This window comes from Eumetopias jubatus, unplaced genomic scaffold, assembly GCF_037043125.1.
Source record: "Eumetopias jubatus isolate StellerSeaLion01/CBP00866 unplaced genomic scaffold, mEumJub1_p1.0 scaffold_5, whole genome shotgun sequence".
In the NCBI taxonomy this organism is placed as follows: Eukaryota; Metazoa; Chordata; class Mammalia; order Carnivora; family Otariidae; genus Eumetopias; species Eumetopias jubatus.
Window position 1 is genome coordinate 31,266,275 of NW_028274811.1, and position 56,446 is coordinate 31,322,720.

Below are 56,446 nucleotides of genomic sequence, written 5' to 3' on the forward strand. Positions count from 1 at the left end.
GAGGCAAACAAACAATTATGAATCCTTTTTCTTGTTCTCAGGAGAAAAGTCAGTTGTACAAAGACAGAGATAAAGGAAGAAATCTAGAAGCCAGGAAAGTTCCACCTTGAGGTGACCTTGAGAGCGTATAAGGCCAAAAAAAAAAGCATATACACTCCTAAAAATGTTAAATACTGTTTTTTATGCAAATATTGTAACTGAATCATTTTCTTGTTTGAAGGAACAATATTCTTCAAGAGAAGGCCACTCCATCAAAGACAGAAGCACAGTATTCCCAAGATCTCAACAAGGAGGGGCAGACCAAGGCTGCTTCTGATTCCTTGGGACCTTCTGTGACTCCAGGCTTGCCACCCCAAATTCAGGACCCCACCCTTCCAGGAGCAAATCATTATAGTAATAAGTTGCCTCCATCTTCCATATACCAGCCAAGCATGTTTAACTATGAACGTCCAAAACACTTCCTTCAATCCCAAAATCCATGTGGCTCCAGACTGCAGCCTCCTGGACCCGAAACCTCCAGCTATTCTAGCCAGACCAAACAGTCTTCCATTATCATCCAGCCCCGTCAATGCACAGAGCAAAGATTTTCTGCCTCCTCAACAGTGAGCTCTCACATCACCACGTCCTCCTCTGCTTTCCCTGCTTCTCCCCAGCAGCATGCTGGCTCCAACCCAGGCCAAAGGGTTACAGCCACCTATAACCAGTCCCCAGCCAGCTTCCTCAGCTCCATATTACCATCACAGCCTGATTATAGTAGCAGTAAAATCCCTTCCAATGTGGACTCCAAGTAAGTGAATTTTTTATATGTATGACTATATACCGTATATACACTGAGCTTTATCTGAGGAGTGTTGTGGGGTATGTCCTAGTTCACTATTTACTATCTAAACAGGCAATGTGACCTCAGGGTCTCTTCATAATTCTCCTAAAACACCTTGAACCAGGGTGCTGGCAGTAAGAAGTCATCTGACCCATTCTCTAGTGTACACACTAAGATAGACCCAAATCCCCTTTTATCACATACAATTACTTACCTATTTTTTTCCATCTTCAAAAAAAGATATCTAACATACCAAAGAACAATGAACTATTCTCCCAGTTCTAAGTTAAGGTCCCCATGCTATAAATTTAATTGCTCTGGTTCTGGGCTCAGCTGAGATGAAGAGCAGCTGTCTGCTCTTCCTCAGATAGGATTTCCTCTCACATAAGCAGAGGCTATTAAATGTCTTCTCAGTCTTAGTCTTTTCTTCCTATCCATTTTCCCCTCTGACCCTGAATATCCATTCGACTAAAAACAAAACAAAACAAAAAAAACTTTTTTTTTAGTAAAAACCTGGGATTCAGATGAAGTGTAAGAATTTTCCTTACTATGATCAGAAGAAAGGCTTGAATAAATAAATGACCTTAGGGTTCCCTTTAGTAATTAAAACCCCACACTTTTTCCAAATTGGTTGAGCTGATTGTTCTGTCTAAATAAAGAGAAGAATACCTGGAGCCTTATGCAAGCATGTACTACTTCCAAAGTCCTAAAACTATCCTAGGAGAACCTGATATGAATAAGGACACAGTGGTTGTGCTTTTTTTAAAACATGAACTGAATACTTTGTGCTTACGCAAGCCTAGAGCTATCAATTTTCCTATCCATTGGCTGGCTAAAAACACCAGAGAATTAAATCAGAGGCGTCTGAAAAACTGTGTGATGGAATATGTTTTGTTGCAGGCTTACCAACAGATTTGCTAAGATTGTCGATAATTTCTCTCAGTCTTCTCTGGAGGCTACTTTTTCTAGGGATTCCTATTGTTGGTGACAACTCTGGAAACTTAGTTGAACTGACTACAGCAATTCAACCTGCAAAGAATACTTTTCAACGTTTTAAAAAATCAAAATAAAGCAAGCCAAAAACATATGTTAGAATCCTATATATACTAGGTTGAACCACTTGAAATGGCTGATAGTCAACTATTTTTCACCTACAAAAATGGCATTCATAAGTTTGACCTAATATTTTTTTTAAAGATTTTATTTATTTATTTGAGAGAGAGAGAATGAGAGAGAGAGAGCACAAGAGGGAAGAGGGTCAGAGGGAGAAGCAGACTCCCTGCTGAGCAGGGAGCCGGACATGGGACTCGATCCCGGGACTCGATCCCGGGACTCCAGCATCATGACCTGAGCCGAAGGCAGTCGCTTAACCAACTGAGTCACCCAGGCGCCCCTGACCTAATATTTCTTAAAGATGCCTTTAAGAATTAGGAGCCCTCTCTCTTCCCTCCAAAATTCCCATTATACCCATTATCACACATTATAGATTTTTCTTGTTACATTTTACCCAGATGATCATTTTCCATCTAGCTTTCCCTTATTTTCAGATTTCCTATATGAGCATTTTTAAGTCTAAAATAACCTTTTCTGGGAGCCCCAGACCAAGAAAAAATGTAGTAAGTAAAATAAAATAAAATAACCTTTTCTGACTATATTACTTTTCTTGGTCTTTCAACTTTATTCCAAATATCTGACCAGAAAAGAAAGCCACAAATAAATATTAAAGAAGCTCAACCATGTTCCTGGCTCTGTGCACAGAACTAAGAGAAAAAGGCAAAAATGGAGAGTATAAGAAATAAGCATAGGAGGGTCCCCAAACCAGAGATCAAAGATTCAGCTTTAGCTGTTCCATTTGCAGCAACCATAGATAACTCTTAATCTTCCCACAGCCACTTGATACTCATTCGGTGTCCAGCTGCGCAGGGTGGAAAGCTCTGTCCCTTTGAACATTTGTGCCCAACTCCCTCATTGTTATGGTGGGCTTAAGTTTGCCCTGCCTTCAAAAATAATCCCTTGGATTCTGACCTAGATTGCTTTGAAAGCTTTATTTAGCTTTTCATCAGTAGGAAACCCTTAAGCAAACATTTTACTCAATCAAACCACAAACTGGAAATTGAGAACTCTAATTCTAATTATTCTATTCAAAAAGCCTTCTGTGTGACATTCACCATGTGTGCCTTACCTGCTCAGTGATTCAATTTCATGATCTGTAACAAAATTAAGGATTTGGGTGATTAATGATAAGGGGGAAAAAAGACCTATAAAGCAGAGTGCAAGAAGAATATTAGTTTATAAATATGAGCACATATCTAGTCTTAACACTTAGGCCATCTAAACTGAGAAGGGAATTCAGTGAATAAATTGACTAGGTCACATACATATCAGTGATTCTCAGGCTTAGTTTTTATAATCCTTCAGGATTTCTCAGATATATTACATTATGACAGCCTAAAAACAAAATTATTTAATTCTAATTCACTTTAACATGTGACTTTTATAAAGATGGTAGGCTAACATAAAAAAAAAAAAAAGGCTATGGGGTGCCTGAGTGGCTTAGTGGGTTAAACATCCAACTCTTGGTTTTGGCTCAGGTCATGATCTCAGGGTCATGGTCTCAGGGTCGTAAGATCGAGCCCCACATCAGTGCAGAGTCTGCTTAAGATTCTCTCCCTCTCCCTCTTCCCTCTGTCCTTCCCCTCGCTCACTCTCACCCTCTAAAATAAATAAAATTAAAAACAAAATTTAAAAAATGGGCTATTATAGTTAGAATAATAGGAGATCTATAAGACCAAAGGAATTTTACCACTTTTACATGAGAATTCAATCTTAAAAAAAAAAACAGAAACAAAAACAAAAAACACACATACAACTCACTATTTATTTAAACACTTGGTCTGGCTATTTATTTAACTGAATAAATCAGACTTTAGTTAAGCATTAATATAGACAACCCTGAATACCTGAAATGTAAGGGGGAGAAATGTGTACCACCAAGTTTCAATACAGAGCATCTTGAATACAAATAAAAACAGTCATTCATTCAGCTGATAGAGCAATGCCTATACCAAAACTCCATGTTAGTGAAAATAAATATTACAATGGTGAGTAGTAAGCCATCTTTTTTACTTTCAAGTCCCCAAAGTCTACAAGAATTGAAACTCTGGCTCCTATCAGAGGAGATACATTTCTACTCAGCTTATAAATTCTTTTAGTGACCCTTGAGAATATCTGAACAGGAACAGGTCAGAAAAGAGATCCAGGCTGCCTCATCTTGATAACTGGAGAACGTTTATTATGATAATACTAAAATATTCACTGAGGGCAGTGACCAGTTATCCTGCATTAAACAGATATAAGCGCGTACCTGCAGGGCCCTAAATGAATAAATTAGGTGAAATCTGAACAAACAGCTGTGAAAGTGCGAGCTACCTAACAAATGTAATACAGGAATCCCTAAATACTACACCTGCACTCTGTCACAATCAACAGGGGAACACAGAGAGGGGTAAGAACATCTTTCCAGATAATTTAGGATTAGAACTTGAAGTACAGATTTAAACCAAACTCTTCAACTGCTATTCAAATTTGCTTTCTTTTTTTCCCCAGACCCCCCTTTGCATTCTGGTTACATTCTCTTTCCTCCTCTAATCATTCCTTTCTTTCTCTAAAAATCACTTCAGCAATGTTAAAGAAATGACTGTTACTGTAAAAGCTATTTATTACATAGTACCACACTTGAATTGTGTAAAACAGGAAATTAAAAGGAAAGCCAGACTATGTCAACTGTAGACTCCATTCAAAGCAATAGGATATTCACTAAATACTAGTGGTTATAGTAGTAAATGTTTAACAATCAGCTCTAGAGAAAGGAGTCAGGATTTGTGGTATTTACCAACTTCCCTGGTGTACATACTCCTATCACCACCAATTTCAAACTATCAACATGAGATCACAGGGCGCTGAGAACGGTACCCACCCATAAAACAAACTTACCAAATTCAATTATAAGACTGGAAGAACTCTCAAGCTGCCAGTAACTAGACTTACTCTCTTTCATTTCTTTAGGAAGATCTTCGAGGAAGGACATCCTCCTTATGCCTAATCTAATTTGTTCCTCCACCCACTAAACTTTAATTTGCCAAGACTTAAAAAAGAAAAAAAAAAGCTGGTAACCATTCTTATTAAATTCCTCTTGACTGTTACTAGGAAATTGGTGTTTTTAATAACACTAATAGTACTAAGTGGTAGATTCAACCTATCTAAAGGTGACTGACAGAATGACGTCAATTCTATTTTAGTACCACATCTTTCTCTGAAGATCTTTTTTAAAAATCTTTTTTCTAGGGTGCCTGGCTGGCTCAGTCAGAAGATCATGTGACTCTTGATTTCAGGGTCCTGAGTTCGAGCCCCACATGGGTGTAGAGATTACTTAAATACTTTTTTAAAAAATCTTTTTTCTTTTTAAAGCTATCAACAACCTTCATTTAGCCAACCTGTAAATGCTAAACCATCCCAAAGTGCAAATGCTAAGCCCACCGCAAGGACTCCTGACCATGAAATACAAGGATCAAAAGAAGCTCTTATTCAAGATTTGGAGAGAAAGCTAAAATGCAAGGACAGCCTTCTTCATAATGGAAATCAAGTAAGCAAAAAGTCTATTTTGCACAAAAAGCCAATTAAACTATAATATCTAATCTCAGTAAGAAAGTTCTGTCTCACAGATCTATGTTCATAAAATCTGCAAGGGATAGGATTATCTAAAAAGAGGGACTATTTGGATCCAATACCAAATACTCTGCATGAAAACACCTCATGGTTTTCAGTAGTAAAAGAATGACACAAAAGAAGTAAAGAATGTAAAAGAATGAAGAAAAGAAAATCTGAATAATTTAATGAAAATTTTGTTTTAAGCATTACTCCTCATAAAATATGTCTGATGATCAAATAACCAATAAGAAATACTCTCAACTTTTTCACATACTTTGGTATATACTACTGATGGACACATAGCTATGAGATTTATAAGATAACTCTTCTGTACCCACTGTATTAGTCACTTATTTCTTAAACAGCATTATATGCCTTAAATCCAAATACATTTAACATACCAGTTGCACGGCTTTCAACCAGAAATTAAATACGATATTCAATGTTCATTTAATAAAAGTTATTTCTCCATGGGAGAATATGCAGTACTATATTCAAAGACGGAGCAAATGAGAACACGCAGAACAAATAGGAAGGTGAAGAATTTCCCCCTACTTGGGATAGCCTTACTTAAGGGTGATTATGCCTTCCTTTCCCAGGAGCAAGAGGAAAACAGATGAGGGAAGTGGCACTAGAATGGAAGGGAAATGCTTTGAATGAAAACAAAGTTTTAAAACATAGTATATGGGGCGCCTAGGTGGCTCAGTCGGTTAAACGTCTGCCTTCAGCTCAGGTCATGATCCCAGGATCCTGGGATCAAGCCCCACATGGGGCTCCCTGCTCAGCATGGGAGCCTGCCTCTCCTTCTCACACTCCCCCTGCTTGTGCGCTCACACACACTCTCTCTCCTGTCAAATAAATAAAATCTTTTTAAAAAAAATAAAACACAAAACATAGCATATATGTGTAATTCAATAGGCAGAACCATACTTCTTTGGTATAATTCTTGGTGGTTTTAAGGTAAAGGTATACAAACAACTTTTACTAAATCTCATTACTATCTCCTTAATGAATGACTTCTTTAAAGCGGCTAACATATGAGGAGAAGATGGCCCGCAGGCTGCTAGGACCACAGAACGCAGCTGCTGTGTTTCAAGCTCAAAATGACAGTGAGGCACAAGACTCACCACAGGTAAATTATAGTAATCTTTACCTAACTGGAATATTTTTCTCTCATGTGATTTATAAATGTGTTTTTCCAAATGCTTATAAATACAGCTTGAGGCAAAAGTCAATCACTTCCAAGCTCCATTAGGTATAAAAAGGAGAGGCCATGATGAGCTAAAATATATAGAAACTTAAAATTTTACCCCTTTTTCTGGTGTTCTAATATCAGCATATGAAATGTCACAAAGACAAAACACCAGAAGACTAACAGTGTCACTTTTCATCTGGACATTTAGGGTCCGTTACACCTAGAACTCTTTTTCCAATGTCAGCAGGGAGAATTTATGAATTGTAAATCTTTAATAGGACAGAAGTTAAAACCTTAAGCCAAAGTAATTATAACCTTTTCTCATAAGCTGTTAATCATTTCAATGTTTTAAAATATAATTGTGGAACTAATGAAACATCCAATTCCCTGTTTCTGTATTCAAAAATGCTTATTAAAAACAAAACAATAAAAAAGCCTTGAGTAATGGCTCTAACATTAACAAAAGGACCCTTTCCAAGAACGGATAAACTTTATGGAGGGCATAAAGTGAATATCCCACAGGTTTATTTCTGGTCAACTTCATTCTAACAAGTAAACTTAACCCTGAAGAGAAATACAGAGTTGGAGAAACACACTGAACCGTTAGAACTGTCTTCCCTCTGTAGTTACCTCTCGTATCTTTTCAAATTCCAAAAGAAACTGGAAGCCAATGGGATGAAACTGGACACCCAAGAACTCCAAGCTCCTAAGCACAGGAAGCTGAAAATAGGATTTTTGTTTCTGGTAATGCAACTACTAAAAAGATGGAGCAGGGTCCAACTGTGCAACTAATCAGAAAATTAAAACAGAATTTGAATCTCTTTGACTACTCAACAGTTCATACATTCATTCAATGAATTATTTTATATGGAGCACCTACTCTGTGTTGGGCTCTGGACTAGTACAGATTACAGCAAGAAGATGCGAAACTACCTCTATTAGTAGAAGTAACTCAAAACAGTGTTATAGTGATGGTTTATGTTATAAATTCAGTGTATGATTTTGAGGGCAAGGATCTATCATTTTTTTCATTCTTTAAAAACATTAAAATGAAGGGTGCCTGGGTGGCTCAGTTGGTTGAGCGACTGCCCTCAGCTCAGGTCATGATCCTGGAGTCCCAGGATCGAGTCCTGCATCGGGCTCCCTGCTGAGCAGGGAGTCTGCTTCTCCCTCTGACCCTCCCCCCTCTCATGCTCTATCTCATTCTCTCTCTCAAATAAATAAAAAGAAGAAAAAAAATAAAAAATAAAAACATTAAAATGAAGGTCATGGTACCAAGACAAAAGAGAGCAGCAAAACATACCATTATATTAACAAATAAATAAAATCTTTAAAAAAAATACCATTATGAAATCAGAAAAGATAAATCCTAGGTTTTTTTTTGTATGCTTCAAATACTCTAATAATCCAAATGTCATCAGATTACATAAAACTGAAATATTACACCTCTGAATATGAATATATACATACTCAAACCACTATTATAGGAAAAGTTAAAAACTTAATTTGGATATTTGGGGTTTAATCAGATTATTTTTATTTTTTACCAAAAAGTTAGTTGATTTAATAAATGAATTTTTTTGACATGTGATTTATAAATGTGTTTTTCCAAATGCTTATAAATACAGCTTGAGGCAAAAGTCAATCACTTCCATGCTCCAATAGGTATAAAAAGGAGAGGCCACGATGAGCTAAAATATATAGAGAGAAACTTAAAATTTTACCCCTTTTTCTGGTGTTCTAATATCAGCATATGAAATGTCACAAAGACAAAACACCAGAAGACTAACAGTGTCACTTTTCATCTGGACATTTAGGGGTCCGTTACACCTTAAGACTAGCCAAAAACTGTTACAGTTGTAAGAATTTTAAAATGACCAAACACATTAAACATATTCATCCCAAAATAAATTATTTGTACTCAGATTTGCTGCAATGCTATATAGATGCTTTCCAAATATTTGGATACAGATATATTTTTCACTAGTCTCCCCTACTGTGCCAAACACAGTAAAATACACAAAATAAGCACTAAGTATTTGATCAATTAATTAAGACTTCCATCAATTTCTGGTTTTATTCTCAAATGGAAGTAATTTTCTGGTGCTCAAATATAAATCCTAAAAGATGTTTGCTTAAATATATCTTTATTAAGCAGGAAGTAATTAATGTTGCTTTTCAAACTTTCTCATAGCTCTACACATATCTTCCATGATGTCCATCATGATTTTGTGCCATGAGCTAAAAAGAGAAGAATTTTCCAGTCTAGTATGTGTTAATTGCTGTTGGTGCACTTTTGAGCAGTGGGCATAATACACTTTATCAACTGCCAACACAAGTGACTTCATGTCTATTCCTGATTTACTAAAGGACAATCTGTACTATGCGTTCCCATTTCAAATACACCAGGCGGACACCTCACCCTTTGTTGTAATATAGTCATATGAATAATGAACCACCAGGAATTCTAAGGCTAGCTAGTTTTCATATATTATACCTGTTGAATAGTCCTATTAATTCTGGAGATTTTTTGCTAAAGTATTAGAAGGTCAGTGCACTATATTTTAGCTGCTTAAAACAGTTAACCCTTGAAGAATGCAGGAGTTAGAGGTGCTGAGCCCCCCTAGAGTTCAAATCTACATATAACTTCTGACTCCCCAACAACTTTACTATTAGCCTACTGTTGACCAGAAGCCTTACCAGTAAGTAGATTAACACATATTTTGTACACTGTATGTATTACATACTATATTCTTAAAATAATCTAGAGGAAAAAGATGCTGAGAAAATACATTTAAAGTACTGTACTATATTTATCTTTAAAAAAAACCTCGTAAGTGAACCTGTGCAGTTCAAACCAGTGTTGTTCAAGGATCAACTGTATATGAAATTAACCATGATTGCACAAATACGGTCAACAAAGAAATGTTCAACTACGACTACTTAATTCTGCTTCATTTCAAGCTAACAACCACATTAACATTCTCACTTTGTTTTAATTTCAAGCAGCACAGCTCAGAACATGCACGACTGCAAGTTCCCACATCACAAGTAAGGTAAAAAAAAAAAATTCTCAATCTTAAAGAAATATTTTGCTACCAAAAATATTTTCAGCTTAAAAATGTAATATTCATAAAGCCTTCAAGCCTCCTATACCTTTTATAAAAAACAATGTGAATTTTCTAATGTCTGAGAGGATGGTAAAAATTTTTATCTATTAACTATCAGAACTATCTCAGAGGAAGTTTTTTCTATGCTTTCATCAAATAAGCCAGGACCACATGTCCATGTTAAGCAACTTTCTCATAACTGAAACCCAATTCCAATTACTAAATCATTGCACATGATAAGAACTGTCCATGGGATACTCTGCATTTTAATCAGTTTCTTCATCAATTTACAGCATTGTACAAAAGACACAAAGATGTATAATTTGTACCAGATGTTTTTAAATTGCTACCATTTCTAACAGTCATTAAATATGCCATGTCCTAAGGTCTCTATTGTTATTACACTAACACATAAAACAGTAGACTCTGGGGATTCCAATACAATGGCTTAACTGTATTTGTGTAAAAGGAAGAACAATGACAACCTTCCTGCAGAGTGATCATTAAAATATTTTTGTAGAAGTAGATCATCCTCAAGGGGAGATGTGAATGATCAGGATGCAATCCAGGAGAAATTTTACCCACCTCGTTTCATTCAAGTGCCAGAGAACATGTCAATTGAAGAAGGAAGATTCTGCAGAATGGATTTCAAAGTAAGAGTTCAAAAATATTGGAGGAAAATTAACAAGATACTATGTTTTGAAAAATGTCCTCTTCCTCTTCATAACTTGCTACACACCTGGGGCACCCGGGTGGTTCAGTCGGCTGAGTGTCCAACTTTTGATTTTGGCTCAGGTTGTGATCTCAGGGTTGTGAGACTAAGCCCCATGTCGTGCTCTGCATTGGGCATGAAGCCTGTTTAAGTGTCTCTCTCCCATCTGCCCCTCCCTGCCCCTCTAACAAAATAAATAAAGAAGTAACTTGCTGTACACCTTAACAAGCAACATGGATAGTGGATAAGAACAAAAATTCTGGAGCTAAGCTTACCTGGGTTTGAATCCTGCCTCTGCCACTATCCAGCTGTGTAACCTTAGATAAGGCAGTTAACCTCTGTGCTGTCTCATTCGTAAAATGGAGTAACAAATGTACCTACCTCATAAAGTTATGGGGATTAACTGAGTAAACAGGCATAAGGTACTCACAATAGTGCCTACCCCATAACAAAGACGTAAGTGAAGCTACCAAAACAATAGGATTTCTAAAGCAAAATACCACTTTTAATTCTTCTCCATTAAGAAATTCAAGCCAACCTGCTCACTTGGCCTAGAAGAGTTCTTCAAGCTCGAAGAGATCTTTAGAAAGACCTACATTTTTATTATCCTCATTTTGGAATCTTTTTTTTTTAAATGTTTTTCTGGATTCCTTATGAATGAAAGTATATGGATTTAATTGTTGAGGGTTATAGAAAAACACTTAACAAACTGGCATTTAAACAGCCGAATTACAGCTCAAGGGCACTCTGTTTTGGTAAAGCCATTCATTAGATCTGCAATCATGACATGTATGTCCCTCTGGGACTTCATCTGCAGTCACCATTATGGAAAAAACCCACAGGCCTTCATATTTCTTGTGGAAATATAACATAATATTCTAAATATAGTAACTGAGAGATCTTAAGGAGCCTCAGGTTACATACGAAATGGCTAGATGTGGTTTGAGGTAGTCTGAAAATATTAATTTCAAGAGTTTTAATTTCCACTGTTTTTGTTAAAAAACTGTTGAAACCAAATACCTTTTTAAGCTCTTCCTTTGCATTTTGAATCACAAACCCACTCAGATACTGGAATTGTTCAAAATTTGCAAACGGACAAATAGGTTCCAGTGATGATATAATTGAAAATTCTGTTATCTCCTTCTTGTGTTTTCCTTCCCAGGTAAGCGGACTGCCAGCTCCTGATGTGTCATGGTATCTGAATGGAAGACCAGTTCAATCAGATGATTTTCACAAAATGATAGTGTCTGAAAAGGGTTTTCATTCACTCATCTTTGAAGTGGTCAGAACTTCAGATGCAGGTGCTTATGTGTGTGTTGCCAAGAATAGAGCAGGAGAAGCCACCTTTACTGTGCAGTTGGATGTCCTGGGTAAGCCTTCAAAGAGATCTTCAAGAGTTCCTTAATATCCAGCAGTATTTTTAAAAGCAAGTGTTAAAAAAGAAAAGCCCAGATGACTTCATATTCAAGGGTAATGTCTACACAACCCAGCAGAACGCCAATTTTTATCTAGAAGTCACAGGATGGTGGGGAGAAGGGGAGGGAGCATTTTTGAGGGAAACTCAGTAAAACTTCAAGGACAGACCTATAACCAAAGCTTTTCAGGAAAGGAAATAAAGAAATGATGCAATTTTGGGCAAAACAAATAAGGCAGTACAGGTGACCCTTGAACAACATGGGTTTGAACACCACACGTCCACTTACATGCAGATTTTTTACAACACAGTACTGCATGTTATTTTCACTTCCTTATGATGTTTTAAATAATGTTTTTTCTCTTGAAGAATACAGTATATAATACATGTAACATACAAAATGTGTTGATTGTCTGTTTATATTATCAGTAAAGTTTCCAGTCAAGAGTATGCTATTAGTAGTTAAGTTCTGGAGAGTCAAAAGTTACATACAGATTTCTGACTGCATGTGGTGTGGTAGGGTGCTCCAATGCCCCACATTGTTCAAGGGTAAACTATATAACCATTTCTAGATGTAACTGAAGGATCTTAAAGTGGAAAACGTTAGTCTAATCATACCTCTGATCTATAATCCAAAATAATCTGATTCTCATTTTTACAGAATTGTCATGATCACACATAATTTAAAACAGAGGAATAAATATTAACTTTTAGCCTTAGATTATGTTCTCTTTACTAGATTTACTAATTTTAACAAAACCCACCTACTTGCTTTAGAAAACAGGTATGGCTAAACTCATCTCAAATTTGTCTTCAGTAAGGCAGTTTCTTATAAAACTTATGTACTGTTTTAAAATAATACAATTTAAGTGCTTTAAATATATATTACATTTGTAATGGTTTAAGCTGTGGCATAATGCAAAAGATACTTTGCTACAATTCACTGTTGATTATATAAAATCTTGATCAAGTTAAAGAATGGATAATTTCCTTGAGTTTGCATTCTACTTAGATTGGTGAAAAATCTTTAAGATTATTCTATAACAATGGGAAAAAGTCTAAGGGGACAAGTAATGATCTGGGAATCAAGAAAAATCTAATTCAGATGATTAAGCTCTGGGCAAATCTTTTTGTGCCAATAGCTCCAGAAATACTATACTGTTAGAGCTAAGAGAGGCCTTGGCAGGCATCTGTCCAATTTCATTTCTCCTTCAGAAAAGCTAGGGGTAGAGTAGTATATCATTTCCTCTTTTCCTTCAGGTAATTAAAGAAACGACATAACATGCTGTCTGGTAGAGCAGTGGGAGTTGGTGGCTGCGGCCTTTGGGCTGGGATGAATCGCGCTCTGGCAGAGGCCGGGGACCCGAGCCAGAGCCATGGCCAGTACAGTGGTAGCAGTTGGACTGACCATTGCTGCTCCAGGATTTGCAGGCCATTATGTTTTGCAAGCCATGAAACATATGGAGCCGCAAGTAAAACAAGTTTTTCAGAGTCTACCAAAATCTCCCTATGCCAATAAAGGAAAAATAAGAGATGCTCATCAACGAATTATGCTTTTAAACCACCCAGACAAGGGAGGATTTCCTTATATAGCCTTATATAGCAGCCAAAAATCAATGAAGCTAAAGATTTACTAGAAGGTCAAGCTAAACAATGAAGTAAATGTGTGATGAATTTTAAGTTCTTGTTAGTTTATGTATACAAGTGCTAGCTTTTTAAAATAAAATGCCTCAAAGCTACAAATTTTAAAAATGATTTAGCACAAACTAAAAAAAAAAGACATAACAATTACAGATATTTGTATATTATTTTACAGTTTAGAAAGTGCTTCTTCATTCACTGTCTTCAACTACTGATCCTCACAGTTTTGAGTAGTAGTGGCAGGCAGAGCAGTCACTATTACCTGTATTTATTTTATAATGGATTTTCTATTTATCTATTTCACGATAGATAAAACTGAGCCTCAGAGAAACTAAACAAATTTTTCCCAATTTGGCATGGCTGGTGGGGCAAATAGACAATTTGAACCTAAGTTGTCTAGTCTTGCCACCACTCATGATGCCTCCTTATTGAAGAGACATAAATGAGAATATAACTTAAATTCTTTGAATGAAACATGATATAAATTCAATGCCACATAACATTACTGTTTTAGAACTCTACTTGATATAATACAAAATAGTACTACTGTATGTTGTTTTAACTAATGGTAAAACATAAAGCTTCCAATCATCTTGAGTGTTTTTTGAAACTTTTTTATCAACATACAAATTTCATACCTTGGTTTGACTTATTTTTTTATAAAATCTCAAATACTTGATTTTTTTATTAATATTTAGCAAAAGAACATAGAAGAGCACCAATGTTTATCTACAAACCACAGAGCAAAAAAGTTTTTGAGGGAGACTCAGTGAAGCTAGAATGCCAAATCTCAGCTGTACCTCCACCAAAGCTTTTCTGGAAAAGAAATAATGAAATGGTACAATTCAACACTGATCGAATAAGGTAGGATAAGTATTTTTAGACATAACTGTGGTTTATTTGGGTGAATCCAGTTGTACTTGAAATGCATTATAAATGGCATGTGTTTGTAATCTTTCTCTAGTTTTTAAAACATGTATAGAAACACAATAAACCTCATTAACCCCAATTCCACTAATCGAAAATTTAAGGCATTAAGCTAGGATTTACCTTTTTACTAACAATAAAGAAAGATGGCTCAAGGAAATGATGACACAAAATTAAAGGGGAGGAATTAAACTCAATAAAACCAATAGCTATTTGGCATTAACTAGGTACAGTCTCGGAATTTCCAAATGCTTCGTTTTCTTACAGTCTGACCCTCTGAGTCAGAGGCATCATAAAAGTTTCACAGGAAAATTAATACCTGCCCTTCATTTTTTTATTATTGTTTCTTTTCAGTTTGTATCATGATAACTCTGGAAGAGTTACTTTACTGATAAAAGATGTAAACAAGAAAGATGCTGGGTGGTATACTGTGTCTGCAGTTAATGAAGCTGGAGTGACGACATGTAACACAAGATTAGATGTTGCAGGTATGTCACGCTATCAACCCAAGGACTTAATCAGAAAGATTTAGTAAGAAACACAAATCCCAGCGTAATATAAAAATAATCAGTTCTGACTTTTTTTTCTTTTCCTGTCTGATACTAAATACCTAGAGCAACCCATTTGTTTAGAACAGGTTTTCTGAATTAATCTCTTTTTGATCTATTTCAGTCCGTCAAAACCAAACTCTTCCAGCTCCTAAGCTGTTACGTGTTCGACCAACTTTCAGCAAATACTTAGCACTTAATGGTAAAGGTCTGGATGTGAAACAAGCTTTTAACCCTGAAGGAGAATTTCAGCGTCTGGCAGCTCAATCTGGACTTTATGAAAGTGAAGAACTTTAATGAGGTTACCGACATTGAAAAACACAACTACATTATTAGTAATATATTCAATTAAATTTTTAAAATAAATCCATAGCTGTATTAACAGATTATGGCTTTAATTAGGTAATATAACTAATATATATTTTTAATATTTATCCTTTGACTCCTGCACATTCTGTCTTCTCTGGTTTGCGAAGCCCATGGAAAATCTGGGCATATGGGTTTGTAATTGTAGAAGACTATCTTAAAATGTGAGATTTTAACATTTAAGTCATACACATTTAACAATTACAGGTTATGAATATCAACTTCTTAAGCACATCTAATGCTTGTAATAAAGTTTCCTGGTACTGCTTTCTAAATACTGTTTTACCCATTTTCTCTTAGAGGAATACTAACATGGTATAGATTATCTGAGTGTTCCATAGTTCAATGTCAAAAGAGAATAAAGGTTCAAATATTTAAAACAGACTGTCTTCTCTTCACAAAAATCTAGATCTTTAAAATAAAACTTCTGGTTTTTATATACAACACTTAGCAAAACCTAAGAATAACAAGTTCCAAAAAAACAACATTATGTTCTAGAACTGTCTCAATGAAGCTCACTTACAGCTCAGTCAATTCCTCCGGAAATTAAGCTAGACTTTCCATGGTTTGCACTTCAAAAGCAAGCAACAATAACTAAATCCTGACAGAATCTCTCCTGAAATTGTGATTTTGTTTTAACCAAAAAAGTCCCTAAGTCTTCAAGACCTTTGAGTCTATTGAGCTCAATGGAATATGGAGTCTGTAGAGTCATCTGCTTAATTCTTACATTTCATATAAATTTGAATGCCTGTGGGGGCGGTCCTTCATTTCAAGTTCAGATAACCTATTAGCCAATTTTGTGAGCATCTGAGAGTCTAAGTACAGGAAAGGGAAAATCCTTTAATTACACTATTCCTTAAGCTAGGACACTAGCCCTTTCTTCTCAGGCCTCCTGTCCACGGGCCATGGCCTTTTCCTAGGCCTCTCCTGTATCTTTTATTCTTGATAGTCTTTGACCCTCGCTGCTGTGTGGCCTCGGCTTGTTTTTTATCTACACATAAAATAGCATTTATCAACATCACTCGACATCTCTTTCAGGGAAATAACAAAAGCGACTTTATTTTTTACTTCCCCAACAGCTTGATGGTTTTCTTTGCTGGCTGCCCTGGGGCCTTTCTACCGAATTCCGTTTCATTTTCCTTTTTTCCAACATGAGACTCTCTCCTGTCTCATATCCTGGCAGAGTTTTGGATGCCTGAATTTACAGCCAAATGTCTTTGGTTTACAAACCTTCCCATCTTTGCAAAGCTTCTGGGCCATATGAGAACCTGGGTTCCCAAGGTCTCCTGTTTGGCCCACTCTTCCAAATAATCACTTCAGAGCTGGATTTTTTTAATTCTACTTTATCGTTTTCTTTAGCCACATTGGGTGGCAAGAGGGGTGGAAGCTATTTCTAGCAGCAGCTCTCGGTTAACGAGAACCGATGTCTGCAAGCAGCAGCGGCAGAGTAGGCGCTTGGTTAGGCACTCGGGCTCTGGCGTCCAGCAGACCTGCCCCGACCACCTGTGCACTTCGGTGAGTCATTGACCCTCTCAGCGCCTCGGCGTCTCCAGACCTAAAATTGAGGATAAAACACCTACCTTTCGAGAAGGGGGGATGTGAAGACTAAACAAGCCAATAAATGTACAAGGTGTTCAAGACACATTAGCCCGTTAGAATTAATTACTACGATTTTTACGACCAACCCCAGGCCCCAAGCCAGGTTCGCCCGAGAGGCCGGCCCTCCGCCAGAGACAAACGCAGCAAATCCCAGCCCCGCCTCAGCCGCCGGCTTTCCAGAGCGTTCGCGGTGCGCACGCGCGCTGTCCACCTATAGCGCGGCTTGCGCCGGTGCAGGACCGTGAGGACTTGCGCAGGCGCAGGAGCTAGGTGGCACGCGTCGTAAAGTTACGCGCAGGCGCGGTAGACCGGGGAGGTCGAACGGGCGTCGTTGTCCAGGTCGGCCATGGCTGAGGCGTCACGGTGGCACCGAGGCGGTGAGGGGTCATCCAAAGGAGTTGTGGGCAGGGCCTATTTGGAAATTATAAGTACCGTGGAAGGAACTATGTAGCCCCATATCTATGCATGAAAGACAGGACGTTTAGCCCTCACAGTCTCCCCTTGAGAAGGGGTGGATAGGGGTCCCCTTTCACAGATGGGAAAACTGAAGCCCTGAGGCGATATGGCACCCGCCCCTTGCCCGAGGCTCGAGCCAGGGTTGTTACTTGATGCACAGATACCGTCACTAAGCCATTCTGCGAAGCTTTTAGTTGACACGGAGTCTTACCTCGATAGAACCCCAGGCCGAGTCATTTAACCCCTCCAGCAGAAGCCAGTCTTCCCAAGAAGCAATATAGAAGGTAGAGAAAACGGTTAGGGACAGATGAGTGACTTTTTTTTTCTTTTTTCTTCTCTTTTTTTTTTTTTTTGTATTTTGCTTTTTCACTTTTCAGACGGGATTTCTGAGGAAACGTCCGTGTCATATATAAAATTCACTAGTGTTCAGTCAAAATGACTTTCCCCCCCCCCCCCATGGGAAGTGTTAGTAATTAGTCCTCCTTCGCAAAAGTGAGAATTAAAAAAATAACCAGAAGCCATTGGAGCTTTCCTTCACACAGTGTATCAGCTAAAAGTGGCTGTGTTTTCCCATCATCGTTATTTATATACATTATAAATGGCATAATAATGTAAGGAAACAATTTGTTTTGTGTCTCACAGGGACTCCGAAACATAACCTGCATTACAGTAAGGAAGTAGAAATTAGAACCACACTTCAGGAGTTGGCACTCTACTTTATTTTTTTAATAAACCTATGTATATGTAAGTACACAGATGTAGACAAAGACACTGTATGAACTAAGAAGTTATGTGGAGGTGAAAAAAAACGTACTTTATAAACCATAGATTCTCAGACTACTAAGACCTCTAAAAAAATAGTGACACATTTTAGATTTATCTTAAATTCATTTAGATTGACGCTATTTCCATTTCTTAAAGGGCAAAGCTTTAGGTCACAGGTGTAATGAAAAGCTTTCACAGTCAACATTGATTGAATTAGTATATCCAGTGAAGTACATCATTGGTGTATACAGTGAAATAATATGGAACATTAAAGCATGGCATAGGCTCATGTGCCATAGAATCATGTTGAAGGTAGATAATTGGTAAACACTAAAAGTCTGCTAGCAAAAAAAAAAAGAGAAACATGTTTAGTCATGTTAAAGAAAGACCCTGCTCTAAAATCTATCCACCCACCCTAGAAAGAGAACAAATACCAGTTAATATTTTTAAAAATTCTTATCGTGTGCCAAAACATGGATTTAAGTGTTCCACATGCATTATCTCACTTCTCATTACAAAACTGAGGTAGGAGATGATACCCTATGATGGGACTCAAATTGTTATTTGAACTCAAAATCCATAGCTTTATTCACTATATTGTATTGCCTACTCTCAAAATAGAGAAAAAACTTGAATAGTATGCATAATGTGTTCTCATTTTTGTAAAAATAAACTTATTTTCTTTATAAATGTGTAGGCCTATAGAAAAATCTGAAGAATATGTGCTAAACCTAATTCTAGCAGTGGAATTACAGGAAACTTCTTCCTGTTTTGTATATTTCTATTTTCTTTTTTTTTTAATTTTATAATTAGTCAAGAAAAAATTTGAATTTTCAAAACAAAATTGGGAATAAAATTTCACTAACTTTTAATCCTGATAAACAGTTTTTAAAAATAAATTTTTAAACAAAAATTCTTCTCCTTAGTGACTTTTGGGATGGTAAACCCACATATGTATTACTTAAACAAAGTTATGTCATCTCTATTTTTGGACACTTCTGTGCCTGGTGATGAAAGAACCAACTTTAAGTCTATTCGCAGCATAACTGATTTTTGGAAGGTAAGGTATCATGTGATTGAGAATGAAGTAGCTTTTGGTATTGCATAAACAAACTCATGGCACACATAATAGGCACTGGAGACATATTTGTTGAAGGAACAAGTAAAAATGAATATTTCTTTAAACTTTTAGAATCAACCCATCAGTGTGTATTGAGAACCTATGCTCTCAGTGTAATAGAGTTCTTAGAACTTTAAAAAAAATACTTTTTTAAAAGATTTTATTTATTAGAGAGAGAGAGTAAGCAGAGGGAGAAGCAGACTCCCCGCTGAGCAAGGAGCCTGTTGTGGGGCTCAATCCCAGGACCCTGAGATCATGACCTGAGCCGAAGGCAGCCACTTAACCAACTGAGCCACCCAGGCACCCCAAAATTATACTTTTTTTAAAAAACATTATCATTGCATTTGGAAAATAGTAGACTTGCTTATGTGGGGTTAGGATCCATGTCAAACTGTAATTGTGTATAGTGAAAATTATTCTTAAAAAATCCTTAAATGGGGGCACCTCACTGGCTCAGTTGGAAGAGCATGCAACTCTTGAATTTGATTTTGGGGTTATGGGTGTAGAGATTACTAAAAAATTTTTTAAAAATCCTCAAATGGCCCATAAAGTGAAATATATATAATTTTGGTATACAGCCTTATACTGTGTATTACAGTAATGTACAGTATATAATCAAGTAAATAATAAAAAGTACATATGCAAAATATAACTATAGTGTTTTTAATTATGTGAGAGTGCCATTCCTTCAGCTTTGGAACAGATTTGTTTTTTCCATTACATTTAACTTAGCAAGATGCTCACTATTATTATTTATTATTAGGAAAAGAACAATTATTAGGAAAGAACAATTAAGAGAACAGAAGTTTCAAGTATCCCAAGTCACAAACATTGGGGCATATAAGGAAAGTTTTCCAGAGGTGATGACAATTCACTTGCATTTTAAAGGATGAGTAACAGGAGGGCATTCTAGGAAGGATAAACAATATGTGCTATAAGTAATTCTACATATGGAGCTATGTTTGGCATTACAGGAATACAGAAGATGAGCTGGAAAAGGCCAAACTCTGAATTGAACAGAGGTCAGTCATGAATGCCATGCTAGGAAACTGAAACTTATGGGAAGGAGACAGGGTCATTTCCCGAGAGCAGAAGTTTGAGATGAGAGCAGATGATTTGAGGTCATTGGTATAGGCCAGGTGAAATATAAAAGAAAACGATTTTCCCTGAGACTAGAAGTGGAGTTCACCCTACTTTTTTATTGTGCTATCTTGAAGTATACGTGGCCAATGGCAAAGAAGACAAAGGCAGGAAAGGAAAAACCGAACCCAGGGTTGGGGATCTCTTAGAATGGCAGAGCCAGGAAGTAGTAGCAGTCACCACTGCCGGAACTGGTGGGGAAGGAGAACACAGACAACTTCAAGGGCAAGTGAGGACTTGTGGCTATAACAACCATAAGTGTGTGGCTATGGGTTTATAGACTCATGTATTAGGGGACAGTTTTCAATATACCCCTCATATAAGGGAAAAGAAAAGTTGTGGAATTAAATGAATTAATATTTGTAAAGTGCTAGAGCAGTGCATAGTACATAGTAAGGGCTCAGTAAATATTAACCATCTTCATTATCATCATCGACATCATCATCATATCTTTAATATTAATGGTGGCTTGGTCAGTAATTTTCATACTCCTCAAAATCACTGATTTTTATGTTCTTAAGGTAACATTATGAACGTAGATTCTGTTACACAATTGACATGAAAATATTTTTCCCGTAACATTTATCTTTCTATATGAAGTTTATGGAAGGACCCCTTTTGGAAGGTCTGTACTGGGATGAATGGTACACTAACAAGACGCTGTATGATTTAAAGAATACCAGTCGCATCTACTATGAGAACATACTTTTAGGAGTCCCCAGAGTCCGTCAACTAAAAGTCCGCAACAACACATGCAAGGTCTATTCATCCCTTCAGTCTTTGATGAATGAATGTTATGACAGATACACTTCTAAAAATGAAGACCTGGCTGATTTTGGCCTTAAGGTGGAAACTGAGTAAGTAATATAAAATTACATGTAACTTTTCCTAGCATCTTACCATTGTATCTTTAAAAAATTAGGAAAATATGTATATTTTCCAAATAATACCAACAGTGGTCTGGCAGGTAAGGAGACTATTGCAATAATAGTAACAAAGGAAGGAGCAGTGTTTAGAAAAGTAAGAGTGAACCTGTTATTTTGTTTACCAAAGGATATAAAGAGTATTCTTTTTTTTCTAACTGGGGTATATGAAGTGCTAAGTCATTTTGAACATAAGGTAAAACATCCATTTCTGCTTTTACAGTACTCAAATCAGCTTTTCTGTCTCTGACCAGATTCCCTCAAACACATCCCAAAAGCTTCTTGGGACCCTTAGGGAGTGTGTTAGGTGTGCTCTGCCACTTTCCTCCTTTCTCACTCTTACTTCAGTGATATCTTCTGTTATTGCCAATATGGAAAAGGAGCAGTTATGCTCTGGAGGCACTGCATCTGACGATGCCTACCAAAAATATTATAGCCGTATTCTCCAAATCAGCTGAGGCTAATGCTGGTGTACACTCATGTCTATACTGAAGACAGGACACCCAAAGCCAGAAGCTGCTGGTATCATTGCTTTTACAGTCCTATGAAAATCATAGGGGGCAGAGAACACATTTTTTAATTTAATATTTATCAAAATGATACAATTCTATTATGCAGCCATAAAAAGGAATGAGATCTTGCCATTTGCAATGACATGGATGGAACTGGAGGGTGTTATGCTGAGTGAAATAAGTCCATCAGAGAAAGACATGTATCGTATGACCTCGCTGATATGAGGAATTTTTAACCTCAGGAAACAAACTGAGGGTTGCTGGAGTGGTGGGGGGTGGGAGGGATGGGGTGGCTGGGTGATAGACATTGGGGAGGGTATGTGCTATGGTGAGCGCTGTGAATTGTGCAAGACTGTTGAATCACAGATCTGTACTTCTGAAACAAATAATGCAATATATGTTAAGAAAAAAAAAAAGACGATAGCAGGAGGGGAAGAATGAAGGGGAGTAAGTCGGAGGGGGAGATGAACCATGAGAGATGATGGGCTCTGAAAAACAAACTGAGGTTTCTAGAGGGGAGGGGGTGGGGGATGGGTTAGCCTGGTGATGGGTATTAAAGAGGGCACATTCTGCGTGGAGCACTGGGTGTTATGCACAAACAATGAATCATGGAACACTACATCAAAAACTAACGATGTAATGTATGTTGATTAACATAACAATAAAAATTTTAAAAAACAACAAAAAATTTTTTTTAAAAATGATACAATTCTCCAGAAGCAGCCTCTTTGAGCTCTTTTAGTTGTTTCTTCTGGTGTACTTTCTATTTCTAAATAATGTGCTTGTACTGCTATTACTTGATTTTACAGTTTTATGTATCTGTTGTCTGTCATGGGTCCCTCCCTCGACACACACACTTCCCATTTCCCTTAGCCTGTTGTTAGATCATAATTTTTGTTAATCATTAGTCAGTATTTATATTATAAATATGAGCAATGATTACATTTCTTCAACAACCTCTCCTGTAGCATCAAGATTAATCACTGCTTTACAGTTTTTGTTGACTTGTTTTTTCTTTGTGTAAGTTTTTGGTTATACTTTAGGATAGCAAAGTGCTCGTATAATTCTTAGAAATCTGATGAACTCATAAGTATGGTGACACAGTCTCTTAGATATTACTGTACTGTATACTACTCTTTAAATGAAAAATTACAGAATAAATCAGATAATTGCACATTTTAAATTGGAATCTAAAAACTAATCTGTTAGGTATTCTATTATACCAAATTCTCATAAAAACTAAAAGTAAGTTAAATACCAAAATTAACACTACAGACTTGGAATTATAATACTTGTTATTCCCTAACAAAATAAGAATCAATCTGTGCTTGCTTGTCTATCTAAAATGTAACATTCACTAATTAAAAACATCATAAAAAATTGGAAGTAGGAGAGGATTGGTATAACAAATGTTCTTGTTTCAGTTTAACAACCATGTGGAAAACACTCAAAAATACAACAATGGAATTTTCATTAAATCTGAGTATTTTTTCTTAGTGTTATCACTTTTCCCCCCTCCTGAGAACAAACAGTATTATTAATAGAAAAACAGCTCTAAGCAGTATACCTTTGGATAATGATTCAAATCTGTCTGGGGAGGCTGAATAGGGAATGAAATGAGGAGTCAAAGTTTTATTTTTTGATATTCCATAATTAAAAGTTAAAAGGATGGGGGTGCTTGGGTGGCTCGGTTGCACGTAGGACTCTTGATACTGGCTCAGGTCATGATTTCAGATTCGTGAGATCGGTCCCCGCGTCCCGCTCCATGCTGAGCATGGAGCCTGCTTGGGATTCTCTCTCTCCTTCTGCCTTTCCCCCCATCTTACATGTGTTTACTCACTCTCTCTGTCTCTCAAAAAAAGTAGAAAGGATGGAAACAAAATTCAGTTAAGCACATTTTACTTTGATTTATAAACTTTTGTAAAATAAGATACCTACTGGGGCACCTGGGTGTGGCTCAGTCAGTTAAGCATCTGCCTTCAGCTCAGGTCATGATCCAGGGGTCCTCGGATTGAGTCCCACATCAGGCTCCTTGCTCAGTGGGGAGTCTGCTTCTCCCTCTGCCCCCCCCCTCCCCTTTGCTTGTGCTTTCTTTATCTGACAAATAAATAAAATAAAATCTTTTAAAAAAAAACCTTTTCTCATTGCATCTAGTCCGGTGTGTTACCCACACTAAACACTAAACAATGAAAACATACGAAATCTTAATCCTTTTAATCCTTAACTCATTGTCTTGCTTCAAAGTTACCATAAAACTTATGAACTTAAAACTGCCTTTTTTTTTTTAATGTTAGCTTAAATTCTTAGAATACATCTCAGGCTTTCTCATCTCTTCATTATTCTTTTTATACCTAACAGATGGAAGTACGCTACTCCTGATAGTACCTCCCCTTGGCACTGGGGATTTGTTGGTGTTTACCGAAATGGGGGATTTATTTTCACTTTATCAAAATCAAAATCTGAAACAAAAAACAAGTTTATTAACCTTCAGCTGAACAGCTGGATCACAAGAGGGACTAGAGTTATTTTTATTGATTTTTCATTATACAATGCTAATGTAAACCTGTTTTGCATAATCAGGTAAGTGACTCAAAACCTCTTTATTAGTGTCTTGAATTTAAAAAGCCTTCAGAGGGGCACTTGGCTGACTCACTCAGTGGAGCATGGCACTCTTGGTCTCAGGGTCGTGAGTTTGGGCCCTACATTGGGCATGGAGCCTGCTTAAAATGTATACACATACATACATACATGGCATCCAGAGCCCTCATTAGGGTTTCCAGTTTGTGTGTGTTTATACTGAGATTAAAATCATAAGCCTCAGGGCACCTGGGTGGCTCGGTCAGTTAAGCATCTGACTCTTGATCTCATCTCAGGCCTTGATCTCACAGTTGTGAGTTCAAGCTCCACGTTGGGCTCCACGCTGGGCCCGGAGCCTACTTAAAAAAAAAAATCATAGGGTTACCTGGGTGGCTCAGTTGGTTAAGCGTCTGCCTCCAGCTCAGGTCATGATCCCAGCATCCTGGGATCAAGCCCCACATCGGACTCCCTGCTACTTAGGAGCTTCTCCCTCTGTCTGCCGCTCCCCCAGCTTGTGCTCTCTCGCTCTTGCTCTCTGTCAAATAAATAAATCTTTAAAAAAAAAAAACATAGGCCTCAAAATAAAGTAGTTATGCCAATAATGAATAAGATGGTAAAGCAGCATCATATTCATTGTTTCATTGTTTTTGGAATATATTCAAGAACATGGAGAATTACTTAACATACAATATGTTTTATATTAAGGATATATAGTCTTATTCTGCAGCTGCACAGAATCTCACGTTTAGTCTTGATTTCTATCTCTAAATCACATCATTTAAACCTGTTGATTTCTTTGCAGAATGAGCTTCTTTATTAAGTTATTTTGTCTCAAGAATGAAAAATTTATATTTCAAACAATATATACCCATAGCCAGCATCCTAGAAATGATTAGAGCCTGCGGTGATTTGCAAAAATGGCCCCAATTCTTCACATCTTTGCCATGTAACCTTGCAGTGCTCTGCCACCCAGGGTTGGGTGCATTTACCCAGCTCCTGATGCTAGGCTCAGCCTTGAGTTTTTTTGTTGTTTTGTGGTGGTTGTTTTAATTTTTTTAATTTAAATTCAATTAATTAACAATGCATTATTAGTTTCAGAGGTAGAGTTCAGTGATTCATCAGTTTCATACAATACCCAGTGCTCATTACATCACATGCCCTCCTTAATGTCCATCACCCAGTTACCCCACCCTCCCAACCCCCTGCATCCAGCAATCCTCAGTTTCTTATGATTAAGAGTCTCTTATGGTTTGTCTCCCTCTCTGATTTCATCTTGTTTTGTTTTTTCCTCTCTTCCCCTATGATGCTATATTTTATTTCTTAAATTCCACATATGAGTGAGATCATATGATAATTGTCTCTCTCTGATTGATTTATTTCACTTAGCATAATACCCTCTGGTTTCATCCATGTCATTGCAAATGGCAAGATTTCATTCTTTTTGATGGCTGAATAGTATTCCATTGTAGATATACCCACCACATCTTCTTCATCCATTCATCTGTCGATGGACTTCTGGGCTCTTTCCATACTTGGCTATTGTGAACATTGCTGCTATAAACATTGGGGTGCAGGTGCCCCTTTTGAGGACTACATTTGTATCTTTGGGGTTAATCCCTAGTAGTGCAGTTGCTGGGTCCTAGGGTAGCTCTATTTTTAACTTCTTGAGGAACCTCCATACTGTTTTCCAGAGTGGCTGCACCAGTTTGCATTTCCCACCAAGAGTGTAAGAGGGTTCCCCTTCTCTGCATCCTCACCAACATTTGTTGTTTCCCGACTTATTCATTTTAGCCATTCTGACTGGTGTGAGGTGGTATCTCAAAGTGGTTTTGATTTGTATTTCCCTGATGCCAAGTGATGTTGAGCATTTTTTATGTCGGCCATTTGTATGTCTTCTTTGTAGAAATGTCTGTTCATGTCTTCTGCCCATTTCTTGATTGGATTATTTGTTCTTTGGGTGTTGAGTTTGATAAATTCTTTATAGATTTTTGATACTAGCCCTTTATCTGATAAGACATCTGCAAATATCTTCTCCCATTCTGTAGGGTGTCTTTTGGCCTTGTCTACTGTTTCCTTTGCTGTGCAAAAGGTTTTTATCTTGTTGAAGTCCCAGTAGTTCATTTTTGCCTTTGTCTCCCTTGCCTTTGGAGACGTGTCTAGTGAGAAGCTGCTGCGGCCAAGGTCACAGAGGTTGCTGCCTTTGTTCTCCTCTAGGATTTTAGTGGGTTCCTGTCTCACATTTAGGTCTTTCATCCATTTTGAGTCTATTTTTGTCTATGGTGCAGGAAAATGGTCCAGTTTCATTCTTCTGCACGTGGCTGTCCAATTTTCCCAACACCATTTGTTGAAGAGACTGTCCTTTTTCCATGGGATATTCTTTCCTGCTTTGTCAAAGATTAGTTGACCACAGAGTTGAGGGTCCATTTCTGGGTTCTCTATTCTGTTCCATTGATCTACGTGTCTGTTTTTGTGCCAATACCATACTGTCTTGATGATGACAGCTTTGTAATAGAGCTTGAAGTCCGGAATTGTGATGCCACCAGCTTTGCTTTTCTTTTTCAACATTCTTCTGGGTATTTGGGGTCTTTTCTGGTTCCATACAAATTTTAGGATTATTTGTTCCAGCTCTGTGAAAAAGTTGATGGCATTTTGATAGGGATTGCATTGAATGTATAGATTGCTCTCAGTAGCAGACATTTTAACATTATTTGTTCTTCCAGTTCATGAGCATGGAACGTTTTTTCCATTTCTTTGTGTCTTCCCCAATTTCTTTAATGAGTGTTCTATAGTTTTCTGAGTACAGATCCTTTGCCTTTTGGTTAGGTTTATTCCTAGGAATCTTATGGTTTTTGGTGCAATTGTAGATGGGATCAACTCCTTAGTTTCTCTTTGGGCTTAGCCTTGTGACTTGCTTTGGTCAATGGAATGGGAGCAGATAAGATACAAGCAGAAGTTTGAAATGAGTTTGCCTGTTAAAACTTGTTCTCTAGGGGCGCCTGGGTGGCTCAGTCATTAAGCGTCTGCCTTCGGCTCAGGTCATGATCCCAGGGTCCTGGGATTGAGCCCTGCGTCGGGCTCCCTGCTCTGCGGGAAGCCTGCTTCTCCCTCTCCCGCTCCCCCTGCTTGTGTTCCTGCTCCCACTGTGTCTCTCTCTGTCAAATAAATAAATAAAATCTTAAAAAAAAAAAAAAAAACTTGTTCTCTGGCATTTCTGCCATTACATGAGGACATGTCTGGGTTGATGTGGACCCAGGAGGATGGTAAGAGAGATTCCCTTATAAGGAAGAAGAGGAGGCAAAGGAGGAGGAGGAGAAGGGGAAAGAATCAGCAGGCAGGGGAGAGAACCCTCTAAAGAGAAAAAATTGTTTCCATTTGTCTGATGACCTTAGTGCCTAACCTGGACCATGCTAATTGGCTTTAGCCCTGGGTTCTAGAACCACACACTGACAAAGAAACAGGATTACCATGATTGAATCTGTCTGGGGATTGAATCAGCTTCCTCTGAGTGATCTGGGAATGAGTGGATGCCTGGTACAATCAAGGTTCTATTAGAAAGGAGGAATGGAATAATGACCACAGACAAGCAAAGAGTAGTATCCACTAAAATCTCAGTGAATCTTAAATCTCTCTCATGAGTCTTACATTTCTACACTAAATGGAATACAGAATTGGTGTCTACTCTGATTAGGGGACTTTGCCCTTGTGCAACAGTGACAGTGAAACCAACCATGGCCTTTAAAATCTGGAAAAATGAATAAAACAAATCTATTGTCTTAAGTAGCATGGACATTACACCATTTCTTTTATAGTTTTTTTTTTTCTCTTCTTTCAGGGAATCAGAGCTTTTTACCAACATTAATCACTCTTTCCAACAGTTCTGATCAGGATAAAGAATACAAATCAACATTATTTAACATTATTCTTCCAGTTCATGAGCATGGAACGTTTTTTCGATTTCTTTTTGTCTTCCCCAATTTCTTTGGCCTTAAACACGAGGAGAAACATTGGGATAACTGGCTTAAAATCATACAGAGAACTCCTTGTTACACTAGACTAAGTCCAGATTTCCTGTCCCTGGGGTTTATGCTTATTCTGTTACCTTTTTTTTTTTTTTGGTGAAAAAAATTTATATTTAGATTTAGCCAGCTGGACTCAGTTTAGATGATTCCAATTTTGTTGGCAACATCCAAAGCATCATAGTCAGGAGCCAGTCGAACATATGCCTTCTTCTCTCCATCAGGCCTGATCAAGGTGTTGACCTTGGCCACGTCAATGTCGTAGAGCTTCTTCACAGCCTGTTTGATCTGGTGCTTATTGGCCTTGACATCCACAATGAACACAAGTGTGTTGTTGTCTTCTATTTTCTTCATGGCTGACTCAGTAGTCAGGGGGAACTTGATGATGGCATAGTGAGATGGCGCCGAAGGCTAAGAAGGAAGCCTCTGCCCCTCTGTTACCTTTTAAAATGTTACTTTTTAGAAACTAACAAATATTATTTTTTAAAAAAAGATTTTATTTTTTGACAGAGAGACACAGCGAGAGAGGGAACACAAGCAGGGGAAGTAGGAGAGGGAGAAGCAGGCTTCCCGCAGAGCAGGGAGCCCGATGCGGGGCTTGATCCCAGGACCCCGGGATCATGACCTGCGCCAAAGGCAGTTGCTTAACGACTGAGCTACCCAGGCGCCCCAGAAACTAGATTTTAAAACTTTAAACTGGTGGTATATCTAATCAGTAGTTGTATTACTTATGCACATTACTTAAGACCTTACCCATGTACTTCCCTTTTGTAAACATATCTGGCAAACTAAACTGAATACTGTTCTTTTTTCCCTTTTTACTAGTGTACACTTCAGATCAAAATATTGAGTTTCTTTCACTTCACTCACTTATCCAACATTGCACACCTACTACATACAAGGCAAAACAAAGAGTTCTATTTTGTTTAACTGGTTTTGGGTTTTATTTTGGCAGCACCTTATTCCAGTAGCAATAATATTTGCTAATATATCTAAGTAGGAATAATTACATTATGATAGAGATACTGGGTTCCTTAAATTACTGCCAATTCTTAATTATCTGAAGTTGTAGAGAGCAGTAGAAATACAGTGAACAACCTCAAAATCTTTTTATTTAGTATTGGAATTAATTTTTATACTTCTCTTTGCATATAAATCCTTGTATCCAACATCCTGTGCCTAAAGTAAACAGGAAACATTTGTTTTAGTAGACCATGTAATCTTGACATTTAGAAGCAAGAAGTATCTCTGATAATCTAAAGGGGGAGAGTGTATTTTCCTTCTCTGAAACATTCAAGAATTATGTATTCTGGGGGGAGTACTGATTAATAACAGTAACTAACAGTATAGCATTTCTTGAACATCATCTCATTCTCTTGTGGAGATAAAGTGATATTCCCAGTGATGATCAAGAAATCTAAACACAAAATAGAAAGAATGTATGGCTAACATCACATCTTACTTTCTCAATGACATTGGTCTTTGACCACTGTGAATATTCAGAGTACAAAAAAAAGTGAAGCCATTAAAAAATAAGTAAATCCACTAGAATTTCTTTTAAATTGAACACATGACCCCCAAAAAACATATTTTGTATAAAATAACTGATTATTAAAGTACACATCATCACAAATTAGAAACTTCACATTGAGTTAGCTACTGAAATATAAATGCTTGAAATAAATGCACAGTTACTTTCACTAACCTAATTTTACAGATTGGTGGCAGAATTCCCTGCAACTGGAGGAATAATTACTTCATGGCAGTTTTACTCTGTGAAGCTCCTCAGATATGTTAGCTACTATGATTATATCATTGCTTCCTGTGAAATCACATTTTGTATTTTTCTTATTGTCTTCACAACACAAGAAGCCCAAAAAGTTAGAGAATTTAAGTCAGCCTATTTCAAAAGTGTTTGGAACTGGCTAGAATTACTACTTTTGGTGGTAAGTATACATTCATATGTATTGTTGGAGGGAATCAAATCTGAACGCACCAATGAGGGAGGTGTAAAAAGCACACTTTTCTGTTCATCTGGCAACTAGCTAAGGGGCAGCTCCGTCTCTCTCTCCCCCCTCCCCAAGTCCCAGACCCCTACCCCAACCCCTCAGCTCTTCAGGAGCCCAGCTGGTACAATTTCAAAGCTGCAAGTATCAATTATAAAAGGAACTGCCATAGAGCATACTAATGGTGGGCCTCCAAAAGTAACAAGTCTATTTTTGGGGGTGCCTGGGTGGTTCAGTTGGTTAAGCATCTGCCTTCAGCTGGGGCCATGATTTTTGGGGTCCTGGGATCGAGCCCCAGTGTCGGGCTCCCTGCTCAGCGGGGAGTCTGCTTCTCCCACTCTAGCTCTGTGCTCTCTCTCTCTCGCTCACTCTCTCTAAAAAAAAAAAAAATGTATTTTTTTTCCCTCTGATTTGGTCCTTGAGAAAACCAGCATAAACTTAGAATAGGTGATTCTATAGGTATTATTTAATGCACACAGTAGGTCTCCCCTCACTCAAAAAAATGTGTTTCTTATAGGGCGTCATGTTGAAAATCCTGGTTATTTTTGGACACGTACTCTTCTATGTTGCCTCTTTGTTTTCCTCCTCACACTGAATTTTGACAGAATATGCAAAATCAAGCCTAGGAAAAATACTGAAAGGGGGGGCTGGAGGGAGTGAGCAGCCAGAGGGTAGCTTGTGGGCACAGAGAACACCAGGACTGGGAATATAGTCTCTGAAAGAAATTCCAAAAACTGCCAGTTCTCGTCAATGGAATGGACTAAAACAAAGAGGTAGGCAGGGTGGGACAAATGGTAAGAACGTGGTCTTAGAAAAAATGAACAAACATTTCTGGCTTATTCACCCTTACTGACCCTTAGTTATAGCCAATCCAGGATATGATCCTTGTTTCCCAAAACCAGATTAAAAGTTTCTCAGAGTCAGGAAATGTGCCACCTACCTCTCTGGTATCCCCGATAATACTTAACATACAGCATAACATTGAATGTTTAACTATCTGAGCATTTCAGGCAAAGGAAGTCAAAGGAAGATTTTCATGACAGTTCGAAAGCTGTGATACCTGATACAACCTGGTTCTGAAATCCTCCTCTAGAAGAGCTGTCAGAGGGCTCTCAAGGCTTATTTTTGTGTCACTGAAAAATTTTTTCTTTTAGTGTTACGTGGTAGAAAATATTAAACTTTTAAGGATCATGTGTATGGACATGTTGAACTACTATACTGTACACATGAAACTAATATAACACTATGTTAACTACACTGGAATTATAAATAAATACATAAACAAATAAACTTCTAGGTATCACGTAGTTACATGGAGCAGAAACGCAGCCTTGTCAGAATAACGTAGTCATTTTAGACATTTGTGCTTTATGACTCAAAGAAACAGGCAGACAGATTAGGATGGTCAGGTGACCAGTATTTCTGCACTTTTGTGATCATCTTGCTATCTTAAACTTCTGTAAGTTGCGGTTCACTTCCATTCACGTAAAAGCCTACGTCTTAGTTCCCCCCCCTTTTTGTTAAACTTCTGATGAACTTTTTCCTGTGTCTGTTCATAGGCTGCAGGAAATTCAGAAGTAGAAATTGTCTCTAATTTAATATTTCTTATTTTCCCATTTAGTTGTGTTTTGTGACTGTTTCCTTCAACATATACTGTAATATACAAATTTTTCTCTTACTTGGAGACTTGTTAAAAAATACTGAAAAATATTCAGACTTCTATTTTCTTGCATACTGGCACACTTACTACAACAATATAATCGCTGTCACCATCTTTTTTGCATGGATAAAGGTATTTATACTTTATTATATTAAATACAACAGATTAAATAAGTGGTTTTTTTTAGATAGCAAAATGGGAACTAAAGCTGCAAAGTTATGGGGAAAAAAGGATTTTCTTAACTATAAATTAATTTTAAAAAGTAGGTTGGCCTTGCAATGATTGCAGGCAAATCCTCAAACACTCCTATCACTATTAAGCATTTCCTCTAATTTGAAGCAAATTTTTTCTGAAATTAATTTAACTTACTATAAGTAAGTATGATATTAGATATTCTTGTTTCAATTAACTTTGTTCTTTTTCAGATATTCAAATTCATAAGTTTTAATAAGACAATGTCTCAGCTGTCATCAACCTTGTCCTGCTGTATCAAAGACATAGTAGGATTTGCCATCATGTTTTTTATAATATTCTTTGCTTATGCTCAGTTAGGATTTCTTGTTTTTGGATCACAAGTTGACGACTTTTCCACTTTTCAAAATGCCATGTAAGCTGTTAGAATAATGTAATTATATTTACTAACTTTTAAGAAAACAAATCATGGAAAGGCCTATAATAAGTAGTAATATATGTTTTAATACATTTAAACTTGGTTTTATATTTTCACTGATAGAAAAGTACCTGGTCACACTCAAAGTAGTATTTAGCATTAAAAGATCCCAATGGATAGTGCAGTCCATTTTTTAAATGTTAAGAGGTCAAGTTAGAAAAATAATTTTTCATTTTTCATTGGTAAAAAGCTTACCAAATATAACAGAAATTGGCCTCTATGTCTCTGTAATATTTATTGTCTGGAGAAAAGAAAGTTTAAATGTTTCTCTTTAAGGCCTCTACCTTTAGAATCCTTTTATTGATATTCACCTGATTGTCCTTTGCTGACCTGGCAAAGCTGTGTTTTAATGCATAAAGCAATCAGTAGGCAACAAACTTATACAACTGATCGGGTAGAATCCTTAGAAAAGTATTCAGATTTTTTTTAAGTGAATAAATAAATTCACTCTCCTTTTTGAGTAGGTAAAATAAGTTGTGTGTGTGTAAGAAAATTATGATAGTCTGAAATATAAATTCTCAAAATATGTAACTTAGACCAATATTGGTGGGAAATGGCTTCATATTTAAATAAGTTTTTGAAATTTTGCATCACTCTTTTGAAAATTTGGAGTGCATGTTAACATATGACCCTGAGAAAAACTGCAATAACTTTCTTAACTTTAGTCAAGAATTCCCCAAACTTACTTGTCCATGCCCTTTTACTTGATTTTGGGGGAGTTCTGGTCCAAGGAAATGTCTTAAGTTGCTCTCTTTTCACCATCCACAGGGATATATTTGAAGTGCCAATTCTAAGAAATTTCATATTTACTGAAATAACCCTTTATTAATTACTCATAGAAAGAAGAGTGGACTAGGAACCAAGAGGATATAGTTCTACTTTCCACTTCTGCACTAGCTATTCACCTTTTCTAGACCTTTATTTCTTCATCTGCAAATGAAGGGACTGGACTGTTATTCCCAAAGATTCCTTCCAATGTCAACAGCCTACAATTTGAGAAGTCTAATTAGCTTTCTCTTGAGTGAATTATGTTTGCAGTTCCAACAACTTCTTGGTCCTTTCCTAGGATCTTAACTCAAGTGTCACTAATAAAACTTAGTAGTATTGGACATTGAATATAATTGTAGTAATTTACAGAACTTGGAAATTGGTCTTACCCTAGATAGTGGAGAAGAAAGGAAGTATAAGACACAGAACAAACAGGTAGACAACTTTGGAATACATTAATGAGGGGACCTCTGCTTTTGGTAATGATGTGCTAGGTTATTCAAATCAACCTCCTCTTCAAGACAATTTAAAAAGCTAGATGAAATACAGGTAACATTGAAGAACTGACCATAAAGTAGATAATAAGTGGACCAAAACCAAAAGGCAAGAACCCAGAGAAGTAAGCTCAGCATCCAAGGCTTCTTTTGCCCTGAAGCCTTCTTTTTACGTTTATAAGGGTTTTTTTTTATTGTGTTAAGATATACATAAAATTTACCATCTTAACCATTTCCAAGTGTACAATTCAGTGAGATTAAGTACATTCATACTGTGCAACATCACCACCATCCATTTCCAGAACTCTTTTCATCTTGTAAAACTGAAACTATGCCCATTAATCAAGAATTCTCCACTTTCCCCCTTTCTCAGCCTCTGGCAACCACCATTCTACTTTTTGTCTCTCTCTCTCTCTTTTGATTTTCATTAACTCTAGGTGCTTAGTGGGATCATACAGTATTTGCCTATTTGTGACTGATTTATTTCACTTAGCATGCCTTCAGGATTCATCGGTGTCATGCAATATGTTGGAATTTCCTCCCTTTTCTTGACTTTCCCCATGTCTTTTAGTTCTTTGAGCATCTCTTTAAAGTCTTTGTCTAGTAGGTTTGCTATCTGGTCTTTCTCAGGGATATTTCTGTTGGTTTATTTTTTTCCTTTGATTGGGTCATACTTTCCTGCTTCTTTGTATGTCCTGTCTTTTCTTGTTGTTGTTGAAACCTGGACATTTGAATGTAGAATGTGATAACCCTGGAAATGACATTCTTGCCCTTCACCAGGGTTTCCTGTTTTTTGTTTTGTTTTGTTTATTATTGTATACTGTCTTCAGGCTAAGGAGCAGCTTGAAGTGTAAAGGTCTTCTTAGGTCTTTTCTGAGCCTGCACCTTTCCTTGGGGATGCAGGGTGACTTTCTAATTTCCTCCATATATGCAGTTACTTTTGATGTCTTTAATGTCTGGCTCCCAAAAGGGGAAAAAGAGAAAAATGAAGGAGGAGGGGAGGGCACCAGCTCTTTAATCCCAAGGACATTAATTCAGCAAGAGGGAGAGGGACTTGAAAAAGACAGGGGAACATGCCCACATCTTTCTGCATCCTTGTGATCAGAAGGAGCAATCAGCAATCAAAACACAGACCCCTAATGTTTGGAGAACAGTGTCCTGATTGCCCACCCTCGTTCACACAGGTTGCATGCAAGCTGCTCCAGGAATATATGCATGGCTCCCTGCCATGGGCTGGGGGGTGGCAGATGGGTAGCTTTTACCAAACTAAAACCTGAAATTGACCAAAATTGTCTAAGCCTTCCCCTGGAAGTTGCAAGCCTTAAATAGACTCCAGAGTTCCAAAACAGTTACATCAGACAAATTCTCCCTATGTCATTATTGTCTAGGTGGGGAGACATATTCCTAATGTTTCCTATTCCACCACCCTCCCCAAACCCTCCACCATGAAGGCATTTTTGATGATCCAGAGAAATAGTCAAGAAAATGTGTTTCTGGCCACCTCTCCAGGAGAAGGAGACAGAAGGCAAAGTCCAGGGCTTGCATGGGGGCAGAGGCGGGGAGGGCTTGTCTGATAACCTCTCCACACAACAGGCAAGGAAACTGAAGGGCTAAAGTCTCAAGTTAAAGGTGAATCAATCCCATAATTACCTAGGTATCCAGGGAATTTCATGTCTTAAACTTGGATTAAGATGGTCCTGGGTTAGAATGCCTGTGTGCATCTGCAGACACAAAAAACCTCTCTGGAGAAAGTTTATTCATCCTCAGTCTCAAATTACTTCTACAAGCAATTTTCCAAATATAACTTACTGCTCATAGTCAAAGGCAACCTGGTACAGAAGGGGTAAGGAATCATAAGCAAGAACTAGCAGATAACAAACAACAGACTCAAAGACTTCCAATATTAGAATAATCACAAAATACTATATTTAGAGAAATATAAGTCAGAAAACATCTTTAGAGAACAGGACAGTATAAAAAGTGACATCTTTGAAAAAGTATCAAAAATAGAATTCCAGAACTGAAAATTGTAGTAACTGAGAATAAAAACCTAGTTGACATGGGCCACCTTGGTGGCTCAGTTGGTTGAGCGTCAGACTCTTGATCTCGGCTCAGGTCTTAATCTCAGGGTTGTGGATTTGAGCTCCACATTGGGCTCCACAAAAAACAAACAAAACACCTAGTTGACAGGTTTGACAGCAAATAAGAGATGAAGAGAGAATGAGTAAAGTGAAAAATAGGCCAGCAAAAATTACTGGAAATGTGGCATAGAGATACAGAAAGTGGGAGAAGGTATGAAGTATGAAGACTGGAACAAGAAGGCCTAACATGTTTAACCTGAGTTACAGAAGACAGACAGTGGACTAGGCAATATTTGGAGAATGCTGAAGAATAGCTAAATACCCAGTCATGTGAAGTCATATTAACCACAGTGGTATATTATTATGGAACAATCTGTTACCAATTTTAATTTATAAGAGAGAACTCTAGAAAGTTACCAGGGGTATGAGGAGACTACAAAACAGTTTTTCATTCAGTATAACCCTGTATTCTAAGCAGTCATGGTGTTCCTTTTAGGTTGGGGGGGAGGGTAGATAAGCTAAACTCCGATAAACTAAACTCCAATTAGGAGAAAAATGACAATTACATTGCGTTTGAAGTCTCCATTTCCTATGTGATTATAACCATTCAGCAAATTGGTTAGGTTTTGTTATTCACATTACTTACACAACAGAGGTATCTGGACCTCATTCAGAAGGGCTGAATGGAAGCTTTAGTTAACAAGCTAATTTCTGGAAAGGAGAAATGGTGCCTTTAACTTATCTTTTCTCCTGTCAATACAACTCAAGGATTACAGATCAAGTTTAATCAAAACTGAAACAGAACCTCTCATTCTCCTATACCAGAGAGGAAAAAATATTTGTTGAGAGACTTTGGTCTCCTTCCAGTTCAGCTTTTCTTTTTGTATCTTGTGTAGAAGAACATTATAAACCAGTAGTAAAAGCTGAATAAATGGGGTGGCTGGGTGGCTCAGTTGGTTAAGCAACCGACTCTTGGTTCCAGCTCAGGTCGTGATCTGAGTCATGAGATCCAGCCCAGTGTTGGGCTCCATACTCAGCACGGAGTTTGTTAAAGACTCTCCCCTGCCCTCCTTTTATTTTTTATAAGTAAAAAATATTTTATTTATTTGAGAGAGAGAGAGGCAGAGGGAGAAGCAGGGTCCCTGCTGAGCAGGGAGCCCAATGTGGGGCTCGATCACAGGACCCTGGATCATGACCGGAGCCAAAGGCAGATGCTTAACTGGCTGAGCCACCCAGGCACCCCTAAATAAGTAAGTCTTAAAAAAAAAAAAGGCTAAATAAATACTTTTAAGTATGAATGATTTAACCATATCTTAAGTACCCAAGATGAAATTCCAGCTAACTCTTGAGTCCTAGGACTCCAAGTAGCCCATTTCTTTGAATATTTCTTCCTTCATTGTTTACAGCTGTATGCTCCCTTTACATGCTGGGCAAAAGCAACCAGGAACAATAAGCCTTCCTTTTGACTGACTAACCAATCATGCAAAGTATCTACATACTATTAAAAATTCCATCCCAGACTTTCCTTTAAAATAACTCATTTTAAGCATCTAACAGCAGTAACCATGGCATCAAAATATATCAAACATAAATCCAAATAAGCCCAAAGTATCAACTGTGGTTGTTCCTAATTAGCTTACGAATTTTTTAAAACTTTTTTAGTACTTCCTAAAATTTCTCCCATGAATGTGCGTTATTATTATAATCAGAAAAACTGGAGTGCTGCCTTTTTCTTTTAATTGTCCAATATTAGAGCTCTGGCTATCCATAAGGAACATAAAATAGATGTTATCCATTCCAGAAAACAAATTATGAGTAATAAAGTAGGATGCTACTGTTGCAAAACAAGAATAACAGATTATTTTCCTATATACTGTTCACATAATTTAAAGAAAAAAGATTAATTTCATCTAATTATTATCTTTAAATTATTATTTTAAAATTATCAATTCAGGAACCTGGGTTTTAAAAATGGAAACTATAATAAATCTTTTTCTAACCCAATAACCAATTGACCCATTGACCTCCTTTGGAATTTAGGTTAAATCTGATATCACAGGTATTTCTGGGACTGTTGGATATTAACATTAATTAAAAGTAATGCTTGAAATTTAATTAATGGGTATAATACAGAACTCAAGCAACAATCCTTAATAATGTTTATCACCATTTATGAAAATTTCTAACTTGCTTCTACAGACTGCTCAGTGTTTATATTATAGCTAAAAAGATAATTTTCCTAAGAAAACAATTTTAACTTGTAAAGAAAGATCCAAATACTTTTTAAATTAATTGTTTAATCTATGAGTAAAGATGAAATTAAACAGTTCTCAAGTTAAAAAAAATAAAGAAATCATCTACGTAATTTATAACATATCCCTGGTGTGTCTGGCAATGCCATTGCCAATTTAATGATGAGAAAACATGTAAAATACTCCTAATTCCACCTCTGCTACTACTATGCTCATTCAAAGCCTTAATTTCCACCTTTAATATTAATAAAATGAAGATTTGTAATATTTTAAATGTTATTTTACATCAAATCCAAGATTTATAGTTATTGAAGAGAATAAAGTAAACCTCAGTAGCTCAGTCAGTTGAGCGCCCAACCCTTGATTTCGGCTTAGGTCATGATGTCAGGGTCCTGAGACTGAGCCCTGAGTTGGGTTCTGCACTCAGCGGGGAGTCTGCTTCTCTCCCTCTTCCCCTGCTTCCTCCCCACCCTGCTCTCTCACATGTGCGCTCTCTCTCTCTCTAAAAATTAAAAACAAAAAAAACACCCCACCTCTGGATCATGTTTGAGGATCATTACCAGCACTTGTTTTGAGACTCGGCAAGTGACAAATTGTTGGCATCTTATTTTAGCAGAGGAGGTGTACACATTACACATATTATTGGTATTAGAAATTTTAGGGTTTTTGGGTCTAGGTATGAGTTGAAAATCCTTATTGGACAAGGTCAGGTATTCTAAATTTTAGAAGGGCCCAAGAAAGGCTAAGAAGGTCATTGCCAAGACTAGTTGGTAAGCAGGTATCTCAAGGGTCAAATCTTGTAGGATTCAGTAAGTGGAAGCCCATCATTTCCTGAATCACTGTTGAGCAATTGAAGTCCTTGTCTGGCCTTTAGGGGGATGTTCCACACCTAGTTTTATGGAACTCGGAGCTAACATGACTAAAGCCAGAGAACCTATGCCACATGCAGCTGGATGGATACGTTCCTAGACATAGTGGTAACCCCCATCAGTAGTCATGTATGTGTGAGGGGATATAATGTTTTCTTTCTTCCCATCAAAGATTTACACAATTTCGAATTGTTCTTGGAGATTTTAATTTTGCTGGCATTCAGCAAGCCAATCGTATCCTGGGACCCATTTACTTCATCACTTTCATCTTTTTTGTGTTCTTTGTCCTGCTGGTAAGTATGACCATCTATGTTCCCTTTTTTGCCTGTATTTTTTTAGAATAAAAATGAAATTACTAATTTAGAAGAAATTATAGTATCACTGCTTAGCTGTCAGAGCTTTTTACATTTATTAGGAATTGTGTGGATTCCTAGAAATCCAGGCTAAGTCCAGTGTCTAAATGTTTTCAGTTTGTCCAAAGGAGAATGTGATCACAGTAGTTACCATATTTGTGTCTGATGTGTGCCAGGAATGTGCGCACTCCGAGTATAACTTGAATATCCCAGGTCTCTCCAGCTGGGACATTCCATACTGGCAGGGATGAAAATATTCTGCCCATTATTGCAATGGTTTCTAGCCCTTATGGCTAAAAACTCATACCTTTGTGATTTTTTAGGGGTCCCCAGGATGTGCTTTATTACTGAGCATATGGGCTACTTTTAAAATTTAAATCTAATTTATAAATCCCAGCACTCAGGGCGCCTGGGTGGCTCAGTCGGTTAAACCTCTGCCTTCAGCTCAGGTCGTGATGCCAGGGGCCTGGGATTGAGCCCCGCATCAGGCTCCCTGCTCAGCAGGGAGTCTGCTTCTCCCTCTCCCTCTGCCCCTCCCCTCTGCTGGGCTCTCCCTCCCTCTCTCAATCTCTCTCTCAAAATAAATAAATAAAACCTTAAAAAAAAAAATCCCAGCACTCATCAGAGTCACTAACATTTAAACTAAATTTTTACTAATTATTATTTCTCCCCAGAACATGTTCTTGGCAATTATTAATGATACTTATTCTGAAGTGAAAGCTGATTATTCAATAGGCAGAAGGCCAGATTTTGAACTTGGTAAAATGATTAAAAAGGTATGTCCAATTCTTTTCTTAATTTGAATTCTAAGACAAATCTTGTTCAGTTTATACTCTTGTCCTTTGAATAGAACTTAAACCCCAAGTAGTGGTGGGGGGTTTTTTGTTTTGGTCCAATCTTGCTCTTATTTGTATTATTTCACTGCCAGGGAAGTGAGATTTCTTTCTGGCTTTAAAAAAAGGTGACCAAAATGATCTCAGATTTCAATATATCAAATAGCAATTGAGCTGTTTACTAAATGCAAAGCATGTTGGGTTTTATAATAAAACTATCCCTTCCCTCCAAAAAATTTCAACTTAGATGCTAGTAAATTTCTATGAACAATCTTATTTTGCTCACTTTCGTGTTTCTGTTAATGGCAACGCTCTTCTCAGTCACTCCACGCTTAAAAACCTTGAATTTTTTATTCCCTGTCCCTCATATGGTCTGTTGCCAAGGCTTGTGTGTCAAGTTCATCTCTGTAGTTTTTGTTCACATTTGTGAGATTCAAAGACATGTTGAATTCTAACCACCACCACTGGGTTAGGGCCCTCCGTACTTTGCACCTGGCCTTCTGTTTGGTAACTTCTTCTGGCCTCTTTCCTGTGCCAGTCCAGCTCTGATACCACTTCTCTGCTCACAATTCTTCAGAGATTCTCTGAGCCTGTCAAAGTAAGTCCAAGTTCTTTATCTAAACACCCAAGGACCTTCTCAAGTCTCACCGTCCCAACCGGTCTTTATTCATGATCACTGAACTATGTAGCATGTCTACCTTCCATGCCTTGTGGGCAGCACGGTATGTTCCAGCCAGTGTTTGAGCACAGAGCTGTGCACCATCACTTGCCGTCCCTCTCCTCTCTGGGCCCTGTTCATGTCACTCACTGACCCCAGCAATGTCCCCTCCATTCCCTCGATGACCTGCTAATCTCCCAGATAGAATGGTATCTTCCCTGTCCTCTTAACACCTACCTCACTTGAGTTGTTAGCAGAGTCACGTCTGTACCATCTTGCTCATCTCTGCACAACCATGGCTCTAACCACATCACTTCACACAGGAGAAGTCCTAAGAGCCATGAGGTTAGTGGAGTTTAAAAACTCTGTCCAAGAACTCACCTGTAAAAGGAAACTATTAATATATCCCCCAGTGAGCTGAAGTGTAGGTTTTTTCATCTTTTATCTCTTGATTATGATGCTGGTTACATGCATTAAAGTGTTAACATCCTTAAATGCAATAAATGTTAATAAAACTTTTCAAAGATTTTTTTTTTCCAAGTTCAAGTGTGATGCCCACAAGAGAACCCTTTTCTTTTTCACTAGCAGGCAGAAAACGTAAGCAGTGACAAAGTGAAAGATAATCATAGCATTGCCTCCATATTTCTTTAGGGTAGTAGTCTCTGGAGACAGGCATCCCATATTTCTTATTCCTTGATCAAAATTAATACAGGATATGTATTTTTTTTCAAATTTTAAACTATTTTTAATTATGCCCAGAGTTACAACAATGCTCTCGAAAAACTCAGACTAAAGAAACCTGAAGAGGGAGAAGACGAAAAAAGGTAAGATGACTTAAATTTTTAACTTGCCATTTCAAACTGTTTATTATATTAGAAACTCCCAATGAGAGTAAGGTTTTGATTGCAAAACAATCACCATCCAATGTGCTGATTCTAAATACGGGTCAATACATCACCCAGTAGTACCTCCTAATTCTTTGAGTGCCATGAGACTCTAAGCTAAGCTAATTAAAAATTAATATAACACATGCTATGCCACTCAGAAAAAGCTTTAACAGAAAGCTGGACAGAACACAGACCCCCTAAAAAGGTAGGAAAAAATTTTAGTCTACATTAAGTGCATTCACTTAGCTATCAAAATAAAAACATTTTTACACAAAATATTTAAGGATATCTTTATATCTACTGAATCATTTTGGTGTCAAAATGCTTCTGAAACCCAGGCCTCTGGCAGTGGGACATAATAGAAACATTTTTTTTTTTTTTAGCTAGAGATGTGACACTCTGGAGAATTTATTAATGACCACATTTTCCAAACATTATCAGGAAGACCAAAAATGCAATTCAGATCCTTACTATAGAGCTGATCTTATTTAATGCTGGCATTTTTCTTTCTGCTCCATATGCTTCTGATTTTTATTTTATATTCTTAGTGCGAAAAGCGGAGATTTAGTTGAGCGAGCCAGAAGAGAAGGCTTTGATGAAAATGTAAGATTTTAACTTTCTCATAAAGATAGCTTTATTAGAAATATGCCTATGAAAGGGTTCAGATTAAGAACTGAAATGATTTGCTTTCTTTAGAGCACTGGTTTCCACCTCCAAAAATTTCTCCCAGAATCCAGCTATTTTGTTGTTTAAACAAGTCATTTCAATCCTACATGCTACCTCTCTTATTGTTGCACTCAGCCAGATGCCCTGATGCTCCAGCTGTAGTCTCTGTGGGATTGTCACACAGGGGTTAGTGATATGCTCTATTGACATGATCATGTAATTTTTCTCTTGTAATCAATGTGATGATCACTTCAATGGTTTATATATACAGTTGACCCTTGAACAATGAAAAGGTTATGTTTACAGTACCGTAAACAAAATCCGTATGTACGTGGACCCACATAGTTCAAACCTGTGTTGTTCAAGAACCATGTTGTTAAACAACAGTTGGAACTTCGCAGGTCCAGTTATATGTGGGTCTTTTTTTTTTAATAAATACAGTGCAGTATTTACTGTAAATGTATTTTTTCTCTGCCTTATGATTTTATCAGTAACATTTTTTCTCTAGCTTACTTTATTGTAACAATACAGTATATAATACATATAATATACAGAATATGTTTTAATCGACTGCTTATGGTATTGGTAAGTCTTCAATCAACAGTAGGCTATTAGCTGTTAAGTTTTTAGGGAGTCAAAAGTTACACACACATTTTTGACTGCACAAGGGTCGGCACCCCCTAGCCCCTGTGTTGTTCAGGGTCAGCTATACATGGAGTGGAGCTAAGTTTCTCACTGTGAGGTAAGGGAGTTACAAAAAGGAAAGGCTGAAGGTTAAAATGAACTTTGTGGTGTTGGATTAGAATTATAGATGTGTATATGTGTGTTTGTGTGTGTGTACGTATTCTATAGCTCTGTCTATCCACTGAGAAGTCTAGAAGTAATAACACAGTTAGTTGCCCACACCTTGGTTTCCAAATACCATTCTCTTCTAAAAGGAACCAGGGCCCCTTGGAAATATGGCTAAATTCCGGGGCTGGAAAATACAACGAGTCTGGAATATCTTGTTGAGCCAGAAAGTAAAAGTGCTCAAAGAATGATGATCTGTTAAAAGGACACAAGAGTCAAGGTCAAGGGCTCCCGCTAGCCAAATCTGGGAATACTGAAGTACTTTAATGAATAATAATGTATAACCCATTGAATAACATAGGGTTCTATGAGTTCATACTGACCTGAACATATACATGGATAAAAGTTGGAGGAAGAGTAGAACTTTTCCATACCTCTCCACAAAATGCATATTAATTACAAAAAGAAAAGGAGTTATGTCAGGGTGGAGGAATCTGGCAGACGTTGCCTAATCAGTATGGGAAAAAACTGAAATCATATGCCAGCTGATAAGATGCTGAGAGAACACAGCATCACTTCAGTAACACTCCTGCCAAAGACGTGTAACGGAACAAAGTATCACACAAAACTAAACTACTGAGGGACGTTCTACAAAATAACTGGCCTGTATTCTTCAAAAGGATTAAGAAAGCCAAGATAAAGCTGAGGAACTATACCAGACTGAATGAGATTAAAAGACGAGTAAATGAAATGCCTAATCCTGGACTCTAGATCCTTTTTCTATAAAGGGCATCATTGGGACAACTGGCAAATTCTAATGGGGGACTCAGCATCAGAGGATAATGATCTATCAAAATCAGTTTTCTGATTCTGATGGTTATGCTGTGATGATAATAACGGAGAATGTTCTTGTATGCAGCAGATATACACTGACATGCTCAGGGACAACGGGACAATTGTGCTGATAACTCCAAATACTTCAAAGGAAAAAAAAAAAGTATTTGTACTGTTCTTCTAAGTTTTCTACAAGTTTAAGATTCTTTTAAAAACAAAATTAAAATTCAGTAAACCATTTCTGAAATAAAGGATGATGTAATTGAAAAACATACTGTGTACCTAGGGGAAATCACCTAGAATGAACATGATACTCATCCAAGTAAAATATGGACTTACAAGAAAAAGAAAACCAGGTTAGCATGACAACATTCAACACCATAAATCAACAGAAAAATACTTACAAATTATGCAAGGAAAGAAGATGTAAGCCAAGCATATTTATATCCAGCAGACTTGTGCTGCAAGTTTGTAAAGGCTCAAATAGTTTTGAACGTGCAAGAACCCAGAGATTATTGTTGTATCCCTAAGGATTCTACGAGAATGATTAGAGAAATTTTGAAAAAAGGAAGAGGGCAGAGGGAAGGTATAAAGTAGAAAAAGTTGACTGGTTTGAAAATATAGCTAAAAGTTAAAGAATTATCATTTAGAGTTAATAATCAGTAAGAGTAAATTTTAGCATATTTAATAATACAATAATAAATAATAAATTGTTTCAATGATTTTAAAACACATTTTCTTTTCACATTTTAACATTGTTAAAATCAAGATGTGCCTATGGTTGACAGGGTGTCATACGGTAATTGGCAGCCTTTCTTTCTTAAGTGGTCCATAAACAATGGTGTGTCTTACACTAGACTCTATCTCTCAGATACAATGAAACATAGTAATAAGACTAAATACATTGGGACGCCTGGGTGGCTCAGTCGGTTAAGCGTCTGCCTTCAGCTCAGGTCGTGATCCCAGGGTCCTGGGATCGAGTCCCACATCGGGCTCCCTGCTCGGCGGGAAGTCTGCTTCTCCCTCTCCCTCTGCTGATCCCCCTGCTTGTGCCTTCTCTCTGACAAATAAGTAAAATCTTTAAAAAAAGACTATAGTTGGGTAATGGAGAGGAAGATGAGGAGGAGGAAAAAACTACAAGCTCATTTTCTTGTTGAACAAGGGTCATTGTTTCTTTGTTGAGGGAACCAAAGCAAGAAGAGAGGACCCAAGTTGCATAAAAGGATCCATGAACAAAAGCAAACCACTAAAACAAAAATATATACCATCCTAAGGGCAGAAGAACCAAAACAAAAACAAAAAACAAAATATGCCATGTGGTAAAAAAATTTAAAACATACCATAAAACAGTATAACTGTGACCAGTTATGTCTGACATATCAGTAGAAGCAACTACACTTAATTTACTTAAAAAGAAAAAATTTCAGATTGAATCACAAAGCAACACCCAGTTCTATGCTATATCCTAAAGTATATACCTAAAACAAAGTGATTCAGAAAAGTTCACTATAAAAGCATGAGCAAAGGTGTAAACAGGTAAGCAAAAGACTTAGAGGACACAACTGAGTAAGGTAGAATTCTAGACCTACAGCTCTGAATGAGATGAAGGGCACTTTATAGTGCTAACATCAACTTTAATAGTTATGATTATCTATGCACCAAATAATACAGCATCAAATTCCATCAAGTATGGCCTACTAAACTTATAAAATGAGAAATAGGAACACTAAAAAGAGAGATCAGGAAAAATAAAAGGATAAGAACTACAAAACAATATAATGAATACGGTGATCTTATAGTTACGTATTTAACTTTTTTTTTTAATGTTTTATTTATTTATTCATGAGAGTCAGAGAGAGAGAGAGAGGCAGAGGGAGAAGCAGGCTCACCACAGAGCAGGGAGCCTGATGCGGGACTCGATCCCAGGACCCTGGGATCATGACCTGAGCCGAAGGCAGACGCTTAACCATCTGAGCCACCCAGGCGCCCCGTATTTAACTTTGTACTCTCAGAAGATAGATCTGCTTTTCAAAAACCCATTCATAACAAATGTTCATATAGGGGCACCTGGGTGGCTCAGTTAAGCATCTGCCTTCAGCTCAGATCATGATCCCAGGGTCCTGGGATTGAGCCCCACATCAGGCTCCCTCTGCCCCACCCCCCACACCCTCGCTCGTCCTCACTCTCTATCTCAAATAAATAAATAAAATCTTTAAAAAACAATGATCATCTATTGAGCCACAAAGAAACTCAATAAACTCCAAAAACTGGTTAATATAGGAAAAATTATTTAAAAGCAACGTAGTAAAAATGTTTTAACAAAATCAGAAAAAAAAAGATTATTTAACCAAGACTTTAAACTATTAAACAATTCTTGGGGTGCCTGGGTGGTTCAGATGGTTAAGCACTGGACTCTTGATTTCCACTGGGGTCATGATCTCAGGGAGGTGAGACTGAGTCCCTTCTGAGAGTCCACACTCAATGGGGAGTCTGCTTCTCTCCCTCTTCCTCTGCAACCCGCCCCCCGCACTGCCCCACTCACACTTGCATGCACTCTCTCTCTCTAAAAATAAATAAAATCCTTGGGGCACCTGGGTGGCTCAGTCAGTTAAGTATCCCACTCTTGATTTCAGCTCAGGTCATGATCTCAGTGTTGTGAGATCGAGCCCTGCATGAGGCTCCACGGTCCGTACAGAGTCTGCTTGAGATTCTCTCCCTCTGCTCCTCCCCCCAACTTGCATTCTCTCTTTCCTTCTAAGTAAATAAATACTTAAAAATAAATAAAATCTTTAAAAAAACTATTAAACAATTCTTGAATCAAATAGGAAATACAAAATGAAATTGCAGAATTCTTAAAAAAACAATAAAAACACTATAGAGCAGAATCTATGAGGTAAGGTCAAATGCCAGAGGGAAATCAACAGACTTAAATTTATCAATAAAAATCAAGACTGAAAAACTGTACGTAACTCAAAAAGTTAGAAAAGAACAATAAATAGAAAAAACAGAAATAAGAAATAAAAACAAAAACAGAATTAACGAGTGGCAAATACAAAGTTGTATAAATAAATAAAATGGCTGGTTCTTTGAAAAGATGAGTGGGAAGAAACTACTAGCCAACAAACATGGAATAAGAGGGAGAAAGCATAAACCTGCATAGTAAGAAATTGGAATGGGAGAAATAATGAAAAAACAAGTAATTAAAAAAATACCACTAAAACTGAAGAAACAGAAACAAAGGGAAGGATATTCCACGCTCATGGATTAGAGGCCTTAGTACTGTTAAAATGTTCATACTACCTGGAGCAATATACAGATTGAATGCAATCCCTATCAAAATTCCAATGGCATTTTGCACAGAAAAAGAACAAACAATCCTAAAATATGCATGGAACTACAAAGACCTCAAATAGTCAAAGCAATCTTGAGAAGAGTAACTGGAGAAAGAAGAAAGCTGGAGGCGTAATACACCCTGATTTCAAATTATATTACAAAGCTTTTGGGGCACCTGGGTGGCTCAGTCAGTTAAGCATCTGACTTTTGATTTCCACTCAGGTCATGATCTCAGGGTTGTGAGATCAAGCCCTGCATGGGGCTCTGCGCTGGGTGTGGAGCCTCCTTAATATTCTCTCTCTCCTTCTCCCTCTGCCACTCTCTCACCCTTGCTTGCACACTCTCTCTAAAAAACAAGACAAAAACAAAACAAAACAAAAAAACCCAGAGCTTTGGCAGTATAAATATTCTGGTATTTGCATAAGAAGAGACACAAAAACCAATGGAATAAAATAGTCCAGAAATAAACCCTCCCATATATGACCAATTAATTTATGACAAAAGTGCCAAGACTATACAATGGGGGAGGGACAATCTCTTTAATAAATGGTGCTGGGGAAACTAGACAGGCACATGCAAAAGAGCAAAACTGGACCAATATCTTACATAAAATTTAAATAAAATTAACACAAAATGGATTAAAGACTTGAACATTAAGACACGAAACCATAAAACTCTTAGAAGACAACGTAGGCAGGGGCGCCTGGGTGACTCAGTCATTAAGCGTCTGCCTTTGGCTCAGATCATGATCCCAGGGTCCTGGGATCAAGCCCTGCATCGGGCTCCCCGCTCCAGCTCGGCTGGAAGCCTGCTTCTCCCTCTCCCACTCCCCCTGCTTGTGTTCCCTCTCTCGCTGTGTCTCTCTCTGTCAAATAAATAAATTTAAATAAATAAATAAAAATAAAAATAAAAAGACAACATAGGCAGTAAGTTCCTTGTCATCAGTCTCAGTGATGATTTTTTTGGATCTGACACCAAAAACAAAGGCAGCAAAAGCAAAAACAAAACAAGCTAAAAAGCTTCTGTGCAGCAAAGGAAACAATTAACAAAATGAAAAGCCAACCTACTGCATAGAAGAAAATATTTGCAAATTATATATCTGATAAGGAGTTAATATCCAAAATATAAAAAGAACTCATACAACTCAGTAACAACTCAAAACAATCCAACTGGAAAATGAGCAGAGGATCTGAATAGACATTTGTCCAAAGAAGACATAGAGATGGTCAACAGGTACATGAAAATGTGCTCAACATTCCTAATCATCAGGGAAATGCCAACCAAACCGCAATGAGCTATCACCTCACACTAGTCAAAATGTCTGTCATCAAAAAGACAAGAGATATCAAGTATTGGCAAGGATGCGGAGAAAAGGGAACTCTTGTGCACTGTGGGTGGGAATGAAAACTGGTGCAGCCACTGTGGAAAACAGTATGGAGGTTCCTCAAAAAATTAAAACTAGAACATATGATTACCAGTAATCCCACTTCTGGGTATTTATCTGAAGGGAATAAAAACAATTCTAAAAGATATCCATACCATGTTCATTGCAGCATTATTTAGAATAGCCAAGACGTGGAAATAACCTAAGCGTCCATCAATGAATGAATGGATAAAGAAATGGATATATGTATAAAGGAATACTAATCAGCCATTTAAAAAAAAAAAAAGGAGGGTGCGTGGGTGACTCAGTGGGTTAAGCAACTGCCTTCGGCTCAGGTCATGATCTGGGAGTACCGGGATCGAGTCCCGCATCAGGCCTCCCTGCTCAGCGGGGAGTCTGCTTCTCCCTCTGACCCTACCCCCTCTTCTGCTCTCTAATAAATTAAAAAAAAAAAAACCTCATTTAAAACAAAAAGGGAAATGCTGCCACTTGTAACAATATCGATATACCTTGAGAGAATTATTTTAAGTGAAATAAGTCAGAGAAAAACAAATACTGTATGATCTCATATGTGGAATCTAAAAACAACAAAAAAACAAAAAACTGAACTCATAAATAACAGAGAACAGATTGGTGGTTCAAGAGGGGGAAGGGTGGGAGTTGGTGAAATGGGAGAAGGTGGTCAAAAGATACAAACTTCCAATTATAAAATAATTTCCGGAGATGCATGTACAGCATGATGACTACAATTAATAATACCATATTGTATATTTGAAAGTTACTAAGGGAGTAGGTCTTAAAAGTCCCAATCACAAGAAAAAAAATCTATAACTGTGTAGTGATGGATGTTAACTATTAACTACACTGACTATAGTGATCATTTCACAATATATACATATATGAAATCATTATGTTGTATACCTGAAAAAAATCACTAAGAGACTTTTTTGTATAACTCTTTGCAAATAACATCTGAAAAACTGAATGCAGTGGGTAATTTTTCTCTGAAAATAAATTTACCAAAACTGAGCCCAGAATAGAGCTTACAAAGGCTAAACAAATCCACTCTGTAGAATATTATAAAGTCATCACAGCTACCTGAAAAATAAATCAGGCCCAGATGGCTTCACAAAGGAATTTTATCAGATTTGTAAAGAACAAATAGTTTCAATCTATTTAAGCTGTTCCAGAAAAAAAGAGAAAATGGAAAGCTTCCAAATTATTTTTATAAAATGGCTATATAGTCATTATGTAAAATGACTATATATATATACACACTATATATACACATACACACACATATAAAATAACAATATATATACACACACATACACATATCACTTATAAATTTTGATCAAAAATCCTAAATATTAGCAACAGAACCTAACAGAACACTGTAATATATCATGATTCAATAGGGTTTATTCTAAGAATGGAAAGACAGTTTAAAATTGGTAATCAACTAATTAACATAATTCATTCTATTAATAGATCCAAAAGGAAAGTTGCATGATCATTTTCCACAGATGCTGGGTATTTGATAAGATTCAGCATCCAATCTTAGGGGGACAACAAAACAAAACAAAACAGAAATCAATGGACACTTCCTTGATACGGTAAAAACATACTTAATCTCACCCCTAAGCTAGCACCTTACTTAAAAGGGAAACAATGGACATGTCAGGAAACACTGGACATGTCAGCCAAAAACAATTAAGTAAGAAAAATAAACTAGAAGTGTAAGAATTGGGAGGGAAGAGATATAAACTACCTTTACTTGACATATGATTCTCTTAAGTTTCCTTATGCAAATAGGTATGCATGTTTCCTAGGTATGCAAGTACCAGAATTCAATATAGCAATAATAAAAAATAATTTACAGTTATGTCATATATGCAAACACCAACCAGTTCATTAAAAATTATAACATAATACTCTCTAATAGCAACAAAATAGAAAATGCCCAAGAATAAAAAGTGTTTAAAACCAAGATGAGGAAAATTAAAGCATGCCTTAAAGATACAAAATACACTTGATCAAATATGAATATATACTTTCAGTCAGGACCTAATCAGGAAAATGGAGTACACATTATATATTTTTTTATTTATTATTATTTCTTTTTTAAGATTTTATTTGAGAGAGAGAGCACAAAGGGGGTGTGAGAGGGAGAAGCAGGCTTCCCGCTGAGCAGAGAGCCTGATGTGGGACTCGATCCCCAGACCCTGGAATCATGACCTGAGCTGAAGGCAGCTTAACCGACTGAGCCACCCAGGTGTCCCCACATTATATATTTTAAACAGAAAAAATTTACTACAGGGAACTGGTTACATAGGTACTGGAAGGCAGAAAAAGTAAAAACACTGACACAACTCATACTCTAGGAAGATGCTACCACTCCCAAGGCTAAGGTTACAAAAGGTGAAGTTATCTGAACCTCCTCTTAGAGAAAGAGCCTACAGAGCTATTGTTCAGACCTCTGAGGTAATCCCTATCCCATTCCTGCTGTTACTATTTCTGAGGGAGTATGGTGAGCCTGGTTCTGGGTGTGCCGAAAGGCTCTGGCATGCCGCAGCCATGCAGCAGCCCCAGCTGCTGGAGGGGACTACCATTAGCAGAAGCAATGCAGACAGATAAAAACCCAGATCCTTCACCCCACCATCCACCACGAAGGCAAAACCTAACAAGCCAGAGGCAAGAGTCTGGGGAATGAGGTTTATAAAACCTGAGGCCTACCACCATAGAGCATAAAAGGGTAAACTTTGAGTTGAGAGAAATCAGCTAAATAGTAGGTCCAGGTGACCCTTTTGGCTATTTAGTATACACATTTGAACTTGCATAAAATGACATTAACTATTTTTCATGGTTCCCTCCAATAAGGTGGAACTATCCTTTATACAAATGAAGGCACTTTTATCCTCTCCCCCAAAAGGGAGAAGCAAAGTCCCAAGAATATCTATCTCTGGGTGATGTTAAGACCATTCCTAATGATATCACAATTCCTTAAGAACTTAATGTTTAAACTACAAAGTTTGGGTTTTTTTTAGTAAACTCTACCCACCACATGGGGCCTGAACTCACAACCCCAAGATCAAGAGTTGCATGCTCATAGTGACTACACCAACCAGCTATCCCTAAACTACAAAGTTTATTTTTGGACATAAAACAGGCATACCCCAGAGAATTCCCTGGGTTCCAAATATAGCCCTCTCTGCACCTGTTTTGTAGCAGCAACAAATTTCCCCTTGGTACTCAGTCCATTGGGTACCCACTCCTTTGCTTGCTTGCTCAGTAGCCTGAGGAATCCCAAATGGCCAGGTGATAGTCTCATATACTTATAGTCAGTTATCATGTCCCTTGGTGGAAGCACATCATCTATGAAGGTCTGATTCTTTGAGGAGCTCCCCTGCTACCAAATACTCGTTAGTCCAGTCAGAAAAACAAAAACACACAAGGCAGTCAAAAAAGAGGGCCTTTACTACAGAGAATTCCTTCCTGAGGTATTAGAGGACTAGAAGAGCCAGTGTTGGAACACTAAATGAATGCAGGGACAACAGTAAGTGACAGCTACCATCTACAGGGAAGAGGTGAGGCGATTAGAACCTTGAAACTTGGAGAAAATGCCCCCAGAATTGCCACTCTGTTTGTGAGGAAAGGCGCCACTTTCCTGTGAATGTCAAGGCAGGCTTCACAGAAGCAGTGATGGTTGAGATGGGTTTTTTTGAAGGATGAGTCAAGTTTACTAGGCAGTCTATTTAACCCATAGTACTACCACATCTGTTATTACAGGCCTGGTCATTCAGAAATAGTGCATGGCCTACCACTTTAACACCATATTAAAAGTGTAAGTGAATATGTCAAAACGTGAATGCTATAATGTGGCCAAAATAAAACTAGCAAGATGGAAAGCCATCCTTTCCTACTTATGCTATGTTGGTTTAAAAGCAGACAATGTCTGATAGTTTCTCTGACCAGAACAGCACATATTTATTAAGTCAACAGTGTACAACTTCGGCATCACCATCCTCTCTGGGCAAAGTAATCAGAATCCTTATAAAGGGATCAACTTTGGTACTTCAAATCACTGCTGGAGCAGGGCAGTATCGTACTGATTTACTGAGAAGACTTTGGATCTGGGGCGCCTGGGTGGCTCAGTCTTTAGGCATCTGCTTTCAGCTCAGGTCATGGTTCCAGGGTCCTGGGATCGAGCCCCACGTCGGGCTCCCTGCTCTGCAGAAGCCTGCTTCTCCCTCTCCCACTCCCCCTGCTTGTGTTCCCTCTCTCCCTGTGTGTCTCTGTCAAATAAATGAAATCTTAAAAAAAAAAAGACTTTGGATCATATCAGGATGCAAGGTCTCCTTTTTTTAAAGATACATTTATTTATTTACTTATTCAGGAGAGAGAACACTAGCAGGGGGAGCGGCAGGCAGAGGGAGAAGCAGAAGCAGACTCCCCGCTGAGCAGGGAGCCCAATGCGGGGCTCGATCCCAGAACCCTGGAATCATGACCTGAGCTGAAGGCAGATGCTTACCCGACTCAGTCACCCAGGCGCCCCTCCTCTTTCCTTTTTTTTTTTTTTTTTTTTAGTGCTGTCCCTATTTTCTACATTACATAAGAGTGCATTTTTTCTAAAGTTGGGAAAAAGTTATTTGGACACTAAAAAGGAAGCGAGTGGTAGTGAGGACAAAACACAGGAAGGACTCTTTAGGAGCAGAGACAAATGTAGCAATGATTTTCTGTTATGAGGAACTTATTTTGGGGTCTGTGGGCAGACTGGAGTGCACAGATTGATGCAGTAATGTTGAAAAGGGGACCAAGGACTGTTAGGTAAGACTGCAGGGGTCTGGCTTTGAAGCAGCTGGGAGGGCAAATACCCACAGATGTGTTTGAAGTACATCTGCTTCATTACACAACAGAAGCACAGAAAAGAACAGTTCAGCTTTAGCCTAGTGAAGAACAGAGAACGTGAGAAATTCAGCTGGAGAGGCAGGGGGGAAGAGGCAGTGAAACGAGAATAAGCTGATGATTTTTAATTTAAAAAACCCATAACTCTGGTGAACAGTTCTAACACCAAGTCCTCTCAAATGAATCTGATGATGCATAGATCTTAAAGCCAGGAAGGGCAAAACTCCAGTAGGGCTCAAAACCACAGCCCTGGAGAGACTAGTTTTAAGATTTTCAACCCCATGATGCTCAAGTGCCAACGATGCTTGTCCTCTGACTTGACAGGAGATTCAAAGTGCAAAGCAGATGAAAAAGTGGAAAGAGAGGCTTGAGAAAAAGTATTATTCTGCAGAAATTCAAGATGACTACCAGCCTGTCACTCAACAGGAATTTCGAGAGTAAGTATATGTTCTAATCAGGGCACTGTGGGATATCATGATATGGGGACTGGGGCCATGAGTTACATTATTTTCCTGAAACCAGACCTTATTCTGTTGAATATGGTCATCTTTTTAACCCAACTTTGAAATTAAACAGAAAGCACAAGACTCTATTTGTATAAATGTAAGGTGAGAGTGGAACCAATTGCTTTTATCCTTACATCTCCAAATAGGAACTGCCATTTAGATTTGATATGCATAGCAAACACTGTTCTCCAGTTTTACAATATAAGATCCAAACTTGGCCACACTAGGCATGTTTTAGAAGCTTAAAATACTATCTTCCCACTCCCAAGTACTTAACAATAGGTACTAATAACGTGCTGACTCTTTATGCACAAAGGTATGTTACTCATTCTCTGCTTCCTTCTAAATTGTCCTCTAGACTCTTTTTATATGCCGTGGAGCTGGAGAAAGAATTACACTATGTCAGTCTAAAACTAAACCGAGTGATGAGAAAGATTTCAACTCTACAACCTTGAGAGAAGTGCAGGTGAGAACCTGTGATATAATCATTGAGTATTTCTAACAAAGATTTATCCTTGTACTGAATTATTTCCTAAACATGTCCCCATTACAGGTACACTTTAAAAACACTACACCACCTATCAGCAAACTATTGTCAGTCAATGATGATCTCAAAAGATTTCCAGAAATTAAGTGCCCCTGAACAGGACCTACTGTACAATCCACATGTATTACAGCATGCATCCAGGGTACACACGCAGTTACACATAAAGGATTTTATGAGATTTATTAAATTCTCGCAATGTGAAGATAAAGTACAAAATAATGCTGCTTATGGTTCATGGGGAAGGTCTCTAATAGGTCACTAAGCAGTAAGGTCAGTTTTCTCAGTGTTACCTAGAGTATAAAAACTGTTGGTGCTTTCATCATATACCATGTTCTAACTTCTTCTGGCCATAGATAAATTAATAAATACTTAGGATTTTGGAAAACCATTATATAAGACCCCAAATAAAATAATCTCACCTCCATTCTTTCCAGTTTGAGGTCACCTAGAAAAAGCTAAAATGTAGAAGAACAAACTTCCCAATCACCTACAGAAATTTCACTAATATTTTCAAACTGGAAATTCATCTAGAAAATTCCTAAAGTAACACATTTAAAGTTTCCTAAAAGTATTTCCTCACCAATCTAAAAGCAAAATATACTTTAAAAAACAAAGAGCAAGGTAGGAGTATCAGGGTTATGAGAAGTCAACTTAATGTATGAGAGGTAGGAATGACAGCACTGCAAAAGCCCTGTCTGGGTGGTTGGAAAGTTGTGTTAAGTAGTAACTCTTTTAATTTCTTTAGTGGGTTACATATGCCCTCCTACAAGAGCCATATGTTCTCTCGGCACAAACACCATCATCTGACCATAGTACTCGACTTCCACATTGATGCTCAATAGATTTTAAATCTACCCGCCTCCCTGAGGCCAACCTCTTCTCTTAGAAAACTGTACCTCAAGTTTGCTTAGTAGGATAATTCACTGCAACAAGAAATGCTGACGGTTCTCCCTGCACCTTCTCCCTGCACTTCTGGATAATTCACTGCAACAAGAAATGCTGACGGTTCTCCCTGCACCTTCTCCCTGCACTTCCACAAGGCCGTCAACAACATGGCCTTTCCTTGTCTTACCAATCCTCAGGGCTGTAGCCAGCCAAGTGGTTTAGCAACCTGTTGTCCCCCCACGTGGTCCCGCACTGAGGTAACTCAAACAAAGCCTAAGAACATTAAGGCAAGGGAACACTTAAGGTCTTTTTCTTTTTGAACATCTAGTGAAAACAAAACAAAAAACATTTATATTGACTTGGAACATTCGAGTTCTTTTATTACAAAAGTCTATACAATGAAGTGCCAGACACAGCAATGCAATTATACTGGTGGTCATATATATCTATATATTATTTGTATATAGATATACAGTTTTTACTTGTACCAAAGTAAAACTATCACAAACTGCCTAATT

At 37.5% G+C, this 56,446-nt stretch overlaps 2 protein-coding genes and 1 pseudogene across 2 annotated transcripts; all 3 read left to right on the plus strand.

Moving 5' to 3' along the window:
* The first annotated feature begins 431 nt into the window (after positions 1-431).
* Positions 432-15,371, plus strand: MYOT (myotilin). The gene is made up of 9 exons (XM_028103726.1): positions 432-787; positions 5,288-5,462; positions 6,555-6,659; positions 9,732-9,778; positions 10,353-10,485; positions 11,707-11,914; positions 14,298-14,463; positions 14,881-15,014; positions 15,199-15,371. The coding sequence occupies exons 1-9, from the start codon at positions 432-434 to the stop codon at positions 15,369-15,371; spliced, it is 1,497 nt and encodes a 498-aa protein (XP_027959527.1).
* Positions 13,332-13,615, plus strand: LOC114209625 (mitochondrial import inner membrane translocase subunit TIM14 pseudogene; annotated as a pseudogene).
* A 2,014-nt stretch (positions 15,372-17,385) lies between the features above and the next one.
* PKD2L2 (polycystin 2 like 2, transient receptor potential cation channel) lies at positions 17,386-54,951 on the plus strand. The gene is made up of 14 exons (XM_028103737.2): positions 17,386-17,416; positions 18,138-18,239; positions 19,187-19,320; positions 21,121-21,377; positions 24,314-24,535; positions 30,266-30,494; positions 32,176-32,346; positions 32,640-32,821; positions 39,521-39,641; positions 40,376-40,477; positions 41,952-42,016; positions 42,628-42,682; positions 54,315-54,427; positions 54,855-54,951. Exons 1-14 carry the CDS (start codon positions 17,386-17,388, stop codon positions 54,949-54,951), a joined length of 1,881 nt encoding a protein of 626 aa, XP_027959538.1.
* Positions 54,952-56,446: the final 1,495 nt, after the last annotated feature.

Coding starts and splice junctions, on each gene's coding strand:
- MYOT (XM_028103726.1), top strand. CDS start 432: ATGTTTAACTATGAACGTCCAAAACACTTCCTTCAATCCCAAAATCCA. Junction 5,463..6,554: donor TTCTTCATAATGGAAATCAA/GTAAGCAAAAAG, acceptor ACTTCTTTAAAG/CGGCTAACATATGAGGAGAA. Junction 11,915..14,297: donor TGTGCAGTTGGATGTCCTGG/GTAAGCCTTCAA, acceptor ATTAATATTTAG/CAAAAGAACATAGAAGAGCA.
- PKD2L2 (XM_028103737.2), top strand. CDS start 17,386: ATGGCTGAGGCGTCACGGTGGCACCGAGGCG. Junction 18,240..19,186: donor TTTAATAAACCTATGTATAT/GTAAGTACACAG, acceptor TCTTCTCCTTAG/TGACTTTTGGGATGGTAAAC. Junction 32,822..39,520: donor TCCACTTTTCAAAATGCCAT/GTAAGCTGTTAG, acceptor TTCCCATCAAAG/ATTTACACAATTTCGAATTG.